The sequence below is a fragment of the Hypanus sabinus genome, chromosome 28 (assembly GCF_030144855.1).
Source record: "Hypanus sabinus isolate sHypSab1 chromosome 28, sHypSab1.hap1, whole genome shotgun sequence".
In the NCBI taxonomy this organism is placed as follows: Eukaryota; Metazoa; Chordata; class Chondrichthyes; order Myliobatiformes; family Dasyatidae; genus Hypanus; species Hypanus sabinus.
This window is the reverse complement of record NC_082733.1, coordinates 31,717,369-31,777,739: the sequence shown is the minus strand read 5'-3', so window position 1 is coordinate 31,777,739 and position 60,371 is coordinate 31,717,369. Positions and strand designations below refer to the sequence as shown.

The following is a 60,371-nucleotide window of genomic DNA, read 5'->3' as shown; positions in this document are numbered from 1 at the left end:
ATAGTTTCATTCAACTTCACTGGCTTTATCATTGAAACATTCCCAAAAACTTATGGACTCACTTTCAAGGCCTCTTCATCTTATTTTCTTGATACTTATTGCTTATTATTATTACTTTCTCTTGTATTTGCAGTTCGTCTTCTATTTCTTTACCCTGTTAAGTGTGGGATTTTATTGATTCTATTCTGGTTCTTGAATTTACTGAGTATGGCTGCAAGAAGATGAACCTTTGGGTTGTATGTGGTGACATATATGTACATTGATAATAAATATACTTTGAACTTGGGGACATTCTGAAGAAATGAAATGTACTGTATAAATGCAAGTAAATTATTTCTGCTTCAATGGTGTTGAGATCCATCAAGTCACTTGGAGAATTAAACCCGTTTGAGAACCATATCGGTAGTCATGTGAAGTATGAGTGGGATTATCAAATTTATTCCATATTGGTTTTGTTCTTTGGTCCATGTGCATTTGTATAATATTAACCATCTCATGTTGTGTATGACCTTTGTAAAGGTTACATAGATAAGTTACAATCTTACTTAGAAGCAAATTACTAAAGTTACTCCTTGGAGTTAAGTATTACTGTGGAACAGTTTCAAGTTAAAGGAGGCTGAGAGGAACTTTCAGAGTATTCTGAAATGACGTACAGCGGACTGAAACGCTTAAGCATATAGATATTAAGAAAGAGGATGTGCTGGAGCTTTTGGAAAGCATCAAGTTGGATAAGTCAAGTTGGACCGGATGAGATGTACAACGGGCTACTGTGGGAGGTGAGGGAGGAGATTGCTGAGCCTGTGGCGATGATCTTTGCATCATCCATGGGGATGGGAGAGGTTCCGGAGGGTTGCAGATGTTGTTCCCTTATTCAAGAATGGGACTAGAGATAGCCTGGGAAATTAAAAACCACTGTGTCTTACTTCAGTGGTTAGTAAGTTGATGGAAAAGTTCCTGAGACAGGATTTACGAACATTTATGAGAGGCATTATATGATTAGGAATAGTCAGCATAGCTTTGACAAAGGCAGGTCGTGCCTTACATTGATGACAGTAGAGCAGTAGATGTAGTGTATATGGATTTCAGCAAGGCATTAAGGAACCCCATACAAGGCTTGTTGAGAAAGTAAGGAGACATAGGATCCAAGGGGATATTGCTTTGTGGATCCAGAATTGGCTTGCCCACAGAAGGCAAAGAGTGGTTGTTGATTGGTCATATTTCTCCATGGAGGTCGGTGTCCAGTGGTGTGTCTTAGGGATCTGTTCTGGGACTCTTACTCTTCATGATTTTTATAAATGACCTAGATGAAGAAGTAGAAGGGTGGGTTAGTAAATTTGCTGATGACACAAATGTTGGGGGTGTTGGGGACAGTGTGGAGGGTTCTCAGGTTACAGTGGGACATTGATAGGATGCAAAACTGGGCTGAGAAGTGGCAGATGGAGTTCAACCCAGATAAGTGTGAGGTGTTTGATTTTGGTAGATCAAATATGAATGGCAGGATATAGTATTAATGGCAAGACTCTTGCCAGTGTGGAGGGTCAGAGGGATCCAAAGGACACTCAAAGCTGCTATGCAGGTTGACTCTGTGGTTAAGAAGGCATATGGTGCATTGGCCTTCGTCAATTGGGGTACTGTGTTCAGGAGCTGAGAGGTAATGTTGTAGCTATACAGGACCCTGGTCAGACCCCATTTGGAATATTGTGCTCAGTTCTACAGGAAGGATGTGGAAACCATAGAAAGGGTGCAGAGGAGATTTACAAGGATGTTGCCTGGATTGGGGAGCATGCCTTATGAGGATAGATTGAGTGAATTTGGACTTCTTCCTTAGAGCGACGGAGGATGAGAGGTGACCTGATAGAGGTGTATAAGATGATGAGAGGCATTGATCTTGTGGAGAGTCAGAGGCTTTTTCCCAGGGCTGAAATGGCTAAAACGAGAGACCACAGTTTTAAGGTGCTTGGAAGTAAGTACAGAGGAGATGACAGGGCTATGTTTTTTTACACAGAGAGTGGTGAGTGCGTGGAATGGACTGCCGGCGACGGTGGTGGAGGCAGATACAATAGGGTCTTTTAAGAGCAAACACGAGGAAATCTGCAGATGCTGGAAGTTCGAACAACACACACAAGATGCTGGTGGAACACAGCAGGCCAGGCAACATCTATAGGGAGAAGCGCTGTCGACTTTTTGGGCCGAGACCCTTCATCAGGACGAAGCAACAGCGCTTCTCCCTATAGATGCTGCCTGGCCTGCTGTGTTACACCAGCATTCTATGTGGGTCTTTTAAGAGATTCCCGGATAGGTACATGGAGTTTAGAAAAATAGAGGGCAATGGGTAACCCGAGGTAATTTCTATATTAAGGACATGTTCGCACAGCTTTGTGAGCCAAAGGGCCTGTATTGTGCTGTAGGGCTTCTATGTTTCTAAGCTTCATGACTGCATTTCAATGAGTGATTACAATATCTGCTCTGGGTCAGCTGGTGGTGTAGTGGAATCAGCATTGGACTTCGAGGCAGATGGTCCTTGGCTTGAATTCAGCTGGGCCCCAAACTGGACAGCTGAAGAAAGACCTAGCATTGTAATTCCATATCTTGCCACAAAAACCCTATGGACTACACTATTATTCATGGATGATGACTTGACGGCACTCAACAACAAAGCCCTCTGGCTCACCCTGTCTATGCCAACCACGAATACCAAATTAAATTAACCACACTTGCTTGCATATCCCTCCATATTCATATGCCTATCTGAATGTCTCAAACTCCGCTACTGTGCTTACACCTCCTTACACCCCTGTGCTTGGCAGTGCATTCCAGACCACTCTGTGGACATCTTAAAATCCTCTCTCACCCCCCCCCCCCAACTACCTTAAAGACAAACTTATGCCCTCAAATATTTCACAATTCTTATCTGGAAAAAGAGGAAAATTAGACTGTTGTCATAATTTTATAAACTGGTGTCTCTTCTCTGTTTGAGACTCAAGATAAAACAGCGCATTTGTCCAAACTCTTAGAGCTACCGCTCACTATTCCAGGCAGTATCCTGGTGAATCTCTTCTGCACCCCCTCTAAACCTTCAGCTGCCTTCCTATAATGCACGCGGTACTCTTAAATTCGGCCTAACCAAACTTTTATAGAACTGCAACATGACTTCCTGACTTTCATACCCAATGTCCTGGGTGATGAAGGCAAGCATGCATATTCCCTCCTCACAGCCCAATAAAACCTTGCTCTAATTCAGTTCTATAATTCTCTCATCCACAGAAGTGCATACATCGTTTCTGCAATCACAGGAGTGGCTGGCACCGAGAAACTGCTGAGATTATCCCCAAATTTGATAATTTCATACCTTTGACTCACTTTTATCAATAATTTATTGAATTACGTTAATTTCTATCACAAGGAGGCCATCAGGTGTTCCATGTTAGCATTTCTTTATAAAAATTTATCTCACTGTTGTCTTAGGCAGTCTTGTGTATGAGGTATTAAACTTGCTTGCCTCCTTTAACAACAGGCTGCTTTTCCTGTGACTTTATAATTTACATTACTTTGAATTTTTAGGTCCTTATGCCTTTGCGTTTTCCTCGACAAAATATAGTTTGTGTGCGTCATGGCAGAGCTGTGAAAAATACTTATGCAACAGCAGTTTTTTTTTGTCCTGTGTGGAGTTAAGATTGACAAAAAGCTGTGTTCTGCTGACAGGCATAATAGAATCTAATGACCTGAGTGACTAGCTGGACTCATCTTCTCCTTTCAGAATTGAGTATAGCCTACTAATTGCTGCTGTCTTGGCAACACAGAGTAGTGTAATGGAGATTGTTGCAATAATTTGTTTGCTTCGGATTCATCCTCCTCTCTGTTATTGTAATAAAACAGGAAATTGGCAGAAATAACCAGCACCTGAAATAAGAGAAGACAGGACAATATTTCAAAAGGAGATTTGTCAACTGAAAATGTCCACTTAATTTTTCCATATGGAAAGAAAGCTGAGTATTCACAAGATACTCGATTTACAATATACACCTATTTCAAATCAGGTCTTTTCACCTTCTCAGTTTGTTCCATTCTCTGTAAGATGGCCTCATTTTGTACCAGTCCAAAATTATTATTAAAGTCACCATATACTACCCTGATATTCATTTTCTTGCAGGTATTCACAATAGAATAAAGAAATACAATGAAAGACTACCCACAAAGAGTGTCAAACAACCAACGTGCAAAAGAAGACAAACTACAAATGCAATAAATAAATAACAGTCACAAACAGATTATCATTATACGCCATGTTGTATGATGTGGGCGATCATAGTCTTCCATCTGTCTCATAATGTCTTAATAAGCTCTTCAGAACTTTTGCCTGTCCATGCCTTGCAATTAAACTAATTTCAATATTGCATTGTTTAGGGGAATCATGTTTGAAATAAACATACCACAAAATCTGGGTCCCTGTTTTCCTTAGACTATCAGCTCTTTTTAAATAATAGTATCTAATAAATTAAACGCTTGTGAGATAGCAGGAGGCCATTTACTTTATCGTAACCATTGAAACAAACTCTTCCCTGTGTGCAATATGTTCCCAATCTCCCAGCATGCTTTGAAAATGACCAGTATGGATCATATTTCAACATATTGAATCTTGCAACACAGAGACAGGACCTTCAGACCATCTGGTCTGACCTACCAAAAAGGCCATCTGTGTTAGTCCCATCTGCTCACATTCGGTCCACATACCCCTAAACTTTTTCTATCTATGTAACTGTTTCTCATGCCTTTTAAATGTTGTTGTCTCAACCATTTCCTCTGGCAGCCTATTCTATGGGCCACCCTCCAGGTAAATTAGATGCCTCAGTAGACCTAAGAGGACCACAATGTTGTCATAGGGTTTGGAGGCTTGCATACTTTAATGAAATGGAGTGCTATGTTGGCTGGAGTCAGGGCTTTGCACTTTGGTTCTTGGTAGGGTCACCCATGCCAAACAGGTCAAAGTGTGGAGGCCAGACTAAGAGTTGTCCACCAGTTCTCAAGGTTCAGGGGATCACCTCAGGGCTATCAACCCTGACTGGTAAAGCAAAATTGCTATGGAAGCAGCAATGAAGAATCCTTCTACATCTGAGTGCAATGGTATTCCCTAGTCTCCACCTGGAACTTGCATGACTGATTGCAGTGAAAACCGAGATACTGACATGATGAAGGAACCCTCAACACTACCAGAGATGGAGGACCTTCATTGCTACCCAAAATGCCAGTGGCATAATGGGTAGAGAGTAGCTCTTGTTAATTCTTTTGCCTCTCTTTAAACTTATAGCCTCTATTTAGCTCTTGGGGAAAGAAAGGGCGCCTTCATCCTTATCCATGCCCCTTATTATTTTACACACCTCTATAAGATCACCCCTCATTCTCCTATGCGCCAATGAATAAGGTCCTATTTTGTATTTTAAAAAACTGAATACAATAGAGATATGAATAACATGGTGAAGATAAAAAGGAAAGCTAGTGATACTGCATATCGTACGTTAAGTACATGTTCATGGAACAGCTACAAGCGGATGAAAAGCTTTGCTACATCAAGCACATTCTTCAATGGAAGGATAAAGCTAAAACCTTCTCTGCAATTTCATGCACCAGGCACTAAAGTGCCAAACAAAAGCTGAATAAGTATTCTAAGTAAAAAGAGAATGCACAACATGGAAAATTCTTAGTGTTTGTCAGAGGTTTGATTGGTATGGTTGCATTGGACATGAAAGTTAGTGCTGTGGATAGCAAGGAAGGTTTTCCGTGTTCACAGCAGGATGTAGATCAGTTGATGGTGTGTCAGCAGAAGGATTTAATTCTGATATAAGTACAAAGTGATGCATTTTGGGAAGTCAGATAGGGGTAGGTCATATGCAGTTAATGGTGAGGCTCTAAGGAACATTGATGAACAGAGAGACCTTTAGCTTCAAGTCCATAGTTCCCTGAAAATGGTAACACAGGTAAATAGGCCTGTTTTCTCTGCAGTGAAGGAGGCTGAGGTTTATACAGTTATAAGAATCATAGAGTGGAGAGTCAATTCGTTTTCCCATGATAGGGTACCAAAAACAAGAGGGTATAGGTTAAATGAAAGGAATATGTTTGAAAGGGGATGTGCGGGTTAAGTTCCAATAGGGAGAAGGTACAGGAGCCTAAAGGCATGCATAAAACAATTCACTAACAGCTTCTTTCCCTCTGCCATCTGATTTCTGAATAGGCATTGAACCCATGAACACTACTTCATTACTTATTTTTATTTTTGCACTACTTACTTAACTAGTTAATATAATTATACTTCACTGTAATTCACATTTTTTCTCTATTATTACATATTGCATTATATGGTTGCTGTAAAGACAACAAATTTCATGACATATGCCGGTGATATTAAACTTGATTCTGATTAAGTATTTTTTTTTATGTACAGAAGGTGGTTGATACTTGGAAAACATTAACAACAGAAGTGGTGGAGTTAGGTGTAATCTTAGCTTGAGTTATTTAGACAGGCACTTTAAAAGGCAAAGGTGTAGAAGAACACTAATGTGGACAAATAGGTTAGCATGAACATGGTTGGTCAAGGTGCTTGTTTCTCTGCTGTGCAATTCTATGACTGATTTTGTGGTTCAAATTCTTTAAATTATTAGTTAATTTATACATATACAAATATATATTCTGAGGGACTTCAGAATATCAAACATAAAGGGCAGTGAAGCTGCTCTTCTACCAGACCATATATACAAAGAGATTCTGCAGAGCGCCACATACAAAATGCTGGAGGACCTCAGCAAGTCAGGTGGTATCTGTGGAGGAGAGTAAACTGTTTACGTTTCAGCCTAAGACCCTTCATCTGTTCAGCCCTGAAGAAAGATCTTTGTCTAAAATGTTGATTGCTTATTCCCATCATGGATGCTGCCTGACTTGCTGAGTTTCTCCAGCATTTTGTGTGTGTTGCTCCTGTTAGGCCACTGTTGTTTTTCATCAAGCTTTTCCAAAGTGAGCATTAAATATGCAAACATAACGTTAAGTGAACAGAGCTTAATTAAATCAGAAAGAATGATTGTAGTGAAACTCGTTCAAAATACCTAAATAACTTCAGAATGTACTCTCTGAAGAGGTGTAATCATAAAACATTTCAAGGAAAAGTTTCAAGATGGAATAGGGAAGGGAGATGTTTTTTTATGTACTCAAGTGCCAATTTTCCTGTTTCCCACTTTATCAGACTACTGTCAAACTGGGAGGACTCGCAATTATTCAAATTGTTCCTTGAAGAAACAGTACAGCTAATAAAGTAACTCTCAGGAGAGTCTAATAAAAAAGATGGTTATGATTAAACCGCTATTCTAGTCAAGCACACAACATATATACCAGGCAGATAATTCTGGAATATTATTAGAGTAGTAATAGTTTTCATTCTTTTTAGATCCCTACTGACATAACTCTAGTAAGTGGGCTGTACACAGACCCCTCAGCAGCTTAATTAGTGTGTGGCTAAGGCATGCTAAGTGGCAATTGTGTCAACTTGCAATCAAAAATCATGCAAGGTTAGAAGTTAGGCACCAATCCTGCTGTCCTTCATTTCATTTCAAATATCATTGCAACTAATCTGCAACTGAAATTGTTGTCTGACAGCGATTTAGGAACTGGAGGAAGTGTTCATTAATATCTTTAATATATTCATGAAGGTTGTGGATGTAAATGACAATTTCTTGGGATTGAATGAACCTTTGCATTCAGCAGCCCCCTGCTGAAAGGAAAGTAGAGCTTTAATTCATATTAACAAATTTTGATGAACAATAACTCATTCATACTACAACCCAAAATAAGTCTAAATGCTGCAGCTCTGAGCTGAATTAGTTCATCATACTATCCGAACTGCACTGGGAACACATTGGACATTAAAAGATTAGAGTGGGGAACACGGCCAAGGTGATGAGCATGCATCTGATTTTAATCTATTTCTAATTCTTCCCTACAATTACCAGGCTACCACATCAACTTTAAAAAAAGTGAAGCTAATAGTTTTTTAGTGTGAATAAGAAAAACTAACTTGCAAGAAAAGAAGCTTTTGAGGTAAGAGTTGCTGTATTTTCAAAATTTATTTTATGACAGTTCTTGTAGCCGTCTCCGCTCATTTGGACGAAGAGTCTTGGAGCTGTGAAAATGAACACTTTCTAATCAGCCCCTTCAATGGGAACATGCAGAATTAGAATATTTCCTCATCATTTACCCAGCACAGTCCAATTTAGCTGTTACACTCATTCTTCTGACAAGCCTCTGATAATTAGAGTTCAAATGTTTCATGTTGCTGTGGGTTGAAAAGACGACATTCTAGAACAAATGACTGGTCCTTCTGATTCCTCCTTAGTTGCACACTTCAAAGGTTTACATCCTGCGTGCTTTCCGCGGTCGGCAGCCGTTGTGGGGGATTGGAGTGTTGTCCGTAATTGAAACCACCTGGAGGCCCCCCATACTTAGTCCTTTTATAGCAGACTGCAATAGAAAAATAGCAACTTAATTTTCTTATAGCCATATCCTTAAATGTATTTAAAAGCATTGAACATATTTTTAATCAGAAACTCTGTAAACTTATCCTGCCAACAGCAGTGTTTAGCTGATTGAAAGTTCAAAATGAAGAATTCACTTGAGGTGATAAATTTACCAGTCCTTGGGCTGGTAAATTATTGAAAATCCACCTAGATTCATGTGCCCAGCACTATTCAGTCACTTCTGCTTGAAAATGCTTACAATTGTCATTTGAAAACATGATTAATTTAGCAGCCCACCATGAATAATTTTAAGTTCATTGGAGGAAAGTATAGGGGAGATGTCTGAGGTAAGCTTTGTTCAGGGAACGGTTGGGTGCTTAGAACACCCTGCCAGGAATAGTGATAGAGAGAGAGAGATGAGAGACAGTGAAGAAACTCTCAGATAGCCACATATATGAGGAGAGCTATCTCAGAACAAAGGTTAGATTGATCTTAGAGCAGGTTAAAAGGTTGGCACAACCTCGTGGCCAAAGGACCTGCACTGTGCTGTATCGTTCTATGTTCTATAAAGGAACAGCATATTTTCACTTAACGTCAGTGCCTGCTGTTGAATACTCACATAAGATGATGGGCTGATGGTTGAATGCCAACAGCATAAGTGTACCCTAGTGGATAGAGAAACAACCTTCACAAGAGAAACAAAAAAAGAGGGGCAAGTATGCCAGAGGAGTATCACCAAGAACCAGATTACAGCAGTTGAAAGAGAATAAACACTCAGACAATGATCATAACTGCTTTAAAAGCAGCACTGATGAATTAGATATGAACTATCAGCAAACAAGTGTAAAAGCCACAATAAAATTCCAATGATCTACTATCCTATTGGATGGAAATCCTGATGGTACATCATCTGGCTTACTGGGACACATTTCATATGCTTCCTTTAAACTTGCTTTAACCTCACCAGGGTCCCAAGTCATACACTCCCTTTTAGCTCATTCGGTTCATAGAACAATACAGCATAGCATTGATGCTTCGGTCCAGGTTGTTGTGCAACCTTTTAACTGAATCCAAGATCAATCTATTGCTTCCCTCCCGCATTGCGCTTTGTTTTCACTTCATTCATGTATCTAACAGTCTCTTTAATGTCCCTAATATATCTCCCTCTACCACCATTCCATGCACTGTGTAAAAAAAAACCTAACATGCTTCCTAAACTTTCCTTCAATCACCATTATTTATGTTATTGCTTTACTTTGTTCTACCTCAATTCATTGCACAGTGGCTTGATCCGTATGAATGGTACTCACTGTACATGTGACAATAATAAACCAATTCTAATTGGAATGTCAATTCCTTGTCCCGTTGGTCCTTTAGTTCTCCAGCACTGTGAGACAAGGTTACGGATCCACTGGTGTGGGATTGTTAGCTCTGTTCACTGTAAAGAAAGTTGCAATTATCCTTGGAAAGTTCATCATTCTAGTGCCTAACATCTAAATCAGGGGTTCCTGACATTTTTTAAGCCATGGACCCCTACCATTCACCAAGCGGTCCGTGGACCCCAGGCTGGGAACCCTAAATCCTAATAAAGGTGAATTAAGCCTGTTGGTATCATTTACAAGAGGAGTATCCAGAAGTGTGGAATCTGATAGACCCACATTACTAAAGTCTTGAGGGTGCCAGATCATCAGTTTCACTACAAATCAGACAAATTAGAAATAGCCAGGAAATAATGCACTCAACAACATGAGGAAGGATCAATCAGAAAATCCTCTTCTTAACTGGAGACCTCAGTGGTAAGTTATTTACAATGCACATAAAAATCATTTATGGAGGTCAGAATACTTGCGCCATTGAATAATGCCCAAGTTAGACATCATGCTTCACACATTCTTGATAGGGGCCTATAATTGGTGAGCTATTAAAATCTCATCCAGTGCGTGTACATTTGTTCTCAAGTGCCACATTCTGTGTTTCTTCCTATTTTTTCTCCACCATCATTTGGCCTGAAGCTTCACATTCTTTCAAGAAAATAAGAGCGGAATATTACAAAGCTTTATCATTGTCAAGAGGGATTTGACAGAACAAGCAGGAGGAATAAGGTCAGTGAAACCTCACATCATGAGTATGTGCCTACTTATCCTTTCATTTTATGTCCCTATAAAATGCAGAGACCAAACTCTTTCTAAAAAAAAAGGTTGTCCATTTATCAGTCCTGCATGTACACTTTTAAATAGGACACCTCTTCAATTTTCTCTTTTATATGGCTTTAATGCACTCAGTAGTTGTGATAGGTAGATAAACTGACAGGGAATTAAAGAAACACTTGGAGAAAATTATTACAAAAGGAACTGGAATGAGAGTACAAAAGCATAAATAAGGGCAATGGGCTAAATAAATATTCTCCTGGTACCAATATTTCTATAGCTCTACAAAGGTACAGCACCATGCAAAAGTCTTAGACAAACATATATAGCTAGGGTGCCTAAGACCTTTGCGCAGTACTGCATTTGCCAAAGTGGAGTGGAGAGCGAGTTTGTAAATCTGGTGGGATCAAAGAATGTTGGGAACTGCAAGGGTGAAGTGCCGCTGCGGGTGTGTGGGACAGGTGGCAGAGAAAGAGGTTCAGGGGCAGGGGACGGTGTGGGTGCAAGGCAGACTCAGCGCTGAGACACCAGGCAAGGTAATTTGATTCCAAACAACTGGTTTATTGATCTTTACAGAATATCTCTTTGGTGCTTCTTGCTCCCTCACCTTTTCCCAACTACAATTCCCCTCTTGCTGTCCTCTTCGCACTCTCAGTCCACAATACAGACCCATATCAGAATCAAGTTTATCGTCATTCACATATGTCATGATTTTTTTTGTGGCAGCAGTACAGTGCAATACATAGAATTATTACAGTACTGTATACAGTGGTTATTCCACTAATTGGCCATTCAAACAAGTCTGAAGAAATTAAGCTCTTAAGGACTAAAGCCAGTTGGAAGAAAATGTCCACATGGAGACTAACAACAGTGAGATCTTACAGCAAATAGACTAATGCCATCAGTAGATGCAGCATCAGGTCTGGTGTACCAAATAAATGTTTTGTAAGTTAATTTGCTAAGAATTAATCTCTGGACAGTCTGGGGTATAATAATGAATAATGTTTATGTGCAGTGTTCTGAGAAGCCATCTCTAGGGTGTAAAGACTTATTTTTCTTTCCAAAGCACGGAGGTAGCGGAGGGAATCAGCTTGTTCTGACGAATGCACTTCCTGTTTTATGCTTTCTTAAGCACTCACACCACCCACGGCACGTTAATGTATTTAGTACACAAAGCTAATATTGGTAAACCGCAAGAATGATTTCTCAGTCTTCCTATCTAATTAGTATTTTTTTCCTCGAGAAATGGTACTCTAACTGTAATAGAGTGAAAAGGGAAAGTGGTCTTCAAACACAGAACTAATACTTGGTTTAGGTAAAGTTCTTATTTCAGATTTACACATTATACGGAGGTATATTTTTTGTTCTTTCCCCTTTATCACCCCTTGTTTCCCAGATGCAACATCACTGTTGTTGAGTGATTTCAGAACTTAAAAAAAATAGAACATAGTCAAGCTGAACTAATTCTTAAACTACTGATGGGAATATTTGCCCAGAAGTTGATAGCTTTTCTCAATGTTGTGGAGCAGTACTGATATTACCAGACTAGACCATGGAAGAGATCTGATATAAAAATATTGCTGAATTAAAATAAAAAGAATCTGCTGACCTCACTTGCATCTGATTCTAGTCTCATCACAAATATGGATGGTCCTCAATTTCTTTCTAGCCAAACATCACACTCACCCTTCCCTCCCCAACCGTAATACAACTAACCATATTATGGAAAGCCCATTGCTAGTAACTTGGGCCAATAGTATTATCAAGCAAAATTTGACACAAAGCCATTAAAAAATCTAATAAGGATGGTGGTGTTAAGGAATGTCTTAAAGAAAATAGGGTGGAAAGGTACTGTAATGGTTAGTGTAACGACTATTATTTTCACTGCTGGAAAATTCAGATGTAATGCACTATTTCTTTTTTTTAAACAATTGAGGCAGGTTTCTGCTCCATCTTAGTTTGAAGTTTTAAAGTTTTTAAAACTCAATAGTTTTCTAAGTAGGTATAGGCTTCTAAACAATCTAACTGCTGGTGTACAATTGTTTATCTGAATTATTTTGTGTAATAGTGCATCATACAATAAACACTTACGGACATATTAATACATTAAACATTCAAAGATATATTATTCAAATTACAAACAATTGGTGGTTAAGCAAGTATGTACTGAGATCTCAAAAATGCATTTGATAAACGTTTTCTTTCGCCTTGGAACTGCTTCAGGAGACAAAAAGGCAACAATAAGCAGGTGATAGAAAAGGTATTATGGAAACATCAGCATTTGAAATGCTGTAACTCACCATCCTGCCAGGTCCCAAACCTTTCACCATCACACGAACAAAGTTTATTCCCCGATCAATTGCTTTCTGTCCACAAAACAAAAATTATCAAATTTTATTTATTCTAAAAATGTTATTTTTTAAAAAGCAAATTCCTTTTCCCCCTCTGCACTCTCATCAATGATAGTATCTTTTTAAAATCTGCTGATATAATTAATTGTTATTCCCATTTGTTTTTGCTTCCCCTCTAATTTTCCTTCTTATAATATATTAGGAGCCGAGAGATAATGTTGCAGTTATATAGGACCCTGGTCAGACCCCACTTGGAGCACTGTGCTCAATTCTGGTCGTCTCACTACAAGGATGTGGAAACCACAGAAAGGGTGCAGAGGAGATTTACAAGGATGTTGCCTGGACTGGGGAGCATGCCTTATGAAGACAGGTTGAGTGAACTTGGCCTTTTCTCCTTGGAGTGACGGAGGATGAGAGGTGACCTGATAGAGGTGTATAAGATGATCAGAGGCATTAATCGTGTGGATAGTCAGAGGCTTCTTCCCAGGGCTGAAATGGTTGCCACAAGAGGGCACAGGTTTAAGGTGCTTGGGAGTAGGTACAGAGGAGATGTCAGGGTTAAGTTTTTTTTTTACGCAGAGAGTGGTGAGTGCGTGGAATGGGCTGCTGGCAATGGCGGTGGAGGCGGATACGATAGGGTCTTTTAAGAGTATTTGGATAGGTACATGGAGCTTAGAAAAATAGAGGGCTATGGCTAACCCTAGTAATTTCTAAGGTAGAGACATGTTTGACACAACATTGTGGGCTGAAGGGCCTGTATTGTGCTTCAGGTTTTCTATGTTTTCTAATATCCATTGTCAGTGTCTCTTCACTCTTGGCATAGCTGTTGATTAAAGATGCCATGATACTGTCAACAGGAGGGGTCGTATTCATTTCTCTGAAAATATACTGACGCTGTTCTGGCTATACTGAATTATAACAGTGGAAATCCTCCAAAGTACTGATCATCTTTGATGGGAAACTTTCACCATCAGAGAATTTACACACTGGCTGGAGGGAACTAAGGAAACAAAACTCTTTGCATCTAAAATGTCTACTTAAAGAGATCAACAAACATAAACCTTAAAGAATATCAGTGAGATCTGTGGCAGGATATATGTTTTGTGGTTCAGAAACAGTGCTTCATTAAGTTTGGCAGTTCAAGGAGGAAGTTTTAACAGAATACTGTCAGACCCAACAAAAGAAAACATGGTGGCCGTGGTGTTGGATGTTTTGTGCCAGTGTAATCTGTTTCTGTTGCTGGAGCTCACATCTTGAACATGGATACCTCAAAAGCGTGCCAAGAAGTTTGACTTCATGACTAAATAATAGACCTGAGGTGCACTAATTACACAGTAAATAAACAAAAAAAAATGATAACTAATAATGAGTTATATTTAATCTTGATTAGTTCAACTTGTCAATGTATACTTTCCATCTACAATTATTTGAATAGTTTCCTCCAGAGCCTGGAAAAAGCTACTGCTTGCAACCTCCCATTTTAAATCTTTTTAGTTTTCTCTCAGTGATTGAAGGACCCATGACAGAATAATGAACATTCAGAACATCAAACAATACAGCACAGTGCAGGCCCTTTGGCCCATGATATTGTGCTGACCTTCCAAGATCAACCAAATTTTCCTTTCCATACAGCCCTTTATTTTTAATCAAAAGTTCAAAGTAAAATTTATTATCAAAGTACATATATGTCACCATATACAACCTCGAGATTGATTTTCTTGCAGCCCTTCTCAATAAATCCTTAATGGAATAACCATGATAGAATTAATGAAAGACCACACCAGCTTGAGAGTTCAACCAATGTGCAAAATACCAAACTGTGCAAATACAAAAATAAATAAATAACAACAACAACAATAATAATAATAATAATAATAATAATAAAATAAAATATTAAGAACATGAGATGAAGAGTCCTTGAAAGTGAGTCCATAGGTTGTGGAAACAGTTCAATAATGGGGCAAGTGACATTGAGTGAAGTTATCTCCTTTGGTTCAAGAGGCTGATGGCTGCGGTTTAATATCTGTTCCTGAAACTGGTGGTGTGAGTTCTGAGGCTCCTGTACCTTTTTCCCAATGGCAGCAGCAAGAAGAGAGCATGACATGGGTGGTGGGGTCTCTGATGATGAATGCTGCTTTCCTGCGATATCGCTCCATATAGATGTAGTTAATGGTGGGAAAGGCTTTACCTGTGATCAACAGAGCTGCATCCACTACTTTTTGTTGGATTTCCTGTTCAAGGACATTGGTGTTTCCATAACAGGCTGTGATGCAGCCAGTTGATACACTTTCCACCATACGTCTATAATAGTTTGTGAAAATTTTAGATCCATGTGCCTACCCATAACATTATTCCCTCTCGTATTTACTATTTCAGCTCTGGGGAAATGTCTCTGGCATACCACTTGACCAATGTGTCTTATCATCTTGTACACCTCTAACAAGCCAACTCTCATCCTCCTTTGCTGCGACTCAGTGTATTGAACATCCAGTATAGTGATTCTTGGTATTGGTTCATTACCTAATGTCTTGGAGCTTTATATTAAAAACATCTTAAAACACTAATTTTCAATATCCCTCTCCCCCAAACTTATTCTGGGAATGAACTGATCAATAATAGTTCAAAATCTGGCTTGTTTGTATTTAAAGTTTATATATCACAGACCCATAGTAATGTGCTTGATTGTTAAATGGCCTCTGAAATGGGATACCATGTACCTCTGTTCAGAGGTAATAAGGGTTGGCAATATATTCTCGACATGGCAGCAACAGTCACATCCCATGAATGACTGATGAAGAAATAATTACAGATAGGCAACAGAATGGCAGATCAACACAGGTATTTCTCATGGCGTTTCTGGTGACACACTGACCTTATCATGAAAGTGTTATGCTACATAATGTCCAATGAATAATTCAAATAATGAGGATTACGTCCTCTTACAGCCAAAGTCCACCCATAATATTTATAGTTTAATCAGCATTAGGTGAGTAAACAAAAATCTCTCTTCATAATGATTACTTCTGACTAAGATGAAACTTTTTCAGTTAATAGCATGATTTTGATGAATATTCCAAATAATGTTGTAAACAATAACCAACTATAATTTCGACAAATTTTGATTATTAAATTGGATACAAACATGACAGGAAATGTAGCAAAGGGGAACAAAGACTTTAAAACAAAAGACTGAAATTATCAGCGATCATTCTAAGTTTCACAAAACAAATCAGAGGATGTCATATTACTGAGTAACTTAGATGTCAAATCAAGGTACAAGTTTTAATTGATAAAGCACAGCTTTGTTTCATTTTTGTGTGGGGGATAATTGTGAAGCCAGTACAAAAAAGGGACAAATCATGACATCACTTTTTTTTAGTTGAATGGAACTTCTTGCAATAAGCTATCAATGAAACATCATTGAAATACAAACAAAAAACTACAGATAATGCAACTCCTGAGCAACACATAAAATAAACTGGAAGAACTCAACAGGTCAGGCAGCTTCTGCCCCCATCCTTTCCAGTCCTGAAACTTCGTCTGTTTATTTCCCTACATTGATGCTGCCTGACTTTCTGAGTTCCTGCAGCATTTGGTGTGTATTGATCTGAAATGTTAGCTTAGTTTCTATTTTCACAGATGTTGCCTGATCTGCTGAGTACTGTCAGAATTTTCTTGTTTTCATTTAAGACTGAGTAGAATTTGTTTTACTGTTTTACTGGAGCATTTCTCAGATATCTTAAAAAGAGATTTATGAAAAATGAGAGAGCATGGATAGAAGATAATCTAGTTTTTATTTAAGATACTTTTCCTTCAAAAAAGTTCATGAGCTAGGGCCTTTGCCATTCTGTCAATGTAGTTTGGAAACCAGTTACCTAATCTAATGTCACCTTGCAGCACTAAGTTTGGAAGCCTGCAGGTCAATGCTGTCAGGTATGTATTCAAGTCTTTTTTTAAAATGTGATGAGGATTTCTGCCTAATCACTCTGGCAGCCAGTGAGTTCCAGACCTCTATTATCTCTGAGTGAAAGATAATTTCCTTATCCCCATCTATTCTTTTCACCAGTTACAATGAGAGTCAATGTATCGCTGATTTTTGACTCCTTTGCTAAAGGAAATAGATCCTTACTACTTACTCTTATATTTCTTTCAAATTTTAGACACCTCATTTATCTCCCTCCAGCTTCCCCTATTCCACCTTAACCACTATTACCAGCTGCCAGAGTGATTAATAAAGACTCAGATATGAACTCTGGAGCACTGACCTGCAGGGCTCTGAACCTAGCGGTGGAAGGTGAGATCAGCACCTCTCCAACCAGAATAGACACAGTGGCCTAATTGTCACCTTTTCTTTCTGACTGGTCATGTTCTATAAATTCTCCTCATTGCTACAACTTTTCATTCCTGGCAACTTCCTGAAGTGCAATCATTTCTGTTCTGTAATGTGGCAATGAGAATTGTCCATCATATTAAAGCTGTGGCCCAAGCAATGTTGCATCATTTCAAGCATAACCTGCTCTTACAAGCTTTGGCTAATAAAGGAAAACAACCTCTGTGTCTTTCTCACCACAAACAAGAGAAAATCTGCAGATGCTGGAAATCCAAGCAACACACACAAAATGCTGGAGGAACTCAACAGGCCAGGCAGCATCTATGGAAAATAGTACAGTCAGCATTTCAGACCGAAGGGTTGACTGGATTCTTTTCCATAGATGCTGCCTGGCCTGCTGAATTCCTCCAGCATTTTGTGTGTGTGGCTTGACTTTCTCACCACCTCATTTACCTGCCCTGCTACCTTTGAGGATAATATTATCAATGACTGTCCATGAAGAATGACTTATGACTGGCAAATAGGCAACTGCATAGCTTGACAATAACAAATCTGCTGACTGACAGACAAATCTTTAAGTTACAAAATTGTAAAATTAAATACTGAAAAAAAGATGGCGCTTCTACTGAATATCATGGACTGAATGCTCACTGAAACGAACATTATTATACCAAGATGTTCATTACAAATATGAAAATTGTAAAAGCACATATGACTCATTTTGAGTTAATATTCCTATTGTGTTTAGTATGTGTACTTTTCTGCACTATTTCATGGTGATAGCACCACCTACTGAAGATATTCTTTACTATGCAATATGGTAATTATACTATTTTTGAAATGCATGAACAATTCTTAACAACATTTTCTATACATCCATGTCTCTGCTAATCTGTGTGTCTATAAAGAGGTACATTCAGGATTTATTTTCTATCTTCTGCAAGACAATGTCACTTCATGAGTATTGTAAAATCACAATGACTGAGGTTGACTAATAGAATACAGTTCAGTCAGTGCAAGAAAACAAGCACAGATGCAGTGATTTTATAAACTGATTGAAACTGAAAATAGCAAAATTAATTTATGGGAATATTATTTCTGTCGTATTTTTTGCACAAAATATTGAATGTCTTCTCAGAAAATATGTAATTTGTTACTACAGGCAGCTGTGGAGGCCAAATCTTTATGTATATTTAAAGCAGAGGTTGATAAATTCTTGATCAGTCAGGGCATGATGGGATATGGAGAGAAGTTTAGAGAATGTAGCTGAGAAGAAAAATGAATCAGCCATGATGGAACAGACTCGATGGACCAAATGGCCTAATTCTGCTCCTATATCTTATGGTCTAAAATGTGGGCTTTTGGAGTTAAGCAGCTCATTTTGCAAACAGATACTGTTTCAGCAACACAACAAGATTAAATAAGTGAGGGTATACAATCAGGTTTTGTTTCATTTGATCAATCTGGTAAATGAAACTCACTGTTACTTTGAAGAATTCACATAAATTTACCAGAAATATGATAACCAAAAATATGCAGGTAAGAACAGAATAAACTTTTAATTGAAAAGCAGACTCATCTCATGTTTCCATTCGATCAACATAATTGCTCCAAGAGATGTTTAGAATTGTAATTCAAGTTGCAGTGGATTTGGATGGTTAAGAAGAATGTGAAATATCACCTTACAGTTGAGTTTTTAATTCCTTCCCATCTGTCAATTTTTTATTACGAATGTCTGGTCATCTGCAGCTAGGTTCAAATTTCCTTGCAGCTTCGTTCATCAACAAACATAGTTAAATTATGTAGGGTTTGATTATCAGAATAGTTATTTATAGTAGCATCACAACTTTGCAAGGGTGCTAGTCTTCTATAAGGAGCATCTCCTAGCCATAAATGCAAATATAGCTGTCTTAGATTTTAAGAGGATGAATACACATCCCATCTTGAAATATATCAGACAAGATTGATAAGAGTGGAGAGAATTGGAAATGAGTGAAAGGAAGTTAACATATGGGCACAAGATGTAGCTGGCAGATACAGAATAGAATGACATGACACCTGAACTGTTTAGTGGCTGATAGCTGTGATCCTATTAGCCAGATACAAAAGGGCATCCAAAGGACATCTCTATACACCATGGCCAGGGACCAGGACCATGTATGAAAAGGAACAAGATACTGAGCAACCTTCTCAAGATACAGCTTTAGTGTTAATTGTGGGTAGAACCCTGTTTCATTTGTCAATTATTTTGAATTTTACAAATCATTCAGGCTGAACCCTCAAGTAAACTTGCTGCTTGAAAGTAGCACCTGTATATGAGATGGAGTAGAGGACAAATTAACACAAACTGATCGGCCATGTGATCTATAGGTCCTCCCTGGTCAGGAATGCCTGGCTTATTAACAGTCCACACAGATTAATGAGTGTTTAAGTAGTCAGGTGATGGACATGCTAGTAGATGAGGGGCCATGGGAATCTTCTGCCAAGCAGGAACTAGGTTTGTGTCAATGTTATTGCTTACGGTAAAGCCCTCCCAACCATTGAGGACATCTACATTGAAACACTGTTGTAGGAAAGGAGCATCCATCATCAGATATCCTCACCACCCATGCCATGCTCTCTTCAGGCAGAAAGTACAAGGGCCTCAGGACAATAAAATACACCTTTTAGATGTAAATGTACAAATGAAAGCTTATCCCAATTACACTATGGTATTTTAATATGGTCCTTGATGAATACAACATTGGCCTTTGGGTTGCATGTCCACTTAAGGCTGCCAGTATCCCTGAACAATTCATTTTGTTCAAGGTTTCAAAATCCAGATCTGGTAAAAGCTTGCATTGTAAAAGTAGTTGCCACTATCCACAGACTAGCATCCTCTAGTTGATTTTAGTTAGGGACAGATGATATCTTACACAGACTGATTCTTCGGAATATATTCCCCAATTCAGAGTTTGTAGAATTTCTAGGAGATTGCTCATCCCCTAGTTAGAGGTTCTGAAAAAAACTTGTTATAATAGAAGATGAAAAAAAAATCAAATTACCTAAAAAAAGCATAACACAGAAAGACTAGGGGAAAATGATTTAGCCCTCCCTCTATGTGCGGGAAAAAAGTTTAAAACAGATCAAGAAATGCTAGAATTCTGAACTGAATAACACCCTACCACTAGAAATCATCATTGATGCCAAAGACACAGTTTAAAATGCATACTCAAGGAATGTACATTAGGCCTCTGGTACAAACCATAAAGTAACTTATGCTTCGATTGCAATTATATTTTTAAAGTCTATAATGGCATCACCATTATAGTGCCCATGACCAGAAACCTGATCTTTATGCTGAGTTAGCAGGTGGGTTACCCCAGGAGTTTTGCATTGCTTAACTCTTTTCCCAACATCTGCAATTCAGACAAAAGTGTTTGGCCCTATGTTCTTGAAAATTTACCTCAAGGCTTAAGCTAACACAGGTCCAGTAAGTAGGGAATTGGTATATTGTGCTTTTTATAGATAAATTATGAAAGACTCAGGCCTTCTATTTCTTAAACATAAAAATGAAAAAATTCTCAGCAATGTTTCTAATCAATAGTTTAATATTTCCCTGTAGATAAAAACAATGATGCAAATGTATAATGCATGAATACCTTGGCCGATACCACTAATTATTTTTGAGATCCAGCCTGACATCAATCGGGAAACTGAATGAGGACTACTGTCTGCCAGTCTGAAGAGGATATTGTTAGAATATTTACAGATTCTCACTAGGGAAAGGGCAAATGTTATTGATGAATTTATGTGTGCTTCATGGCAAGGGACATTAATTCTTAGAAATGGAGCCAGCATCAGCATCAAATGGTCCCCAATGAGACAGAGAATGTGTTCAATGCAGAGTGGTTCCCTCCACAATGTTCAGTCAAGCACTCCCAGGACACATCAACTCTCTCTCTCCTACATTAACAATGAATCAGTGCCAAAAAAAAAATCACTTGGCAATTTGTACTACAATAACATGGGATTTTTATTTCTCATACCAATCACCTTTGTAGCCTCTCTAAATCAGTATGCTCGATCCTGTGAGACCATGTTTACTATTAATTAAATGACACCTGCCCAAAGTTATTTCATGTTGAACCCATACAGCCAGCAGAATGCAAATATATATCTGCTCAGATTGATTGGTGTCTTCAACAAAAAGAACCACTGTGTAATCAAGTCTCTACAGGAAATTTGGTGAACTCTGGATTTAGGGATTCATGGATTTTATTAAAAAGTGTCAAAAGTGTCAACTGATTCTCAGATTCACTATATACGAGCAAGTTAACTATCTATATTGGGGAGAAAAAGTGCTGCTTTACCGCTGCTGCTGAAATGCCGGCCGTCTGAGCAGCAATGGGGGTTCCCTTCTTTGCATTCTTAAACCCTTCGGTACCACATGAAGTCCGCACCATGCTCTGCCCATCGTGGGTAGTAACTTGAATATGCGTGCTATGAAAAATATAATGGCGTTTCAGAGAGAGAGAAAAAGTTAAGAAAATAATCAATATAAATCTGTAGGTTACTTAATTACCACAAAGTTATCTTAAACTAGATAAAGAATGCTTATTGCTGATGCACAAGCCCATGTCAATTATAGCTATTTTCACAAAGACTAAAACATTGCTCCTCTCTATCTGGGCTGCAAGAGACCCTGACCTCAGATTGCTCTGATGTGCTTTTCTTACTTCCTGTGAAAATCACCATAGGACCTCCCTGGTTAAGATCTCTAACTGGTATCAGACTAGGGATAGTTCAGTGGTTCTGCTACCTGAGATGCTATGATTATCATTTCAGTCAGCAGAAGAAAGTGTTGACCAGTAAGAGAGGATGGTGCTAAAAAGTGGAAGTCAAAAACTTAGCAATTAACTGATACATAGAACCATTCTGCCAATGAGAGCATATTCAAATACTGATATTGTCAAAAAAAATTACAAATTACATTTGCATAGAAACTTCAAGAGAAAAAAAGGAGTCCTATACACACACAAATACCAGTAGAACTCATGCAAGTCAGGCAGCTCCTATGAAAGAAATGCCTCCTGATTTGCTAAGTTCCTCCAGCATTTTATGTGTGTTGCTTTTCTCAGTATCTGTAGCAAAAAAAACCTATATGTTTCAAGAAAATGCAGTAAAAAAAAAAGAAAAGTAGAACAAAGAAAGAATTGTAGTATGGAAAGGCTAGTTTAAAATGACTTTCAAGAGGTATCTGAAAAGAAAGTTAATTCAAAAGGCAGAATTCAAAAATTAGGCCCAAAGCAGTGGGAGAGATTATTGGGAGAAGATAAAACATAACAACGTGAAATAAAAGAATCAGAAGAATGAAAATTTGTAAAATTATTTAGGGTTGGAGTCACTTGCAGAGATGAAGTGAACTGAGTCCATGAAATAACTTAAACATAAACTCAGGAACTTTAAACTTGAAATATTAGAGCACCTGAACACAATCTAAGTTCACAAGGTCAGAAGTGGATGGGAGAGGACAGAGTGTGGAAAGGAAATTTTTGAATCAGCCAACAATCCTAAAGGCAGGTTAATGGGAGGGCAACTGAAGAGAACTGGAATAGCAGAGTGTGGATTATACTCATGCAGATGAAGGTATCAGAGGCAGAAAGACTACGTCAGTTAATGTAATGAAGAGAGCAGGATAGGAAGAGTGAAAGAACGCATGGAGAAACTAGAATTTTGATATACATTGTATTCTGCATCAAGTGGCTTGAATTAATTATTGATTGAATTTAGTTGTTCACTCTAGTGTGGGTCAATGTTAATTTTGTTTGGGCAGTTCCAGGTATGTTAAAAGTTCTATTTAAATGGAGGTTGTTGTTTGAGGTACAATAGACCCGTTACACTACTTTGAAGGTTTTAGTGCTGTACTGACTTCTGTACAACCATTTCTACTCATCTCACCAGTTTGCCCAATCAATTCTGCTCCTGAGGGCACGTTGTTTGTCAATAACCTTCAAGGAGTCTTAATACAGCTAAACATGTTTCACATTGGGCAACATGTCATCTAAAGCTTTGACTGTGATACCAACTACCACCAAGCCAATTCTGTCCCAAATTAATAATTCTCAGATGCACGCTTACAAGCAAGAATCAAAACAGAGGAAGAGGAATCACAGCTAATGTTTTCTTCCTTGTAACCTAGAGCAGCAAAGGGAATAACAATGCTGTGACTAGTATGCAGCTTCCTTCAAGAGGACCACAACCTCATCATGGTTTGGAGACTTATGTGCCTCAATGACCTGGAGAGCTATGTTGCCTGGAGTCAGGGCTTTGTACTTTGGCTCTTGGCAGGGTCACCCATACCAAACCAGTGAAAGGGTAGAGGCCAAACTAAGAGTGGTCAACAGGTCTTCCAGATTTAGGGGTTCAGCTCAGGGCTAACAACCCTGACTAGTTAAAAGGAAAAAAATTGTTATGGAAACGCAATGAAAATTTCTTCTATACCTGTGTCTAATGGTATGGACAAATAGAGATGGAGGACCTTCATTGCTGCCCTAAGTGCCAGTGGCATAACAGGCTACAAGTAAGTATGCAGCTTAGCTTAGAAAATCTTGCTTTATGGATAAATTATCACCACTTACTTATTATATGTTGCCTTGACATGCACTATGTGCAAATCTTCATATTTTTTGCCTTCCCAATGCAAAGAGCTCTCCTGTCCTGGCATTGGTGGTAGGATACTATACATAACAGAAATAGTATTCATTTCACAACATAAATAATTGATAAACAAGCAAAACATTAACTCAAATCTTCCTCCCCAACCCCATAAATTACCTGTAAATAAACAAAAGTCATTTGGTTCATTATATTCCTGCCCAATATTATTAATTGATTAATATTGCACAACTATACTGAACTCCTGTATTTATGATTTGTCATAAGTAATTACAAGCACAGAGTGATCAATAACATGGAAAGGCAAGTGGAAAGAATTCCCCCTACAAAGTTTCTTAGAAGAGATTTAAAACCAGCTCTATCCAGGCAGACATAGAAGGCTACCCTATCCCAGTTGACCACAATGCTGTGAAAAAAATCAAGTGGTCACTTCCAAGCAAGAATCAGTAGTGATGAACTTGGTTAACTTTTATGCTCTCTAAGCATACTGAAGTCAATTGTGGTGACAACTCAACCACCCCCCCCCCCAACCAAATTCCAATTGTGTCAATTGAAAACTTAAGTCAACTGTGGTGGCACCACCCAGGCCACGTCCTCCTCTTGCAGCTGCCATGAGGAAGAAGGTACAGGAACCTCAGGACTCACACCACAGGATGAAGTACACTCATTACCCTTCAACCATCAGGCTCTGAACCAGTGGGGATAACTTCACTCACCTGATCACTGAACTGTTTCCACAACCTACTTTCAATGACTCATTTTCTTGTGAGCATACTCAGTAAATCCCAGAAACATAATAGAATCAATGAAAGACCGCACCCAATAGGACAGACAAAAAACTGATGTGCAAAAGACAACAAAGAGAAAAAGAAATAATGATAGATAAATATCATGAGATGAAGAGTCGTTGAAAATGCCACCACAGTTGACTTCAGTTTTCTTGAACAGCAGAATGATATTTGCAATTTTCCAGTCCTCCAGAAACATGCCAGAATCTAATGATTCTTGAAAGATCATTACTAATGCCTCCACAAACTCTTCAGCTACCTTTTTCAAAATCCTGTGACGTAGTCCATTTGGTTCAGGAGTCTTACCTACCTTCAGAACTTTCAGCTTCCCAAGTTCTTTCTCCCTAATTATAGCAAGTGCACCCACTTCTGCCCCAACACTATTGAACTTCCGGCATACTGCTAGAGTCTTCCACATTGAAGACTGATGCAAACTATTTATTTAGTTTGCCCGCCATTTCCTTGCCCACCATTACTATCTATGCAGTTTCATTTTCCAGTGGTCAGATATCTACTCTCGCCTCTCTTTTACTCTTTACATCTCTGATGGTTGCGTGATCCTGCCTTTGGAGTACTTCCTCTTTGGGATGTATCTATCCTGCATCTTCCAAATTTCTCCTGGAAACTCCAGCCATTGCTGATTATCCATTATCCCTGCTAGTGTCCTCTTCCATTCAACTTTGGCCAGCTCCTTTATCAAGCCTCTGTAACACTCCACAGCCAACTTTAGCTATCATATTGTGATCACATGTCCCCTAAGGGTTCCTTTACCTTAAGTTCCCCAAACAAATCCAGTTCATTACAAAATTTCCAATCCAGAATAGCCATTCCCCTAGTGGGCTCAGCCACAAGCTGCTCTAAAAAAACTATCTAATAGGCATTCCACAAATACTCTCTCCTGGGATCCAGCACCAACTTAATATGTTGACATAATATACTTCAAGAATAAATTTTCTTTAACCTTTTACTACAATACACGTTAGATAGATCAAATTAGAGTTAAAATAGTAGGATACTTGGTAAAGCTTTGTACTGTTAGTAGACAGAAATAAACAAGGTACCTTATGTCCAATTCAAAACCCGATTTGGCAAGCAAAATAAAAATCCCTCTAAACTATATAAACCAACTGCCTTGCTCCACTTGCAAGACCAGATTATTTTGCAATGGCCCTTATTAAAATTCTTGTTTGAAAGCAGAGGAAATGAATTGTTACTTTTTAAAATGTTACTATTTCTTGATGGTGACTAGTAAAATTATACCATTTAGATCAAAAATAGGCACCTGGCTACCTTCAAGAAAACACTTAAAATAATGCAGCTGGGAAAGAGATGGAATACCTGTAGTCTGCTGCTGACTGTCTAGATTGTGTTAGTTCTGTAGAGGCTTTCTCCTTTTCTGTTGCTTCTTGCTGCCTCTGTAAACTTGTTTGTAAATATCGGCACTGGGCCTCCAATGAACAAACGTAAGAACTAGGAGAAGAAAACATGACCAGTTTAGCACAAACACAGATAAAACTCCACACAGGAGACACAGAACATGAACTGAATTTACTTTAATATTTGAAAGTTGTGATCACCTTCCCACAGTGATGAATTTCTGATATCACTGGCTCTACATTGGATTAAGTAAATGAAGACCATCTGCTTATTCTTACTATATATAAAGCAGAACTGAAAATTTCTGTTTTTTTCAGAGATACTGCTTTATGAATAAGGCATTTTATGCAATGTACTTCATATGTAGATTTAGGCTGCTGATAAAAATCTCATGGTTCAATTACTAGAGGTCTCCATGCTCTGGCAAACATTCTTCTTCAGCTGCTAACTAAAAACAGATTAGCTGGTCATTCAACATTATCTTGTTTAGAAGTAATCGACTGAAATGAATCCAGGACAGAAAGTCTGCATAAGGAGATGCAAAACTTTGTACAACAAATTCTAAGACTTTTGATTTTTATGGCTTTCAGTACTTCTTCAGACAATTGAAGAAAACACTAAGGGATGCAAAGATGACTTCAGTCACAGAAAGACAATTTTGTAGGTGTTTGTAGCAGACTAAATCTAAGGTATAGAGTTGGAAACATTCATGGTTGGAAATGCTATTTGACAGAGCAAAGGAAAACACAGGCCAGCAAGATCTAAGTTTTTCTTTTATGAACAAAATGAAATTTACTGCAAAGAGTAAGAAAGAACTATGTACCAGGTTATCAAATCAATTAATGTACCATGGCAAAAAAAAATCTGATTATCTACCTTATCACTCCCCTTTAGATACATCAATCAGACTCGTTCAGTCCCTAGTAAACAAACCCAACCCCTGTAATCTCTCCCCATGATGGAAGTCCAGACAATATCGTGCTGAAGCTCCTGTGTAGTGTCCAGTGCAAGCATATCCTTCCAAAAAGTGAGATGACCAGAACCGCACACAGTATTCCAAGTCTAAACAGGATTTTTAGTAAAGTTGCAACAGGTTATTGGATAGAGAGAAGGATGCTGTTCCCGCTTGTAGTACCAGGGAGCCAATTTAAAGTTTTGGCTACAACTTTGAGTAGTGATTGAGCATAAGAGTGTTGAAGGTACGTTGTAGACATTGGCGAAGCAGTACTTGGAACACTATATACAGTTTTGGTCACCTTGTTATAAAAAAAGCATTTAATAAACTGGAAATATTGCAGAAAAGATTTATCATGATGTTGCTTGTACTTTTGGGTGGGGGGAAATGGAGATATTGTGTAGACTAGGACTTTATTTCCAGAGATGTGGGAGATTAAGGGGTAACCTGATTTAGATAGCTAGAAGTTTAGAGAGAAGTGGGTCAAACACGGGTAAATGGAATTAGCTCACTGGGTAACACATGGATGAGATGGATTAAAAGGCCTGTTTCCATGCTCTACAAACAGCATAAGAGTTGAGCATGCCATAGACCATAATCGCCACCCTCTCTTGAAACTTCCAAGAAACTACAGACATGGTCCCTTTGGTCATCAATATTCTGTAGTGCTCTATGCCCTACTCCTAACAGGACTTCCTAAAATGCATTACCTCATAATAATCAGGTTTAAATTCTACCTGTCAACCCTCCACCCATTTTTGATATGGGTTATTTTTCTCTCTCCATTAGCACAGTCAAATCTGCCTGACATATATAAAAGCACTGCTATTGAAATTCATTATGCTTCTTTGCATTATTACTCCTTAACTTCCCCCATTAGCCTTTTTGCCTGGACTTGATTCTCACTGCTGCCTGTAAGGAGTTTGTAAATTCTCCTCAGGACCATACCGGTTTGGGTTAGTAACTAGTGGGCATGCTATGTTGGCACCAGAAACATGGTGACACTTGTGGGGTGCCCACAGCACAATCCTCGCTGACTTGTTTTCACTGTATGTTTTTCAATGTTTCAATGCACATGTGACAAATAAAGCTTACCTTTAATCTTTAATTTCTATAACCTATCCCCATTTAAACTCTGGTCCCATTCTATCACAGATATTCCCTTTGTTAGAGTTATAGAGTGCTACAGCACAGAAACAGGTCCTTCTGCCCATCTGGTACGCATCAAACTATTATTCTGCCAAGTCCCATCGACTAGCATCTGGAACATAGCCCTTCATACCTGTTTCATTCATGTACATATTCAAATTTCTTTTTAAGTTGAAATCAAATCCACCGCTTCCACTGGCAGCTCATTCTACACTCTCATCACCCTCTGAGTGAAGAAGTTCCCCTTCATGATCCCCTCAAACATTTCACGTTTCACCCTTAACCCATGACCTCTACTTCTAATTTCACCCAGCCTCAGTGAAAAGAGCTTGCTTGTATTTACCCTATCCATCATCATTACGATGATCATGACTGTTCTGGGCAAATTCTACAGAAATGGTTTGCCATTGCCTTCCGGGCAGTGTCTTTACAAGATGGGTGACCCCAGCCGTTAACAATATTCTTTTTTTTATTTATTAAATTTTTAGAAAATTACAAAGAATAAATGTAATGATAAAATAGTAAGAGAGAGAAAAAATAATATTAACCCTCCCCCCCCCCCAACTCTTGTCTAAAGAAAGAAAAAAAGAAAGAAAGAAGAGAAAGATTGCCTGGATATCGGAGGATCCCCACATGCTCCATGGAGTTCAAAGTAATTTTAATTTTTACTTTCCCCAATTACTTTATAATTTTATTTTCAAAGGACCTATGTATTTAATCCTATCTTTTGTAGGTATGGGAGCCAAATTTTCAAAAATATATATTAATTTCTTAGATTGTATGTAATTTTTTCAAGTGGAATACAACTATATATTTTATTATTCCAATGATCCATAGTTAAATATAAATCAGATTTCCAAGTAACTGCGATAACTTTTTTGGCTACTGCCAATGCAATTTTTATAAATTTTTTCTGATACTTATTCAATTTAAGTTTTGGTATTGTCCCTTCAATGTCTCCTAATAAAAATAATATTGGACTATGTGGGAGTTGTACTCCAGTAATTTGTTCCAATAAAAGTCTTAGATTTATCCAAAATGATTGAATTTTAAAACAAGACCAAGTAGAATGTAAAAAAATACCAATTTCTTGATCACATCAAAAACATTGGTCAGACATATTTGAATTCAATCTATTTATTTTCTGTGGTGTTATATATAATTGATGTAAAAAATTATATTGTACTAATCTAAGTTGAACATTTATTGTATTTATCATACTATCAGAACATAATCTTGACCAGCTTTTTCCATCAATTTTAATATTCAAATCAGATTCCCATTTTTATCTTGATTTATGAATTCCTAATTTAATTGTTTTTGAATCAAATTGTACATACAGGATGTAAATTTTTTAATTTTTCCTTTTTGAATTAATATTTCTATTTCACTAGGTTTTGGCATCAACATTGTTTGACCCAGCTTTTCTCGTAAATAAGCCTTTAATTGAAAATAACAGAAAAGAGTGTTGTTTGATATTTTATATTTATTTTTTAATTGATCAAACAACATCAATATACCTCTTTCAAAACAATCACCTATATATTTAATCCCCTTTTGGAACCAATTATGTAAAAGTTTATTATCCATTGTAAAAGGAATAAGCCTATTTTGAATTAAAGTTCTTTTTGCTAATAAAGATTTCTTTATCTCATCGTCTATAACAATATTTTTCAGAGATTGTCTGCCTGGCATTAGTGGTCGCATTATCAGGGCTTGTGATATGCACCAGCTGCTTATAAGACCATCCACCACCTGCTCCCATGGCACTGATCGGGGTGGGGGGAGTGGGTGGCTAAGCAGGAGCTAAAACCACGGGTGATCTGCAGGCCAGTGGAGGGGAGTAGCACATCTCTACTCCGCCACCCAAACCCCATCTATACCCCTTGTAATATTGTATCCCTTTATCAAATCTCTCCTCATTTTCCAACATTCTAGGGAATAAAGTCCTGACCTATTCAACCTTCCCCTGTAAGTCAGGTCAAGTCAATAGACAATAGGTGCAGAAGTAGACCATTCGGCCCCTCGAGTCTGCACCGCCATTCTGTGATCATGGCTGATCATTCACTATCAATACCCAGTCCCTGCCTTGTCCCCATATCCCTTGATTCCCCTATCCATCAGATATCTATCTAGCTCCTTCTTGAAAGCATCCAGAAAATTGGTCTCCACCGTCTTCCGAGGCAGTGCATTCCACACCTCCACAACTCTCTGGGAGAAGAAGCTCTTCCTCAACTCTTTTAAATAACTGACCTCTTATTCTCAATCCATGCCCTCTGGTACTGGACTCTCCCAACATCTGGAACATATTTCCTGCCTCAATCCTATCAAATCCTTTAATTATCTTAAACGTTTCAATCAGATCCCCTCTCAATCTCCTCAATTCCAGTGTGTACAAGCCCAATCTCTCTGCGTAAGACAGCCCTGCCATCCCAGGAATCAACCTAGTGAATCTACGCTGCACTTCCTCAATTGCCAGAATGTCCTTCCTTAAACCTGGAGACCAAAACTGTACACAATATTCCAGGTGTGGTCTCACCAGGGCCCTGTACAAATGCAAAAGGACATCCTTGCTCTTGTACTCAATTCCCCTTGTAATAAAGGCCAATATTCCATTTGCCCTCTTCACTGCCTGTTGCACTTGCTCATTCACCTTCATTGACTGATGAACTAGGACTCCTAGGTTTCTTTGCATTTCTCCCTTACCTAACTCTACACCGTTCACACAATACTCTGCCCTCTTGTTCCTGCTTCCAAAGTGGATAACTTCACATTTATTCACATTGAATGACATCTGCCAAGTATCTGCCCACTCACTCAGCCTATCCAAGTCTCCCTGTATTCTCCTAACATCCTCTTCGCATGTCACACTGCCACCCAGTTTAGTATCGTCAGCAAACTTGCTGATATAGTTTTCAATGCCCTCATCTAAATCATTGACATAAATCGTAAAGAGCTGTGGTCCCAATACAGTCCTGACAACATCTTTGTAAACTGTCTTCGTCTTATCCTCTCCTCTGCTTCTCTATAATTTAAAGGTTGCTGACAATTCATTTCCTCTCCTCCATAGATGCTACTCAACCAGATTGTTTGTCACTCCATATTCCCGCAGCATCTGTGTTGCCATATTTCTGGTGCTAACACAGCATGTCCACTACTTACTAACCCTAACTCATACGGTCACGGCGAGAATTTACAAACTCCTTACAAACAGCAGTGAGCATCAAGTCCAGACAAAGTAGTTAATGCAGGAAGCTAAGGGGTTATAGTACAAAGAAGCATAATTAATTTCAATAGCAGTGCTTTTATATATGCCAGACAGATTTGACTGTGCTAACGGAGAGAGGAAAACAGCCCATATTGAAGATGGGCGGAGGGTTGATAGGTGGAATTTAAATCTGACACAACCTCAAACATTAATTCTGTTTCTCCCTCCACAGATATAGTGTGAGCTACAGTGCATTTTCATCATGAATTTAATCATAATGAACGATCGGTGAACAACAGGCCAAATAAACTTAGCTGGTAAATTTGGGAGAAAAGAAAGATATATACTTCAATATCACCTTCCATTGCCTCAGGTCACACAGCATCTGTATGGCATCCCAAATAAAAATACACAATTTATAAAGAACATTTGAAGAGACACACAGAAATACTGGAGGAACTCAGTAGGTCAGGCAGCATCTATGGAGGGTCATGGACATTCAACGTTTCGGGTCGAGATCCTTCATCTGGAAATATGGGAAGGTAACCAGTATAAGATGATGAGGTGGAAGAGTTAGTGCAAGATTTGGCAGGATAGGTGGATTCAGTTGAGGGGGGAGGATGCGTTAAGTAGATGAGGAAAGGGGGAGAGTGGGAATGATGTTGGAAGCTGGGAGGTGTTTGCTGGAAGTGACAAAGGGCTAGCCACCTTTTGATATCATTCCCAGTCTCCCCCACTTCACGTCAAACCTCCTGGTTCACCTAGAATCTCAGCCAGTTCCAGCTCCAGCCCTTCCTACTCCAACATTTTAATACAAGTTATCATCCCCTTTCTTTCCGGTGCAGACGAAGTGTCCCGACCCCAATTGTCGACTGTCCCTTTCACTCCATGACGCCACCTGAACTGATGAATTTCACGAGTACCTTGAGCATTGCTCCAGATTTCCCACATCTGTGGTCTTATGTGTCTCCAAAGAACTTTTTAAGTCTGGTCTCAGGAAGAAAAGACCTGCTTTGCACAGCAAGATTTCACAATCAGAGTCCTGAAGAGGATTGACTGTTTATTCCTATCCGTATATGATGCTGACTTGCTGAGTTCCTTCGGTATTTTGTGCTTGGTGCTCTGGATTTCCAGCATCTTGTTTTTACAAACTTAGTGTTATTGTGATATGCAGTACTACATTAACTTAAGTTTGTCGTGCTTGTAATGCATTGCTCTGATTTTCAGGGCACTGCTACCCGGGGGTCTGGACACCCGTGATGATAAACCTGAACTTGAATAGATGATGTTACATGCAGGATGTATGTTGGGCCAAGGTGCTCGAGTGGTTGTTCCTCTTTCTCTCCCTCCCCCACCAGCACCTTGCTTCTAGTTCACCGAACTGCCAGAGAAGTACTTACCAGCCGCCTGTCCTCGGCAGCAAGCCACGGCCCAGACCCCAGACCAGGCTCCGCGCCCCCCACATTTTCAAACCTGCCGCCCGTGCCTCAGACGAAGGCTTCTCCCATCGCCAGGCCCAATGACCCCCTCATGACCCCGACCGAAGTGGGTGGGGAAAGGATGTAGCACGACAATCTCCTTATAAAGATACACCTTTTATTCTCAACAGTAACACCTCGGTTATAAATAAACTTTTAATTTCAATAGTAAAATTCTAATACTAATCTTCCTTTCTGAGGTAGCTGTGTTAAAAGTATTTGCTAAAAAATGACGCCCCCGCCTCTGTTGGTCCCGCTCAGTACAGACTGTTCCAACGTTCGGCGGGGGGGGGAGAGAGAGTTAATAATAGTTTCAGAAATGAAGCAGAATCGTTCTCGTTTGGTGTTTGTCAGACATTATTAAAGAGTTTGAGTTTAGATAAGTAAGTGCCGCAATGCGATACAATGAGAGAAGGACGGAGGAACAATAAGCGTTTATATGCTGATCCATCCCCCCCTCCTCCCACTACCGCGCGTCTCGCAATCGGAGAGCCGAGATGGCTGCGCTTCGCCGGCTCCCCGTGCTCGGGAGCCTCGCCGGCCCCCGGCTTGGCCCCGCACTGCAGGGATTGGCGGGGCGTTCCACCGAGGGCAGCCACACTCCGCAGCCGGGGGCCAACGGCTGGCAACTCTGCGGCGCCGTGTGTCTGCAGCGGCCGGCCGTGGTGTCGCGGGAGAAGAACCAGATGGAAAGCGCGTTCGCGCGGCTGCTGGAGCAGGTGGGCGCGGGCGCGGGAACGCGCGACCTTTGGCAGTCCTGGGCGCGGGAACGCGCGGCTTTTGGCAATGGTGCGCACAGGTGAAGGTACAGGTACAGACTCGGCGCTTTTCCGTTGGATTGGAGAAACACTCTGGGCACTGTTTTCCACAAGTTTATCCCAAAAGTTGTATATTCAAAAAAACTTTTGTGGGATCTGCGTGAGGATGAAGAGACTAGCATTTGCAGCCCATTCCTAATTACTCTTGAGAAGTTGGTGGTGAATGGCCTTCTTGAACTGCTGCTTACCTTCAGAATTAGATTTAGTATCGCTGAGGAATATCATGAAATTTGTTTTATAGTATGGTGCATGACGTAAAATATTCAAGTTAAAATACTGTATCAGATCACTCAGTATCTGTGTGAACAGAAATAGTTAATATTTCAGTTAAATAATCCATATTACCATTTGGAGGTTCCACTTATAGAAAGGTGTAAAGGCTTTCTTTAGTAAAAGTCCAGATGAAAATTATGAAAACAATTTCAGGCTGACTTCATTACATAACTACTCTTGATTATTTTAAGATTCAAAAACTTTATTGTCATTTTAACCATACATCAGCTCTGCAGGGCAGAATGAGACAGTGTTTCCCAGGAGCAGTGCAATTATAACATAACAAACATAATAAACATAACAATAAATAGTAAAATACAACAGCCACATGTCAGTTAAAAACAAGAAATGAGAAGTTTGCAAGTTGATCTGATTGGGACTTATAAAATTGTAAGGGGTGATTTACAGAGCAGGCAGAGAAACTTGTGCAACACAAACATAATGCAGGAGGAACTCAACAGGTCAGGCAGCATCTATGGAAAATGAATAAACAGTCCATGTTTCGGGCTGAATCCCTTCTTCAGGACTGAGAAGGAAGGGGAAAAATAGCAGAATAAAAAGGTGGGGGCAGGGGTAGGAGGCTAGCTGGAAAGTGATAAGTGAAGCCAAGTGATGATTAAGGCTGGAGAAGAAGGAATCTCATGGGTGAGTACATGGTTGAAGAATCGGAGGGCTGCATCTGGAACAAGAGCTATGGGAATAACAGTTGGCATGGACTGGATAAGCTGAAAGGCCTGTTTTTGTGCCATATTGGTCAATGACTATATATAAATAAATTCAGGTTTCCCCCTGCTATTCAAAGGCAGAGCATTCCTATGAAATGGTTTGTAAGCCAGAATATTGTAAAGTGAAGAAGCAATTACCATTTATTTATATGGGGAAAATTTGTGAACATTTGCAGACCCAAAATATAACCTCCTAAATCATGCCAAGTAACACATAAAACCTAAAATAATAGTAATATATAGTAAAAGCAGGAATGATCTGATGCATACACAGTCTATATGAAGTAGGAATACTTACCTGCAATCATTGCAGCACTGTCCACCGTAGCAAAAATCTCACGCAAGTGCTCTTGCAAGAAGCACTCTTTCCAGTAACCGTTCAGCTGTGAAGCTGCCAAATCGTACCAAATAACACATAAAAATACACAACCTATATAAAGTAGAAATAATGTACGCCCAGTGTTGTTTCACTTACCGGAATCGGGAAGGCTGAGCACACTGATGATGGTGTGTTAGGCTGAGTAGTCGGAGGTTGGGATGGTGGGAGACTGGGGTGTCATCTCATCGTCGTCTGTTTCCATCAGGGCTGGCAGGTTATCTTCTTCTCTGTCAGCCTGCCTTATGTCAAAGGTTGAGGTTTGTCGTCTGCTGTGGCTGATGTGGAAGGCTTGAAAAATTGACAGTATGCTTGACTGCTTAGCCTCGCGCATTTTTCTATCATACAGTTCTTTGTAAGCACTCAAATCATCCTGCAAATATGCCCTAAACCTATGTACCCTTTCAAAATTGAAGTCATATTCTTCTGCAATCATTGCAGTGTTGTCAATCGCAGCAAAAATCTCATGCAATTGCTTCACATTCAGTTCCTGGACGACTTCACTTTTGGGCCGTTGGCTACTGCGTTCGGTTTCAATTGTTATCCTTTCCTCTTCATCAGTTCTTCATCTGTCAGTTCTTGGTTATGGGATGTCAGAACCTCGTCGACGTTATCTTTGTCAACTTTCACAAACCCAGCCTCTTTAGCCAAGCTCATTATATAACATAGAACAGTACAGCACATTACAGGCCCTTCGGCCCATAATGTTGTGCCGACCCTCAAACACTGCCTCCCATATAACCCCCCCACCTTAAATTCCTCCATGTACCTGTCTAGTAGTCTCTTAAACTTCACTAGTGTATCTGCCTCCACCACTGACTCAGGCAGTGCATTCCACGCACCAACCACTCTGAGTGAAAAACTTTCCTCTAATATCCCCCTTGAACTTCCGTCCCCTTACCTTAAAGCCATGTCCTCTTGTACTGAACAGTGGTGCCCTAGGGAAGGGGCACTGGCTGTCCACTCTGTCTATTCCTCTTAATATCTTGTATACCTCTATCATGTCTCCTCTCATCCTCCTCTCCAAAGAGTAAAGCCCTAGCTCCCTTAATCTCTGATCATAATCCATACTCTCTAAACCAGGCAGCATCCTGGTAAATCTCCTCTGTACCCTTTCCAATGCTTCCACATCCTTCCTATAGTGAGGCGATCAGAACTAGACACAGTACTCCAAGTGTGGCCTAACTAGAGTTTTATAGAGCTGCATCATTACATCACATGTCTTAAACTCTATCCCTCGACTTATGAAAGCTAACACCCCATAACCTTTCTTAACTACCCTATCTCCCTGTGAGGCAACTTTCAGGGATCTGTGGACGTGTACACCCAGATCCCTCTGCTCCTCCACACTACCAAGTATCCTGCCATTTACTTTGTACTCTGCCTTGGAGTTTGTCCTTCCAAAGTGTACCACCTCACACTTCTCCAGGTTGAACTCCATCTGCCACTTCTCAGCCCACTTCTGCATCCTATCAATGTCTCTCTGCAATCTTCGACAATCCTCTACACTATCTACAACACTACCATCCTTTGTGTCATCTGCAAACTTGCCAACCCACCATTCTACCCCCACATCCAGGTCGTTAATAAAAATCCCAAAAAGTAGAGGTCCCAGAACAGTTCCTTGTGGGACACCACTAGTCACAACCCTCCAATATGAATGTACTCCCTCCACCACTACCCTCTGCCTTCTGCAGGCAAGCCAATTCTGAATCCACCTGGCCAAACTTCCCTGGCTGGATCCCATGCCTTCTGACTTTCTGAATAAGCCTATCATGTGGAACCTTGTCAAATGCCTTACTAAAATCCATGTACATCACATCCATTGCACTACCCTCATCTATATGCCTGGTCACCTCCTCAAAGAACTCTTATTAGCCTTATTAGGCATGATCTTCCCTTCACAAAGCCACGCTATGCTGACTGTCCCTGATCAGACCATGATTCTCTAAATGCCCATAGATCCTATCTCTAAGAATCTTTTCCAACAGCTTTCCCACCACAAACAAAAGGCTCACTGGTCTATAATTACCTGGACTGTCCCCACTACCTTTTTTGAACAAGGGGACAACATTCGCCTCCCTCCAATCCTCCAGTACCATTCCCCTGGACAACGAGGACATAAAGATCCTAGCCAGAGGTTCAACAATCTCTTCCCTTGCCTCATGGAGCAGCCTGGGGAATATTCCATCAGGCCCCGGGGACTTATCTGTCTGAATGTATTTTAACAACTCCAACACCTCCTCTCCCTTAATATCAACATGCTCCAGAACATCAACCTCACTCATATTGTCCTCACCGTCATCGTTCGCTCTCAGCGGTGAATACCGAAGAGAAGTATTCATTGAGGACCTCGCTCACTTCCACAGCCTCCGAGCACATCTTCCCACTTTTATCTCTAATCGGTCCTACCTTCACTCCTTACTTTGTTCTTTACTCCTTACTATGTCCTTACTTTGTTCACCACAATCGAAACACTTAACTATGTCTAATTTTACGCTAAGTGTAACACCCTTATGCGTTCTTTTCGGCTTTTCAAATAGCTTAGAACTCATCTTGCTAACGGATGCACAAAATAAATCGACATAAAGCACAGATGCTCACAGGCACGTGATTTAAGCAGTGCCAGCTAGAATGCAGTTCTGGGGGAGGAGCTTGGCGTGCGTGCTGCCTTTTTTCATAATAGTGAAAACACCTTCTGTTAGCGAAAACAAGTAACTAATGTAGGTCTTTTGTAACAGCGAGGTGTTGTAAAACAAACGTTCAAAAGAACGGGGGACACCTGTAGTTCAAAAGAGACTGTGCAACTCCTTTCTTACTCCCATCAGCATTCCTATATTCATTGGGACAGACTTGCAGCATTTAGAACCAAAGTCAATGGGATGGCGATAAATTTCATGTCAGGATGGTGTGTGATCTGGCACATTGGCACATTCCCCACCTGCCTAGAGCAATGCTGTTGCTCTTGTTCATGATGGTATAACACACTGTCAGAGTAGTACGATCAAGTATTTGGAGTGTTTTTTTGCTGATGGTACACAGGTACTATGTGCTGTCACGGAGATTTAGGGTGTCTGATGAGATTATGGGTAGTTGGCTGCTTTGTTCTGAATGATTACAGAGTCATGTAACAGATACAGGCCCTGGAGCTCATCCACCTATATTAATCCTGTTTCCATTAAAATGATCCCAAGCCTTCCATGCCTTGGTGGTACAAATATTCTTAAGTTGAGCTGCTCAAGAGTTTTTGGAGCTGTATTTGCACAAGTGAGCATAGAGCATTGCTGCCTTGTAGATACCCTTTATTGAGCCACTCAGTGGTGTCGTGGCATCAGCTCTGGAAGCGTATGGTCCTTATTTCAAATCCAGCTGGGTCCCAAACTGGACAGCAGCAGTATCAGTGTGGAAGAAAGGCCTGGCAATCTACTTTTCTATCTGGCTACAAGAACCCTAAGGACAACTGTAGAGTCACCATGAGTCGATCATGAGTCGATGATGACTTGATGGCACTCAACAACTACAGACCCTTTAAAGCACGATACACTTTAGAAATGGTTAGAAACTGTGGGATGAATGGGTTGTTCTGTGAGTAAAATAATTGAGCAGAATGGATACAAACTCTGGAGTACAGAAGAGGAGGTAATTTCATTGGGGAGGAAGATTCGGAAAGGATTTTGCTGGATAGATACTATGTAGATGTTTCCCATGGGTGGAGGAGTTGAATTGGGGCACAGTCTCAGGATAAGGGGTCAGTAATGTAAGAATAATATGTGGGGGGGGGGGAAATTTCTTAGAAGGTTGTAAATCTTTACAATTTTCAACCAGAGAGCTATGGAGGGTGAATCATTAATCTTTGAGCATATACTTTTAACTTTTTTAGGGGTGCATAATTTTCCCATGGGAGTCAGGGAAGAAAGTACAGTTGACATCAGATTTCAAAATTGAGTATCACATCACTGAATGGCAAAAAACTCTGGAAGTTGATAAGATCTACGATCTATCAAAGTAGGATTTCAGAACCATTTAGATGAGAGATAGTAAGACTGCAAGATTGCAGAGGCAGGGTGTTGGGACTGGAGGAGAGGGTCGGGCCAGTTCTGTTTGCTGTTCGGCGACTTTTATCGCGCTGTGCAGAGGCTGTGGCTTGGTGTTTGCAGCTTCTGTAACGTTTACTCCGTTTTACTGAGGTTGTGGCGGTGGCCTGCTCTGGCTGCTCCATGCTTCGTGTTTAAGAAAGTGCAGGCAGAAATAAAGAAGAGAGGAAATAACAATAGGGCTGTAGAGGGCAGGTGAATGATATCATAGCTTAGTTTAGTGTCATGCATATTTGTATAGGTCCAGTGAAAAACTTATTTGAACATTATATAAAGAACATTCACAAGAGAAACATAAATTTTTACACAATTTTTACAAAGAATGCAATTAGAATAAATAATATTTTAGTGCAAAGTAGTGATTGCATTGCTAAAGTGTGGTGGTTGTGATATTAGTGGTTGATTCAAATTGAATAGTTGAAGGGACATCCTTATTCTTGAACTAAGTCGCACGTAGCTTCAGGATTTTGTATCTTCTACCCAATGGCAGTCCATAATAATGGGAATTTTTGATGGACACTGCCTTTGTGAATGCAGAAAGAATATGTATTGGGAAGATGAGTTGGCAGTTTTAGAAAGAGTGTTTGTATCTAGAAGTGAAAAATGAAGGTAGAATATCAAACAAAAATATTGTGATTATTATATCTAATTCTATTTAAGTTTTTCTTATTTTTACATGGTACATTTATCAGTTGAACCAGTATTCAATGGTATAACTGATTATCTTGTCATAGTCACTAATGTTGAAAGAGTTTTGCTCTGTACAAGTTTGTGGATTTCCTACCATCTTCATTATCATCACCATTCTTCACGATTTTCATCATCATCTTCATTATGTGCCGTGTCATATGACATAGGCAATCCTGGTCTCATGACCATGATTGTTCTTGGGAGATTGTTCAATTGAAGTGGTTTGCCATTGCTGCCTTCTGGGCAACAGTGTCTTTACAAGATGGCTGACCCCAGCCATTATCAGTACTCTTCAGGGATTGTCTCCCTGGCGTCAGTGCTCACATAACCAGGGCTTGTGATATGCACCAGCTGCATATGTGATCATCCACTGATGAAGTTTTTGAGGATATTGGGGATGCAGGGGTTAATGACCTTCAAGGACTTTGTGCTCTCTCACAGTAAGTTGCATCCTTTGTTTTTGCTTCACATGATTAATTGTACTTCTGCAGCTGTGAGGTTGTGAAATTGCTAAACTACTTCTCTGTTTTAATCAAGGACGGAACTGTCTGATTCTGTAAAGTAGTGGTCACCAACCAGTTGATCGCAATCAACTGATTGATCTTTGTGACTGTTCCAGTGGATTCTGAAAAAGAAGAAAAATAAATACATAAATACTGTTGTAATGTGAGCATTATAAAAATAAGTAATACTAATTAGGATAATGCTAATATAGCAATACTTCCGCTATGGAAAGCTGTTTGTAAAGAGAGGTTGTTTCTGGGGTTGCAGGGTTTTACTTCCGTTCCAGGTTGAAGGCCCAGCAATCATTTTTCACAAAACTTGCTTCTCAAAATAAGGCTGCTGTTGAAGAAAAACACAAAATGCTGGCAGAACTCAGCATTTTGTGTTTTTATTTATTTCCAGCATCTGCAGATTCACTCGTGTTGCCTGCTGTTGAAGCATCATTTCGTGTAAGTCACCTTTTGGCTAAACACAGGAAGCCTTTTACAGATGGCGATTTATTCAAGGAAGCAATGGCCATTACCTCAGAGACTGTTTTTAATTACTTTAAAAACAAAAAGGGCATCAAAACCGCAATACGTAACATACCGCTTGGCCTGGCTACAGTGACAAGGAGGGTAGAGTCACTGTCAGAGAACGTGGATCGACAAGTATTAAAGGACTTGTCACTCTTGTGAGTATTTTTCAGTACAGTTTGATGAATCCCAGGATGTAATGCAACCAGCTCAGCTTGTCGTATTTGTCAGAATGGCTTCCCAGGATTTTACAACAAAGGAGGACTTCCTCACTCTTCTGCACTTAAAGGAGAGAACGAGAGGTGAGGATATTCACAAGGAATTTAAAAAAATATGTCCGTGAACATGACATCCCATTCATAAACTGGTGGCAATTACTACTGATGGGGCCCCAGCAAAGCGCGGTGTGTGCATTGGTTTTATAACACTATGCCTTAATTATCCTAATTTTCCCGACTTCCTGGATTATCGCTGTGTGATTCGTCAGCAGGCCTTGGCTGGGAAGGTCGTGGAATTTTCTCATGTAAGGACACTGGTGGTCAAACTGATAAACTTGATTCAAGCAAAAGCGCTTCAGCACCGCTTATTCATGGTGTTATTGGATGAGCTCAATGCCACTTATGGAGACATAATTCTTCATGCTGATGTTTGGTGTTGCAAAGTGCTGCAATGACTTGTTGACTTGCTGCCTGAGATAAAGACTTCTCTGTCGACAAGAAACGAGGAGCACAAGGAACTGTCAGATGATGTGTGGCTATTGGAGTTAGGGTTTCTGACAGACTTAATGGCTAAGTTAAATGCACTGAACAAGGAGCTCATGGGAAAAGACCCACATGATAAGTGCAGTAAATGTGTTTAAGGCCAAGCTTGGTATTTGGATTTCAAATTCAAAGAACGGGAGGCTGACCCACTTTCCCAACTTGGAGAAAATGTTACAGGCCATCAAGGAAAAAAAATGCTTTTCGCCCTAAGCAGTACTGTGCTTACCTAGACAAACTGGCAATAGGGTTCGATTGACATTTTGGGGAGTTAAACATCATGAAGGATATTGCTGCATTTACTTCAAACCCATTTCTGCTGATCGATATAGAATAGATAGCAGCCAAATTCCAGCAAGTATTTGATGTGTCAAGTGATAATGAAATGGTAATTGATTTGCAAAATGACATCGAGCTTAAAGCATGATGAAGGGACAGTGACTTTTGGGGGCTTGTCAGCAAGGAGAAGCTTCCTCATCTCACCACACATGCACTAAAAGTCAGTGCCTACTCTGGGTCAACTTATCTGTGTGAAATTGCATTTTCACAGATGAAAATGATTAAATCTAAGTACAAGAGCTGTCTTATTGACAGACAACTCACAGACCATCTCAGACTGACTGTCTGTAGTTATGAGCCAAATTTCAGGGAACTACCAGAAAGTATTCAGCTTCAGTCATCACACTGAGTGCAACAGTCAATTTTTATTCATTAATTTTTCATGTTGAAATAAAATTAAATAATGAAACATAATTAAAGGTATAAAGTATTGTAATATTCTTAAAGAAAGACAACTATGGCCTGTTTGATATGCTAGTTGCAGTGTTTTCTTGGTTAAATTAATTTGAAAGTTTGACAAAAGCATTTTTATGTAACTCAAGTAGAATTAGCCCAAATAAAAGGCCTTTAGTTGGAAGTACAATCTGAGCTGTTGTTTCTCTAAATGATTTAGTAGGTAGATCTTGCCTTTCACTAAGGCCGAGGTACGGAATCTTGGGCTTAAAAAGGTTGGTGACCACTACTGTAAAGTAACAGATGTGTGTGCGTCTGATTAAAAACTCAGGCTGATTACTCTTTTCCCTGGCACTCTGTACCTTGCAGCTGCACAAGCTTTGTATTAAGAACTGGAAAACAACTCCATATATGGATAATGATGGTCCCTTTGAACTGTATAAATGTCGCTGTACGTAACCTGCTAATAGAGGTCCGATATGAGCCCCTGGGGGAGAGCAACCCTGTCCTTTGGGTGTTTGGCTCAGCACCTCTCGCCGGCTGAGTTTGAACAAATAGACTGGTGAAAAGGGTAAAGTAAAGAACTGTTTGTGATGTGGTTATAGGTCCAGCGAATTTAAGTTTACACCACTACCTGTTCCCGTGGCTTCATGTGACCCTGATTGGGGGGTAGGCAGGTGCAGGTGCTACACATTGCCTAAGGTGACCTGCAGGCTAGTGGAGGGAAGAATTGCCTTACACATCCTTTGGTAGGGATATATCTCCACCCCCGCCACCCCAATTTCTACAGCATTGCAGAAGTTACTTGGCTGTAAATTACTCTTCAGATTGTCCTGAGGTCAAGAAAGAAATAATATAGATGTAAGATCTCTTCCCCCCCCCCCCATTCAACACATTGCAATAGGTCTTTAGTTTAGAAGGCAGGTGAAGTTAAGTGATAGGAGAGACAATATGAAGCTTAACCAGATGGTCTCTCTGAATGATCTTGGTTGTGGGATTAATTTTGTGTTCAATATTTGATACGAATTTTACTGCAGGATACTATTTTATTGTGAGATCAACGTTCCTACTTTCTTTCCGGTAATCTATAAATAATGTAAGATTGTTATCACAATAGCAAAAAAAATTTACAAGAGTAAAAATTCCACTGGATACTGTATCCAGTATCACATTAACTGAGATAGGTTGCAAGGGTGCGTCTTGACAATGAGCAGCAAGCAAAATGCTGAAGGAGCTCAGTAGGTCAGGTAGCATCTGTGGAAGGGAATGGACAGATAACGATTTGTTAAGGCCCTCCATCCGTATGTTCTTTTCCACCGGGTATTATGAATTGGGGAAAGGTCACTCAGTTCCTTGCTCCTGGTCTGCCACTTAATAAGGCTATAATACATAGGAGCTGAATAAGGCCATTCAGCTCATTCAGTTGATGTACCTAATGAATTGATCTCCACAGTCACCTGTGCCAGTGAATTCTGCTGGTTCACCACCCACTTGTTAAAGAAATTCTTCCTCATCTCTGTTCTAAAGGACATCCTTGTATTCTGAGGGTGCGCCCTCTGGTCCTAGATTCTGCCTTATTCTCTCCACATCCAGTCTATCTAGGCCTTTCAATATTCAGTAGATTTCAATGAGAATGTCAAACCTACCCCCACCCCCCCCCCCCCCCCATACTTCCATCAAGTACAGGCCCAGAGCCTTCAGGTGTTTCCCATTTGTTCATCCCTTCACTCCTGGGATCATTATCATAAACCTCTGGACCCTCTCCAGTGTCAGAACATTTGTTTGAGATATGAGACCCTAAACTGCTCACAGTACTCCAATTGTGGTCTGACCAGTGCCCTGTAAAGTCTTATTGTTGCACTCTCTCCATAAAAATTATGGTGGATCTGACTGTAACCCCAATTATGCTCCCTGAAGGGTTATTAAGTCCAGTGAAGAGTCTTGACCTGAGCCATTGACTGTTATATTGTCCTCAACAGAGATTGCCTGACCCATGAAATTCCTCCAGATTTTGTTAATAGCTCCAGTTTCTGTATCTGTAGTCGCTTGTATATCTAGCTTACAAATGATATATGTATTTAGCTACATATCTGAAGAATATCAATGTGGGAGAGCAGCTAGTACATGTAACATAATTCATCGTGTCAAAGCCTAAAATAATTATTTCTTATGATAAGTGATTGCAGTAGCTGGAAATGTGCAGACTCTGGATTTTGAAATTTGAGATTGAAATGGCAAGAGTCCTAGTCTAATCTTTTATTTGTGGCACTAGATTTAGAGGCTTTGTTTCCTATGCCTGCTGCAGGTGACTGGTAGAATCTTCGGGGAGTTGATAGAGATGTGAAAAGAATAACATGGGATTATCTGCATCTACCATCATGCACTCATTTTTACTAAACCTATACTAATCCCATGTTATTCAAAAGACATTTAAAGGTTTTTTCCAAAACTAATTTTTAAAATAAAAGCAGCTTTACAAACTATTTGAATAACATGCGATTAGTATAGGTTTACCTCCAAGAGGACCCCAACCTTGTCATAGGGTTTGAGGCTTGCATCCCTCAATGACCCAGAGAGCTATGTTAGCTGGAGTCAGGGCCTTGTACTTTGGCTGTTGGTAGGGTCACCCATGCAAAACAGGTCAAAGGGTAGAGGCCAGACCAAGAGTGGCTCACTGGTCCTCCAGGTTTAGGGGTTCACCTCAGGGCTAACAACCCTGACTTGTCAGCAAAAATTGTAATGGAAACAGCAATGAAGAATCATTCTATGTCTGTGTGTGACGATATAAGACAAACAGGGATGGAGGTCCTTCATTGCTGTCCTAAATGCCAGTGGCCTAATGGGCAGTAATTAAGTAATATAGGTTTAGTAAAAATGGGTGCTTGATGGTTGTAGTGGATATGGTGGTCAGAAAAGCTTGTTTCTGTGTTGTATGACTCTGATATGATGGTGCATTTAGTTTATTTCTGCTTTCTCAAAATGCAAATGATCTTATTTCTATTTTATAGATGGAGCTGGAGAAAAGCCTCTATTCTGATCATGAGCTTCGACTCTTTGAAGATGAAGAAAGGATTCAAAGAAGGCAGGCATATGATTATGATTCAGATGAAGAGGATGATGTTGGCCATGACATTGTGACTGGTCATGATCTGGAGGATATGTGGGAACAGAAGTTCAGACAGTTCAAACCTGCTGATAGAGTACAAGGTCTTTGTCTTTCACTGCTTCGTACCATTAGTGTTATGATGGGCTGCTCAGATACTGTGGTTCCTGACACCAATATGATTCAAAGCTTTTCATAAACCATAAGAAATGGATGCAGAAGTAAGCTATTTGACCCAATCTGCCTTCTCTGCCATTTAATAAGATCATGACTATATTATTTTTATATAGCTTTCTTACACCAATCCTTGATTTCCTTAACTCAGGGGCTCCTGGGTTATAAATGAGTTGACTTTATGGAAGTGCAACCAAATTTGGAGAATCCAAATTCTCCTAAACTTCTTTAAAGATTTTTTTCAGGCTAGTAATAATTAAAACGTTTCATGGTATTCATTAATAATTGAATACATGAAATTTCTAGATTTCCTCACTTGCAGACCCCAGTCATTCAGATTGGCAACAACATCTCCATCAGCAGGGGTACACCAGAAGGTTGTGTGCTTAGCTTCCTGCTCTACTCACTTTATACTTACGACTGTGAGGCTGAACCAGCTCCAATGCCATATTTAAGTCTGCTGAAGACACCACTGCCTTTGACAGAATCTAAGGTGGTGATGAATCACTATAGAGAATAGAAAATGTGGTTGAGTGGTGCTACAACAACAACTTCTCACTCAGTGTCAGCAGGACCAAGGAACTAATTATTAACTTCAGGAGGGAGAAACCAGAGATTCATGAGCCAGTCCTTATTTTGGATTCAGAGGTGGGGAGGTTCAGCAACTTTAAATTCCTCAGTATTATCATTTCAGAGGATCTGTCCTGGGCTATTATGAAGAAAGTATGGCAGCCCCTTCAGTTCCTTAGAGATTTGTGTAGAATTGGCATGAGATCTAAAACTTTGACACATTTTTATAGATGTGTGGTGGAGAGTATATTGACTGGCTGCATGATGTCCTGGTATGAAAACACCAATGTGTTGAAAGGAAAATTCTACAGAAAGTAGTGAATTGGGTCCAGACCATCATGAGTAAAGGCCTCCCCACCATTGAACACAACTGCATGGAGTGCTGTCGCAGGAAAGAAGCATACATTATCAAGGACCTCCACTACTCAGACCATGCTCTCCTCTTGCTGCTACCATCAGGGGGAAGGTACAAGAATCTCAGGACCCACGCCACCGGGTTTAGGAGCAGTTATTACCTCTCAACCATCAGGCTCTTGAACCAGTGGTGATAACTTCAGTTAACTTCACTTGTCCTGTCTCTGAACTGTTCCCACACCCTGTGGACTCTAACTTTCAAGCACTCTTCATCTCATGTTCTCGATATTTATTGCTTGCTTGCTTATCTATCTATCTATTTATTTATTTTTTTGTATTTGCACAAGTTTGTTGTCTTTTGCACTTTGATTCTATTATGTTTCTTGGATTTATTGAGTATGCCCAGAAGAAAACAAATCTCGGGTTGTACATGGGTGACATGTATGTACTTGGATAATAAACTTACTGTGAATATTCCATTAGTTTAATTATAGGTAGTGTTAAGGTGACTACTTCTCTTGACACTGGTTTCATTACCTGCTTTTACCTTTTTTTTAATAGGTGAGTAGAACATCCAGCACATGGGAATCAATTCTTGCAATTTTTTGTGTTTCATTTTTATGTCTTTAATATGTTTTGGCTCTCTTAACATTTTCAATTCATTAAATATAGCTTAGAATGTCATTATCCTGACTGGAATCTCTTTTAAAGCTTATTTGTATAAACAGATTTGTTTCACAGCACAAATTAATCTTTCCTCAAAGAGCTGCTGTTCTGACAGATTTTTTACAATTGTACCCCTAGACCCATGTGGATTACTTTTATCTCCTCTTTGCAGAGAGAATATAGTTCCCCTTTAGTTCTGGTTATAGCCTTTTCAGGATATCTCAGAATAAAGTAGAAAGATTCAGGGCATTATTTTTCTGCACGGTTCAGTATTTGGCTTTGAACCCATACCTCATTATTTCTGTAATTAAAAAGATGGCAGACCGGCACTCTACTTGTTTTGGCAGTCTGAATTTTCAAAGTTCAAAGTAAATTTTATTATCAAAATACATGTATGTCACCATGTACAACCCTTGCAGGTATACTCGGCAAATCTATAGAATAGTCATTATAACCGGATCATTGAAAGATCAGAGTGCAGAAGATGTCAAACTGCAAATGCAAATATAAATAAATTGCAATAAATAATGAGAGTTTGAGATAGAGTCCTTAAAGTGAGATGATTGGTTGTAGCAACATTTCAATGATCTTGTGTGTTTGAGTGTATAGAGTTATCTCCTTTTATTCAAGAATCTGATGGTTGAGGGGTAGTAACTGTGCTTGAACCTGGTCATGTGAGTCCTGAAACTCTTTCACTTTCTACTTGATAGTAGCAGCGAGAGGAGAGCGTGACCTGGGTGGTGGGGATCTTTGCTGATGGTTGCTGCTTTCCTATGACAGCATTTCATGTAGCTGTGCTCAATGGTGGGGAGGGCTTCCCCTGTGATTTACTGGGCCAAACCCACTACCTTTTGTAGGATTTTCAGTTTAAAGGCATTGTTTCCATACCAGGCTGTGATGCAGCCAGTCAATACACTCTCCACTACACATCTGCAGAAATTTGTTAAGGTTTTTGATGACATACTGAATCTCCACAGACTCCGAAAGAAAAGGGGGCACTGCTATGCTTTCTTCACATTTGCACTTATGTATAATAGCAGTCTTAACTGGGATTCAGCACAATGTGACTTCTTGCATTCACAAAGGAGTTGCACCTTGTTGAGATTGGTATATTTTAAACTGCTGCCTCACTGACCTTTTACATTAATCAGTTTGGGGGAAAGGATTACAGTGTTTTAAAATTTCATAAAGTTTTTATTGGTAAGTAGTTTTCAGCTGGAGCAACTAAAGGTAACTTTGTGGATCTGGGAACTGTTTCAGGTAATATTACGCATATTAAATGACATGCATAAAAACAACAAAAAGTTTGAAATGCTCAGCAGATGAGGCAGAATCTGCGGAGAAAAGTTGGGGTGATTCTGGATGGAGAGAACTAAAGCAATGTCTGTAATAGAATAGAGACTAGGAGAAAGGATAGAGATGCTGGCTAAGATGATAATAAAAAGAAGAACTTGTTAATAATAACTGTTCAATCTGAAGCTGATTAAATTAGAAAGCTATGAATGTAAATGGAAGAGGAGAGGCAAAGTGGAATAAAACTGTACTGAAACTGGGATTCGAAGCTGCTGAAATCTGAAATGAGCATAGAGAGTTCTGGAAACATGTATCAAGTCGGGTAATGTCTATGGGGAAAGGAAAAGAGAATTAACACATTTTGAGTTGGTCTTTCATCAGAAAGGGCTAGTTGGAACAAAATTCAAAGTGATTGTCTAAAATAGTTAAACAGTGTTAAGTCCTGTGTGCTGTTCTGTGATCAATCAGAGGCGCTTGAGTTGTGTTGGGCTAATACAAGAAGTCAGGGGCAGATCAAAAGGAAGGAGAATTAGTGTGCCGGGTAATTTGAAGTTCAGAATCACCTTTGTGGACTGGATATAGATGTTCAATAAAGCAGTTATCTTTTTGTTTTCCCCAGTGTTGAGATCCTTTTGTGGATGTCTATGCAGAACATATAATCTCTTATAGCTGAATAGAAAGGCGTGATTGGAAATGAAAGAGTGAACCAGAATCTATTTTGAGAGGAGGGATTCCCTTGGGAGTTATCACCGATATCATTATCTGCTGAGTCATCTTGATGTGGATGATTATGGTCTGTAATCATGATTTCTTCTTGGCAAAGTCTACAGAAGTTGTTTGCTATTGCCTTCTGGGCAGTGTCTTTACAAGAAGGTTGACCCCAGCCATTATCAATGCTCTTCAGAAATTGTCTGCCTAGTGTCAGTGGTTGCATAACCAGGATGTGCACTAGCTGCTCATATGACTATCCAGCATCTGTTCCCATGACTTCATGTGATCCTGAATGGCGTGCTACACCTTGCCCAGGGGTGACCTGCAGGCTAGTGAAGGGTAAAGGAGAGAAAGTGAAGGTGGTAGAGGTTGATCCATTGAACATGGAGGCAGATGGGGTAGAAGTGAGTGTAGAAGAATGAGGGGAGATTTGATAGAGGTATATAAAATTATGATGGGTATAGATAGAGTGAATGCAAGCAGGTTTTTTCCACTGAGGCCAGGGGAGAAAATAACCAGAGGACATGGTGAAAGGTGAAAAGTTTAAAGGGAACATTAGTGGGGGCTTCTTCACACAGAGAGTGGTGGGAGTGTGGAATGAGCTGCCAGATGAAGTGGTAAATGAGGGCTCACTTTTAACATTTAAGAAAAACTTGGACAGGTACATAGATGAGAGGTGTATGGAGGGATATGGTCTAGGTGCAGGTCAGTAGGACTAGGCAGAAAAATGGTTTGGCACAGCCAAAAAGGGTCAGAAGGCCTGTTTCTGTGCTGCAGTGTTCTATGGTTCTAAGGTGAGGACAAGGGGAACCCAAGTTTTTCTTGAAGGAAGTGGAGGTAGCAAGAGAAATGTATGAAATTGCAGTGTGGTTGGTTGAAAGTTCTATCAACTGTTGTGGAAGACAGACTGTGGTTAAGGAGAATAGAAGGCATCTTGAAAACACAGGTGGAGGTGTGGTTATTAAAACAAATTGGGTTAGTGTCAGAAAAGCGAGAATGAAACATTTTTTTGCAGGAAGGGAGAAGGTGTTGTTAATATGGCTGTGGGACTTCATAGGCTTGTATTGGATATTGGTCGCTATTCTCTGAGATGGAGGTAGAAAAGTTGAGAAAGGAAATTCAAAGAGGTATCATGTGAAATTGAGAACAAGCTAGGAATTGACAGCTAAAAATGATGAAATATTTGAGTTGTGTATCAGAGCAGGAATGTAGCACTATCTCTGGCATGAAAGGGCCCAAGTTGAACAGAAACAAGGACTGCTCCATGTATTTCACAAAGAGATGTAATGTTTTGATCCATGTGGGTTTCCATGGCTTAACTGTTAATTTGGAGGAAGTAAGTGGAGCTAAAGGAGAAATGTACAATACAGAAACAAGTTCAGTCAGAAAGGTGGTGGAAGTTGACAGGTTTATTTCATGCTCAAGGATGAAATGAAAGGCCCACAGTCCTTCCTGGTGTGAGATGGGGGAAGGTGCAATGAGACCTGAGGATCGTTGTACACCAGTCATTGAAAGTGGGCATACAGGTACAGTAGGTGGTGAAAAAGGCAAATGGTATGTTAGCATTCATAGCAAAAGGATTCGAGTACAGGAGCAATGAGGTTCTACTGCAGTTGTACAAGGCCTTGGTGAGACTGCACCTAGATTATTGTGTGCAGTTTTGGTCCCCTAATCTGAGGAAAGACATTCTTACCATAGAGGGAGTACAAAGAAGGTTCACCAGATTGATTCCTGGGATGGCAGGGCTTTCATATGAAGAAAGACTGGATCGACTAGGCTTATACTCGCTGGAATTTAGAAGATTGAGGGGGGGAGGGAGGATCTTATTGAAACGTATAAAATTCTAAAGGGATTGGACAGGCTAGATGCAGGAAGATTGTTTTCGATACTGGGGAAGTCCAGAATGAGGGGTCACAGTTTAAGGATAAAGGGGAAGCCTTTTAGGACTGAGATGAGGAAAAACTTCTTCACACAGAGAGTGGTGAATCTGTGGAATTCTCTGCCACAGGAAACAGTTGAGGCCAGTTCATTGGCTATATTTAAGAGGAAGTTAGATATGGCCCTTGTGATGAAAGGGATCTGGGGGTTTGGAGAGAAAGCAAGTACAGGGTTCTATGTTGGATGATCAGCCATGATCATACTGAATGGCGGTGCAGGCTCGAAGGGCTGGAATGGCCTACTCCTGCACCTATTTTCTATGTTTCTATGAGATGAAGATGTAAAGGGACTGGATATCCTTGTTAAAAGTCTTGCCCTAAAACTCTTTTGAAAAAACTGAGATGTTCACATACAGCTAGACTCTACTGACCGCATGCTGTTTACTATGGACTCTTTCAGAAATGATTCTCAATTATTCTATGTAATGTATGGTGCTCAGAGGAAAATTTACAATCACTGTTTGGTTTTTAAGAATTCCTCTGACGTTCTTAGAATGTTTTAAATTTTATGTTCTGAATGATTGAATGAAAAAAGGTCAATATTACAGAGTACCCATGCAGGAAGAGAGAAAGGATTCCAATGTTTTGTGTAATTTCAAGAAAGACCTTTTTTATAGTAGTTTCAGCATCCGAATAACAGGACAGGTAGATAAAGTGATAAAGAATGTGGAACATAAAATATAAAACATAAAATATAAGAGTGCTAAAGTGATGCTCAAAATCAAATAAGATGGCAGGTAATCAACAGTCGGTACTGTGAAAGCAGGCTGATTACCCCAGGACACAAGAAATTTGGATTTGAGAGAAGAAACAAGACATGATAGAATGTTGGCAGAATTCAAAGTGTAATTTTGATGAAAAATGGATGAGACTGGTGTTTTTGTTGGGGCAGGGATCTGGTTTGAGAGCTATGTTGCAGGTGAGCAAAGATGATTCTCTTTCCTGTAGCAGAGAGGTCACAAAGATAGAGCATTGATTGAAGGTAGTTGTTAGAAAAAATATAGTTGAAATGATGATGGAACTGTTAAAGATTCTCTTACTGAGTGGACAGTGAGAATCTGAACATGCTGGGAGAGGCAAAAACCTTCAGGACATTTTGAAAACTGCTTGGCCACAGGGCCCTGCTTGCCCTAATGGCTCTTACTGGTTGGGAAGGAAGGGTTGGATGCAGTGTTAACTTTTTTTGAGTGGAAAAATAGAGCCAGTAAATAACTGAGTGTTTTAAGAAGCAAAAAGGTAGTAGGCTCCTGCTCCTAACTATACCAGAAAATGTAAGTAGACTGCAAATTAAGACAACTGTCACAATTGTGCTCAACAGCTGAGTTGACACCATTCCAAGTATTTGCATTGAATGACCACTTGAGAGTAGCAGAGTAATTTACAAAATTACTGCAAAGCAGTTAGATGTTAGAGAATGGGGGAAAAATGGTGAAGAATTGTATATTTTTAAACCCACCTCTGTCCCTTCTCTCAGTAGAAATAAATGCTTGAAGCTGTCATTAAGGAAGAAATAGCGAAGCATTTAGAAAGGAGTGGTTCCTTTAGACAGATGCAGCATGGTTTCAGAAAGAGCAGGTCCTGTTTGTCAAACTTACTGGAGTTCTTTGAGGACATAATGAGTCCAGTGGATAGAGGGCAACGGGTGGATGTTGTATATGTGGATTTCTAGAAGGTTTTCGAAAAGGTGCCGCACAAGAAACTTATAAGATACAGATGCATGGAGTCGAAGGAAGTGTATTGGCATGGATAGTGGATTGGTTAATCAATAGAAGGCAGAGAGTTGGTATAAATGGTTGTTCCTCCAGTTAGCAGTCAGTGGTGAGTGGGGTGCTGCAGGGGTCGGTGCTGTGCCCGCAGCTGTTTACCATTTCCATTGATGATTTGGAAGCGGGGACTTAGTGTAGCGTAGCAAAATTTGCTGATGACACTAAACTGAGTGGAAAAGCAAATTGTACAGAGGATGTGGAGAGTCTGCAGAGGGATGTAGATAGGTTAAGTGAGTGGGCCAAGGTCTGGCAGATGGAATACAATGTTGGTAAATGTGAGATCATCCACTTTGGAAGGAATAATAGAAGAGCAGTTTATTATAAATGGTGAAAGATTGCAGTATGCTTTTGTGCAGAGGGACTTGGGAGTGCTTGTTCATGAATCGCAAAAGGTTGGTTTGCAGCTCCAACCAATTTGCAAGGGATCTTATAGAAACTTACAAAATTTTGAAAGGAATAGATAAGATAGAAGTAGGAAAGTTGTTTCTGTTGGTGAGACTAGAACTAGGGGACATTGCCTCAAGATTCAGGGGAGAAGATTTAGGATGGAGATAAGGAGAAACTGTTTTTCCCAGAGAATGGTGAATCTGTGGAATTCTTTGCCCAGGGAAACAGTTGAGGCTTCTTCACTAAATAGATTTAAGAAACAGATAGGTTTTTACATAGTAAGGGAATTAAGGGTTAAGGGAAAATGCAGGTAGATGGAGCTGAGCTTAAGGACAGATCAGCCATGATCTTATTGAATGGCAGGGCTGGTTTGATGGGCCGAATGGCCTCCTCCTCCTCCTCCTATTTCTTATGTTCTTATTATGCTGAGCTTAGTAGCTAAGCCACATGTGAAGGCCAGGAAGGAGCTGGACTTGGTTGTCAGAGACTATTTGAGACGGACACCATTGGGAACATTTAATAATTAGTGGGATCTCATCCCCACTACCACGCCCTCCCTCACTATGAAAACCATAAGGAACCTGGGAGTGTAGAGAGAATATAATAGAATGAGAGATCTGGGCAGAGGGGTCTGTTTTCATACTGTATGCCTGTGACTCTGAGAATCTCAGTTCCCAGAATTATTAATTAATTGTTTGTGATTATTTATTGCAAATAATTCTATGATTGTGAAATATCCAATATATATTGCTGAACCATTTCTTGAACAGTGTCGGTAATCAAATAATTTTTCAAAATGTGTATTTCTCCGTATCTTAGAAGCTGACAAGAAGAATGATAGATCAACGTTGAACAGGCGATTGGATGAAAAGCTGCTGTTGTTAATAAAAGAAAAAGTGGAGGATGAAGATATCTGGTTGCTACCACAGAGTTACTGGAAACCAGGGGAAACCATGAGGCAGACTGCAGAACGCACCTTGTCGACTGTGTCTGGTAACAGCTCTTTTGGGTGGCTTTATATTCTTTGAATAGTAGCATGATGAAGCATAAGATGAAAATGGATCAGCCATGATGAAATGGCAGCACAGGCGTGATGGGCCATATGGCCTAATTCTGCCTCCATATCTTATGGTCTTGTAAGAAAAGAGCCAATTAATCCATTGTGCCTATGCCTGTTATTTCCCAGTAAACCAGTAATAATATTTCTCTTCAGATATTTCTGAACATTATTGAATTTATTTTCACAGTCCTTACAGATGATGCATTTCATATCATACTAATTTTTAGTGGGAAATAAAACTTCTTGTATCTTCTCTAATTTGACCAAAAAAATATTGTTCCCTGTCATATTTAAGTTTGCTTCCTCTCAATTAAGATTCTTGCTAATTTTAGGATTTCACTTATTGTTTCCTTCTCTCTCTCTCCCTTCCCAATCCATCCCTCCTGCCATCAAATTTTGTAGGAAATCAATTGCAAGCTGTTTTTCTGGGTAATGCTCCGTCTGGTTTCTACAAATACAAATATCCAAAGGCTGTACAAACTCCTAGTAATGTTGGAGCCAAAGTATTTTTCTTTAAAGCCTTGCTGATAAATGGAGATCTTAAGATGAAAAAGAAAGAAGACCATGTGTGGGTAACCAAGAGTGAGCTGAAGGACTACCTCAAACCAAATTACTTAAAACAAGTTCAACGCTTTATCTTTGATAGCTCAGCAATAAATATGTAGAAATATTATTTTGTTAAAATTGAATCCTTCTGAATATTAAATTATAAATCAAATCTTGTGTGCCACTTTTTATTGTACTTTGTTGTGCTCTTGGTTCTTCACTTAAGTTTCAAAAATCTGACTTGGAATGTCCTGTTTTCAAACATTAGGTCCATTTTATTAACACGTATATTTTTTTGGAAAGCACTCAAAACCAGATTTACTATCCAGACCCAATGATGCAATGATGCCTGTGTCTAAACCATTTCGAGGTCAACAGCATTGCCAAGTGCCAAGTCCAGACCAAGTAAAGATAGCAGTGGCATTAGTGAGGCAGATGGATTTTTAATTGTAATCCAGTGGTTTAGTAGATATTAATGACTGTTCCAGATGATTAATAATTCAAATTTCACAGATGTTGTAGGAATTAAAATTTACTCTTTGTATTGCTGATCTGATAATTTAACCTGATATCTGTACCCTTTGTTGATTTGCACATGTGGAAATGAGTGTGACAATAGAATCCTTGAACTCAAAAATATATCAATCCTTTTGCTGAGCCATTTGAAGGTTTGGTGCTGAATGTCCCAACTATGTCAAGGTAAGGATTGACAATCTTGGGAATGAAGATATAAACTTTTGGAGATGCTGTTGCTTGGTCTCATCAGTTTGATTCCATCTCACACTGTCAGAGAACACTGTTCCATTATCAGTCATTGTCTACCAGACACTAGGCAGCAAAGTCAGAACCGTTAGACAAATCGATGCCGATTTTAAACTGCATATTATCTAACTGTTGTATTTGTCTAATATTTATCAGTGACAGTGAATCTTGCATTTAAATTTCTTTTCTCTTGGAAGATGCAAATTATATATATTTTTCTGGATCTAGCCTAATTTCAATGCATGCCACTGTGTGCCAAAATCTTAATAACTTTACCTCATAACATCATAGCATTTTATTGCAAGCTACTTTCGTTCATGGCCTTATTCCACTTAAATCTGCTTTGTTTGAGGATTCACTCCACAAGTCATTTGTATTACCATACATGGTGACATTAATTATGTATTAAATAATTGCACACATCATGCATTCTGTTTCAAGTCTCAAAATCTTTCCCTGTCAATTTATGTTACTTGGTTCAATGTTAAACAGTTGCAAAGTCTAAATAACCTGGGCATGATTGGAACAAATAAAAATGAGGGAACCTTTGATTTACTTGTTCCAGAAGACTAGTTTTTTCTGTTAGTTTCCTTTGTGTTTTAACAATATCATGTTAAAATGCAAGTATTTTGTAGATCTGGTTGAATTTACCAATTGAATTGTTTTATGTGATGTAATATTTTTACTGCTGTCTTAACCCTGTCTCAAAGTCTGCATCACTTTTGCTATGAATACCCAAAATATTTTGATTTGATGGTTTTCATAGGTTGCCCCAAAGCAAGAATCTCTAAAGAATCCAATTAATGAGAAAAGTAAAAGACCAACACTCACTGTAAAAGAGAAAGTAAATAAATAAAATTCATGCAAGCAATTGAAGCAAACAACAACAGGATTCTGAACCAAAATTGAGACCTCTGATCCGAACCCCAGGGTAAGCACAAAGCCTCGTTTATCAGTTCATCATATTAGCGCCCACGGACCACAGCAGCTAGGGCAGTCTGTTTTATAAGGGATCTGATTTAGTATCAAATACAAAAGTCATTAAATTGAAGTTTTGAGTTAAGAACAGGAATGGCATTTTCAAGTCTGTATAAGATACTTAATCAAATCATTTAGTAAAATCATAGGTGATCTGATTTTAACTGAACTCTTCATATCTATACCTCCATTTATCCTTCTGCTCTTTGAGAATCATGTCCTTCTGCCTTAAACTATGCAAAGACTGCAGCAGAATTTTCTAAAGGCCTGCTGTCATAAAAAATAATTATCTTAAAGGAACAGTGTCTTATTTTTAAGAAGAAATCTGGATTATTAGATTTTCCTACAAGGAAATGTGTACTTCACTTCCATCATATCAAGCCTCCTCACAGTCTTATACATCAGAAGATCATCTCTCATTTTACTAAACTTCAGTGCCTATAAGCCTAACTTAACCAAAGTGGTGAGGGAGTTGGAAAATCAGACACCATCTATGGAGGGAAGTAAACAGTTGACATTTCTGGTTGAAGCCTTTCGTTAGGAACCTCAGCCCGAAAAGTCGACTGTTCATTCTCCTCCATTGATGCAGACTTATTTGCTGTTTCCACAGTAAACTTTATTTGGCAAAGTTCCCTACTCCTGTGCGGTAGCAAATTTTGCAAGTATAGTTGCCTTCATACAAGTCATTTATTCGAGCAGCTACAATTATTGCCGTACCTTTTTCACAAGCTACCTTAGTACTCTGTCCCATTGATTCTACTATTTGGGATTGAAGTGTACACTGCTCCACAAGGGACTATATTATTTATCTCTGCTGAAACCACTTCTTCATCTTAGCTTTCGGAGGTCATGCCATTCTTCTCTACAGGTTGAGCATCCCTTACCTGAAATGCATGGGGCTGGCAGTGTTTCAGATTTCAGATTTTATTTGGATTTTGGAATATTTGCATTGATATAATGAGATACCTTGGAGATGGGACCCAAGCCTACACACAAAATTCAAAATATGTAGCTTAAGTTGGTGTGAAGCTCACAGAGAGAACAGTCCGCAATTAGAACACCATGACATGATTGAGCTGAGTCCTTCACAAACTGTCAGAGTTGAATGACCACCCCTGACTTGTGACTATTACTGGTTCCAGTGCTGTGGTTGGCTTCATTTCCACCATGCATTTCAAACAGCTGCCCATTCCACAGCAACTACAATGGTATTGGGGGTAGTCTCATATAATATTTTTAATAATTTTGAACATAAAACAAAATTCCTTCAGTTTTCATCTTGTCATGACAGATCTTTCCTTGTTTCATGATTGGCATACGGATTAAACAGAATATGTTTACTCTGACCCTGACAAATCCATGCTTTCAATACATGATCGAGACCGTTTTTCATGTATGATATGTATTTCTGTTTTCATTAGCTTCTGTTCATTACATACAGTGTGTGAGGTCTCTTCTCAGAACTGTCTAATTTGCACAGAGACTTAAGCATCACCTGGGAACCTTCCCAGCACTTTATGGAATTGCATTTGCGACATCATGTCAGTGCTCAAAACAAATTTGGATCTTGGTGGTTTTTGGATTTTGGAATTTTGGATAAGGGGTACTCGACCTGCACTAAGATTGAGAGAGCCCATCCATCCTTTCCCAGATAACACATCTTTTCTAAAAGTTGTGTTCCCTTCAATATTCAGGCTTGACCAATATTACCCTGTAGCCATGTATTGGGAATTCCTATCTGATTGTATATCAATTTGTACACTGTTCAGTCTTTTTTCATTGGAATGCTGTTTACATTCATGCATGTCCTTTAATTATATTTGTAACCTCTAGGCTTATCTACAGATTTGCTTGTAGAAATTTATACCCCTTATTCTCACAGTCTGTCATTTCTCATATTAATAGCTTTCTCTCTTACACTTTTTCTGATTTATGATATCTTTGCATCTTTAATCTTTTGCCCTAACTAATTTAATATAAAATCTAATCTATTTCCCCAGTTTTGCAGCAAAATAGAACACTATTTCCAGCATTGTTTTGGGAGTCGGTCATCTTAATGATACATCTCTTCCTTTCCCTGGTTTTAGTACCAAGAATCAGAACCAATTTCTGCTCAGTCTGTCATTCAATTAGTCATTTGTTCGATTATGTGCCATGACATGTAACATAGATGATCATGTTCTTATCACGACCATGATTAATCTTGGCAATTTTTTTTCTACAGCAGACATTGCCTTCTTCTTGGCAGTGTCTTCACAAGGGCTTTTAATATGTACCAGCTGCTCATACAACGATCCACCACCTGCTCCCATGGCTTCACATGACTCTGATCAGGGGGTGGGGAGGGGGGTACTAAGCAGGTGCTACACCTTGCCCAAGGGTGACCTGCATGCTAGTGGAGGGATGGAGTGCTTTGGTAGGAACGTATCTCCACCCTGCCACCCACGTATAGTCATTAATCAAACCTTATTTATGCTTTGCTGATTTGTACAATGCTCAGATAACAATCTAGAAGTAATTACCTTTAAGGCTTAACTTGATAATTTGGTAACCAGTATTCATAATTGATTAGGTGGAATCGTTCCTGTTTGGTATTGGTTTACTGCATGTGCTGCCACGACTGGATCCATACTATAAATTTGTCCCAGTTCAACCCAGGACAGATATCTTGTATCCTTATATGTAGCAGCAACACAGTCTCTTGACTCTTCTGCAAGAACAATGTCAATCTTTCTAACTATAGTGCCCATTTATTCTGCAACATTCTTACTTGCTGCTTCTGGATAATTTGTTTGCCGGTCTAATGGGGGGGATCTCATTGAAACCTTTTGAATGTTGAAAGGCTTAGACAAAGTAGATGTGGAAAGGATATTTCCCATGGTGGGTGAGTCTAGGACAAGAGGGCACCCGTTCAAAACAGAGATGCAGAGACATTTCTTTAGCCAAAGGGTGGTGAATTTGTGGAACTTACAGCTGTGGAGGCCAGGTCGTTCAGTGTATTTAAGGCAGAGATTGATAGGTTCTTGATTGGATATGACATCAAAGGTTATGGGGAGAAGGCTGAGAACTGGGGCTGAGGAGGAGATATAAAAAAAGGACATTATTTTTAGGTGTATATATATATATAAAATAACTTGTGCAAAAATAGAAATTAAAAAGTAGTGAGGTCATGTTCATGGGTTCAATGTCCAGTCTTAAATCTGATGGCAGAGGGGAAGAACCTTTTCCTGGATCACTGAATGTGTGCCTTTGGGCTTCTGTACCTCCTTCCTGATGGTAACAATGAGAAGTGGACATATCCTGGGTGGTGGGGGTCTTTAATGATGGACACTGCTTTTCTGAGGCACCGCTCCTTGGTGGTGTCTTGGATACTACAGAGGCTAGTACCCACGATGGAGCTGACTAACTTTCCAACTCTTTGCAGCTTATTTTGATCCTGTGCAGTAACCCCGGCCCCAATACCAGGCAGTGATGCAACCGGTCAGAATGCTCTCCATGGTACATCAGTAGAAATTTGGGAGTGTTTTAGGTGATAAACCAAATCTCCTCAAACTCCTAATGAAATATAGCCGCTGTCGTGCCTTCTTTATAGCTGCACCAATATGTTGGGACCGGGTTATGTCCTCAGAGATCCCTGAGACCCA

At 39.5% G+C, this 60,371-nt stretch overlaps 2 protein-coding genes across 4 annotated transcripts; one reads left to right on the top strand and one right to left on the bottom strand.

Annotated features, from left to right (window-relative positions):
- Positions 1 to 6,292: 6,292 nt before the first annotated feature.
- Positions 6,293 to 33,018, bottom strand: mrps11 (mitochondrial ribosomal protein S11). Of its 3 annotated transcripts, XR_009508386.1 has the most exons (7): positions 32,858 to 33,018; positions 26,107 to 26,238; positions 23,944 to 24,042; positions 21,676 to 21,805; positions 12,943 to 13,008; positions 9,806 to 9,933; positions 8,063 to 8,499 (listed from the first exon to the last, which is right to left on the bottom strand). XR_009508386.1 is itself a non-coding variant. In XM_059952853.1 (6 exons), the coding sequence occupies exons 1-6, from the start codon at positions 32,920 to 32,922 to the stop codon at positions 8,392 to 8,394; spliced, it is 600 nt and encodes a 199-aa protein (XP_059808836.1). In that variant the 5' UTR covers positions 32,923 to 33,018; the 3' UTR covers positions 6,293 to 8,391. The 3 variants fall into 3 exon arrangements, 2 of the variants coding, with proteins under 2 accessions (XP_059808836.1, XP_059808837.1); XM_059952853.1 differs by lacking the exon at positions 9,806 to 9,933 and having other exon boundaries at positions 6,293 to 8,499; XM_059952854.1 differs by lacking the exons at positions 8,063 to 8,499; positions 9,806 to 9,933 and adding an exon at positions 9,940 to 12,859.
- A 385-nt stretch (positions 33,019 to 33,403) lies between these two features.
- mrpl46 (mitochondrial ribosomal protein L46) lies at positions 33,404 to 56,176 on the top strand. The gene is made up of 4 exons (XM_059952851.1): positions 33,404 to 33,654; positions 45,429 to 45,627; positions 54,201 to 54,374; positions 54,844 to 56,176. The coding sequence occupies exons 1-4, from the start codon at positions 33,433 to 33,435 to the stop codon at positions 55,104 to 55,106; spliced, it is 858 nt and encodes a 285-aa protein (XP_059808834.1). The 5' UTR covers positions 33,404 to 33,432; the 3' UTR covers positions 55,107 to 56,176.
- Positions 56,177 to 60,371: the final 4,195 nt, after the last annotated feature.

Bases quoted from the DNA above. Each gene is read 5' to 3' on its own strand.
- mrpl46 (XM_059952851.1), top strand. From the start codon at position 33,433: ATGGCTGCGCTTCGCCGGCTCCCCGTGCTCGGGAGCCTCGCCGGCCCC. The intron at 33,655-45,428 runs GTGGGCGCGGGC...TCTATTTTATAG, and splicing joins TCGCGCGGCTGCTGGAGCAG to ATGGAGCTGGAGAAAAGCCT. The intron at 45,628-54,200 runs GTCTTTGTCTTT...TCCGTATCTTAG, and splicing joins ACCTGCTGATAGAGTACAAG to AAGCTGACAAGAAGAATGAT.
- mrps11 (XM_059952853.1), bottom strand. From the start codon at position 32,922: ATGTGGGGGGCGCGGAGCCTGGTCTGGGGTCTGGGCCGTGGCTTGCTG. The intron at 21,806-23,943 runs GTAAGTGGTGAT...TATTTTTCATAG, and splicing joins GTCAAGGCAACATATAATAA to CACGCATATTCAAGTTACTA. The intron at 13,009-21,675 runs GTAAAGCAGCAC...TTTTGTGGACAG, and splicing joins CCGGCATTTCAGCAGCAGCG to AAAGCAATTGATCGGGGAAT.